Source organism: Arachis ipaensis, chromosome B7 (assembly GCF_059453495.1).
Source record: "Arachis ipaensis isolate K30076 ecotype BB chromosome B7, ASM5945349v1, whole genome shotgun sequence".
NCBI classification, from domain to species: domain Eukaryota; kingdom Viridiplantae; phylum Streptophyta; class Magnoliopsida; order Fabales; family Fabaceae; genus Arachis; species Arachis ipaensis.
In genome coordinates this window covers 128,311,796-128,383,884 of record NC_142442.1, presented here as the reverse complement: position 1 = coordinate 128,383,884, position 72,089 = coordinate 128,311,796, and the positions used below count along the sequence as shown (strand labels likewise).

The 72,089-nt window shown below is 36.7% G+C and overlaps 2 protein-coding genes and 1 pseudogene across 2 annotated transcripts; 1 reads left to right on the top strand and 2 right to left on the bottom strand.

Moving 5' to 3' along the window:
- Nucleotides 1–29,250: 29,250 nt before the first annotated feature.
- On the bottom strand, nt 29,251–29,876 carry LOC148554089 (uncharacterized). Its single transcript, XM_088494980.1, has 2 exons — nt 29,794–29,876; nt 29,251–29,611 (listed from the first exon to the last, which is right to left on the bottom strand). The coding sequence occupies exons 1-2, from the start codon at nt 29,874–29,876 to the stop codon at nt 29,251–29,253; spliced, it is 444 nt and encodes a 147-aa protein (XP_088351106.1).
- Nucleotides 29,877–35,294: 5,418 nt separating this feature from the next.
- On the top strand, nt 35,295–35,910 carry LOC148554088 (CBL-interacting serine/threonine-protein kinase 12 pseudogene; annotated as a pseudogene).
- Nucleotides 35,911–60,315: 24,405 nt separating this feature from the next.
- LOC107605838 (DCL-like protein) lies at nt 60,316–63,345 on the bottom strand. The gene is made up of 3 exons (XM_016307758.3): nt 62,694–63,345; nt 61,889–62,003; nt 60,316–60,890 (listed from the first exon to the last, which is right to left on the bottom strand). Exons 1-3 carry the CDS (start codon nt 63,047–63,049, stop codon nt 60,705–60,707), a joined length of 657 nt encoding a protein of 218 aa, XP_016163244.1. The 5' UTR covers nt 63,050–63,345; the 3' UTR covers nt 60,316–60,704.
- Between the last annotated feature and the right edge of the window lie 8,744 nt (nt 63,346–72,089).

The following is a 72,089-nucleotide window of genomic DNA, read 5'->3' as shown; positions in this document are numbered from 1 at the left end:
TTGATTTTTCTTTCAATATTTAATGTCTGTCTTTGCTGTGTTCTAGTACATTTTACAATTAATTTTTGGAATGAGTTATTTTAGTGTAAAGATATAATACTGTGGGAGGTTTTGGATTTGATGGAGAATCCCTTCATTATCTGGATGGAGAGACGATGATTGTTGACTATTGCGATAAATATAGGTGGAGTTTGATCGAGGCTGTTCATATAATAACTAACCAGAATTACTTGAAGCAAGACATAACAGTAATGTGGTATAAATCTCCTAAAGAAGGTACAGAAAAAGGGTTGAAGATGCCTAGAACTGACAATGATTCCTTGGAAATGGCTAGAATTGGGATAAGGGTGGACAAGGTTTCAATCACTGGATCAACCAAGAATGCTGGATTAACCAAGACAAAGAACAAGGTTTTAGTGGACAAGTAAGGCACATCTAAGCAACCAAATGAGTCAAGAAATAAGCTAAAGAAGAAGTCACCAAATATGGCATCCACCTAATAATTTTACACCATAAGCAAGAGGACCAAGGCCACCTCCACTCAACCTCAAGGCCAAAGCTCTAACCTTACTTACCAAAGCCCATCAAAGAGAGTGCTAAAATTTATGGGAAAAATACCACAAAGGACTTGGAAGAATCTAAACTGATTTATTTACCTTGTGAATGTGTTTTTTGATATTCTAGTTAATTTGATTTGTAATGGTATTGGCATAAACTGTAGTGCCATTTAGAGTATGACTTTGAGTAATGGTGTTTTTGTAACTTGATTAGTTGCCTAATATGTGTTTATGGCTAAGATCTTCTTTTCTTATGTTACTAAAACCTACTTAATCTATTTTATGGCTAAGACCTTTCTGATTATGCATTTTGTTAATGAAATTAAACAGTAAAAGTTACAGGTGTTTATGAGTTATTTCTATTCATATGGTTTTAAAAAAAATCACAATATTTTGATAAAACTTATGTAGAATCATTTTTTATAAATTAAAATTCTTTTAATTAATCCAAATACATCTGTAATGACTGCAAATATTTTTTCATACAAAGCAACTACTCTTCAATACATTAAATTTCCTAATCCACCTAAATTTCCTAACTATAGCTCTTCAACTAGTTCACAAATATGGTAGCCTCCTTTGTCCTGTTCTTATTGCCCTTTTATACAATAACAAAAGTGCCAGCATCCAACCAACACTATCCACTGCAACAACAACCATAAATCTTGTTTCATCAGATATAAGTTTCTCCTTCAACAATTTTTTTCCTCCTCAATCTTGCTAGTTGTGTGTTTTGTCCTTTAAGCTCTTGCCCAAGAAAAGAATTCGCATCCTGATGAGCGGATAATTTATACGCTTTTTTGCATTGTTTTTAGTATGTTTTTAGTATATTTTAATTAGTTTTATTATATTTTTATTAGTTTTTATTTAAAATTCACTTTTCTAGACTTTACTATGAGTTTGTGTATTTTTCTGTGATTTCAGGTATTTTCTGGCTGAAATTGAGGGACCTGAGCAAAAATCTGATTCAGAGGCTGAAAAAGGACTGCAGATGCTGTTGGATTCTGACCTCCCTTCACTCAAAGTGGATTTTCTGGAGCTACAAAAGCCCAATTGGCACGCTCTCAATTGCGTTAGAAAGTAGACATCCTAGGCTTTCTAACAATATATAATAGTTCATACTTTGCCCGAGATTTGATGGCCCAAACAGGCGTTCCAAGTCAGCTCAAGAAATTCTGGCGTTTAATGCCGGAACTGGCATAAAAACTGGAGTTAAACGCCCAAACTGGCACAAAAGCTGGCGTTTAACTCCAAAAAAAGTCTCTACACATGAAAGCTTCAATGCTCAGCCCAAGCACACACCAAGTGGGCCCCGAAAGTGGATTTTTACACTAAACATCCTAGCTTACTCATTTTCTGTAACCCTAGGTCACCAGTTTACTATAAAAACTACTTTTAGTGATTCATCTTGTACCTCATGATACTTTACACATTTCCTACGGCATGAGTCTCTAAACCCCATTGTTGGGGATGAGGAGCTCTGCTGTTCTTCATGAATTAATGCAATTACTACTGTTTTCCATTCTATCACGCTTGCTTCTATTCTAAGATACTCATTTGCACTTCAACCTGATGAATGTGATGATCCGTGACAATCATCATCAGTCTCACCTATGAACGCGTGCCTGACAACCACCTCTGTTCTACATGCAATCAAGTTTGAATGTGTATCTCTTGGGTTTCTAATCTAAGATTGGAACCTTCGTGGTATAAGCTCGAATTATTGGCTATCATTCCTGAGATCCGAAACGTCTAAACCTTGTCTGTGGTATTCTGAGCAGGATCTGGGAAGGGATGACTGTGACGAGCTTCAAACTCGCGATTGTTGGGCGTGTGACAGATGCAAAAGGATCAATGGATCCTATTCCGACATGATCGAGAACCGACAGATGATTAGCCATGCGGTGACAGCGCATTTGGAACATTTTCACTGAGAGGACGGGAAGTAGCCATTGACAATGGTGATGCCCAACATAAAGCTTGCCATGGAAGGAGCCTTGCGTGCATGAAGAAGAAGATAGTAGGAAAGCAGAGATTCAGAAGACAAAGCATCTCCAAAGCCTCAACCTGTTCTTCATTACTACAAAACAAGTATTTATTTCATGTTCTTTTACTCTTTACAATTAAATATGAGAATTATTGATATTCTGACTAAGAGTTACAAGATAATCATAACTTGCTTCAAGCCGACAATCTCCGTGGGATCGACCCTTACTCACGTAAGGTATTACTTGGACGACCCAGTGCACTTGCTGGTTAATTGTGCGGAGTTGCAAAAGTGTGATTGTAATTTTGTGCACCAAGTTTTTGGCGCCGTTGCCGGGGATTGTTCGAGTTTAGACAACTGACGGTTTATCTTGTTGCTTAGATTAGGAATATTTTATTTTTGTTGGTTTAGAGTCTTTTATTTGAGTTTAGTTTCATATTTTAAGTTTGGTGTCAATTGCATGCTTTTATTTTCTTTTAATTTTTCGAAATTGCATGTCCTTAGTTCTTTCTTGATTTTTAAAAATTCTAAGTTTGGTGTCTTCTTTGTGTTTTCCTTTAATTTTTCGAAAATGTGTTTGATTTTCTAAAAATTTTAAGTTTGGTGTTTTTGTGCTTTTATTTACTTAAAAATTTTTCAAAAATTTTTTCTTGGTGTTCATTTTGATTTTCAAAGTGTTCTTGGTGTTCATCTTGACATTCAAAATTTTCTTGTTTGTTCTCTGTGTTTTGATCTAAAATTTCTAAGTTTACTGTCATTTTGTTGTTTTTCTCTTTTCGCATTAAAATTCAAAAATAAAAAATATCCTTTCCTTATTTTACTCATAAATTTCAAAATTTTGCATTAATTTAGTCAAAGATTTTCAAAATCATATCTTTTTTTTAGTCAAGTCAATATTCTAATTTCAAAAATTGATCTTTTCAAATCTTTTTCAAAAATCAAATCTTTTTAATTTCTTCAATCATATCTCTTCAATCATATCTTTTTTTAATTTGCAATCATATCTTCTCAATCATATCTTTTTCAAAATAATTCTCAATCATATCTTTTTTTTTTAGTTTGCAATCATAGCTTCTAAATCATATCTTTTTCAAAATAATTTTCAATCATATCTTTTTAATTGCTAATTTCAAAATCTTTTTAATTAATTGATTAATTTAGTTTTCAATTTTCTTTTATTTTATTTTATTTTATTTTATTTTCTTTTTGTTTTCGAAATTTTATTCTATTTTCCATTTATTTTACTTATTATTTTCGGTTACTTTCAAAAAAAATATAATTCATATCAATTTCCTTTTCTCCATCATGGACATAAGTGGAAGTGAACAGTTCAGAAGGACTCTGGGGTCATATGCTAACCCCATTACAGCTGCATATGGGAGTAGCATCTGTATACCTCCAATCAAAGCAAGCAGCTTTGAGCTAAATCCTCAGCTCATTATCATGGTGCAGCAAAATTGCCAGTATTCTGGTCTTCCACAAGAAGAACCTACTGAGTTTTTGGCACAGTTCTTACAAATTGCTGACACAGTACGTGATAAAGAAGTGGATCAGGATGTCTATAGATTATTACTGTTTCCATTTGCTGTAAAAGATCAAGCTAAGAGGTGGTTAAATAACCAACCCATAGCAAGCATAAAAATATGGAGACAGTTATCAGACAAATTCTTGAATCAATTTTACCCTCCAAAAAGGATGACACAGCTAAGACTGGACATATAAGGCTTTAAACAAGAGGATCATGAATCCCTTTATAATGCCTGGGAGAGGTACAGAGGGATGCTAAGAAAATGCCCCTCTGAAATATTTTCAGAGTGGGTACAGTTAGACATCTTCTACTATGGGCTTACAGAAAAAGCTCAGATGTCCCTAGACCACTCAGCTGGTGGATCTATACACATGAGAAAAATAATTGAAGAAGCTCAAGAGCTCATAGATACAGTTGCTAGAAATCAACATCTGTACTCAAACAGTGAGTCCTCCATAAAAGAAGAGGCTATGGCAGTAACTACTGATCCCAATCCTCAAGAACAGATTGTGAAACTTAATCAGCAATTACTCCTTATGACAAAACAATTAGCAGAATTCAAAGAGATGCTCCAAGACACTAAAAATGCTAACAAGAATATAGAAGCACAATTGAATCAGACAAGACAGCAGCTATCTAAACAGATAACAGAAGAATGCCAAGCTGTCCAACTAAGGAGCGGGAAGACATTGAATAACTCAGCTCAAAATAGCAAAAAGTCAAGAAAGGAACAAATGACAGAGGATGACCAAACCACTACCCAAGATCCATCTGAGGACATCAAGAGCCCAAAGAGGAATAACTCTGGCGTTCAAACGCCCATGAGGAATCAGACACCTGCAAGTGCTAATAGTAACCCCTCTAAGAAGGCTTCTCCAACCACTTCTGTAGGGAATAAACCTGCAGCAACTAAGGTTGAAGAATATAAAGCCAAGATGCCTTATCCTCAGAAGCTCCGCCAAGCAGAACAGGATAAACAATTTGCCCGCTTTGCAGACTATCTCAGGACGCTTGAAATAAAGATCCCGTTTGCAGAGGCACTTGAGCAAATACCCTCTTATGCTAAGTTCATGAAAGAGATCTTAAGTCATAAGAAGGATTGGAGAGAAACTGAAAGAGTGTTTCTCACTGAAGAATGCAGTGCAGTCATTCTAAAAAGCTTACTAGAAAAGCTTCAAGATCCAGGAAGCTTTACGATACCATGCACACTAGAGGGTGCTTGCACCAAGACAGCTCTATGTGACCTTGGAGCAAGTATCAACCTAATACCTGCATCCACTATCAGAAAACTTGGGTTGACTGAAGAAGTCAAACCAACCCGGATATGTCTCTAACTTGCTGATTGCTCCATTAAATATCCATCAGGCATCATTGAGGACATGATTGTCAAGGTTGGGCCATTTGCCTTTCTCACTGACTTTGTAGTGCTGGAAATGGAGGAGCACAAGAGTGCAACTCTCATTCTAGGAAGACCTTTCCTAGCAACTGGACAAACTCTTATTGATGTACAAAAAGGGGAAGTGACCCTGAGAGTCAATGAGGATGAGTTCAAGTTAAATGCTGTCAAAGCTATGTAGCATCCAGACACAGCAAATGACTGCATGAGCACTGATATTATTGACTCCCTGGTGGAAGAGGTCAATATGACTAAAAGTTTTGAATCAGAGCTAGAGGACATCTTTAAAGATGTTCAGCCTTATCTGGAAGAATCAGAGGAAATAAAAGAACTTCTGAAAATCCCTCAGGATGAGGAGAAACCTCCTAAACCCGAGCTCAAACCACTACCACCATCTCTGAAATATGCATTTCTGGGAGAGGGTGACACTTTTCCAGTGATCATAAGCTCTGCTTTAAATCCACAGGAAGAGAAAGCACTAATTCAAGTGCTAATGACACACAAGACAGCTCTTGGGTGGTCCATAAATGACCTTAAGGGCATTAGCCCAGCAAGATGCATGCACAAAATCCTATTGGAGAATGATGCCAAGCCAGTGGTTCAACCACAGAGGCGGCTAAATCCAGCCATGAAGGAAGTGGTGCAGAAAGAGGTCACTAAGTTACTAGAGGCTGGGATTATTTATCCTATTTCTGATAGCCCCTGTGTGAGCCCTGTCCAAGTTGTCCCCAAGAAGGGAGGCATGACAGTGGTTCATAATGAAAAGAATGAACTGGTTTCCACAAGAACAGTTACATGGTGGCGTATGTGTATTGACTACAGAAGGCTCAATACAGCTACCAGAAAGGATCATTTTCCTTTACCATTCATAGACCAGATGCTAGAGAGACTAGCAGGCCATGAATACTACTGCTTTTTGGATGGCTATTCAGGCTACAACCAAATTGCAGTGGATCCTCAAGACCAAGAGAAAATAACATTCACATGTCCATCTGGAGTATTTGCTTACAGAAGAATGCCTTTTGGTCTGTGCAATGCACCTGCAACCTTTCAGAAGTGCATGCTCTCTATCTTCTCTGATATGGTAGAAAAGTTCCTGGAAGTCTTCATGGATGACTTCTCAGTATTTGGAGACTCATTCAGCTCCTGTCTTGATCATCTAGCACTTGTCTTGAAAAGGTGCCAAGAGACTAACCTGGTCTTAAACTGGAAAAAATGCCACTTTATGGTGACTGAAGGAATTGTCCTTGGGCACAAAATTTCAAGCAAGGGAATAGAGGTGGATCAAGCCAAGGTAGAGATAATTGAGAAATTACCACCACCTGCCAATGTTAAGGCAATCAGAAACTTTCTGGGGCATGCAGGATTCTATAGGAGGTTCATAAAGGATTTTTCAAAAATTGCAAAACCTCTAAGCAACCTGCTAGCTGATGACACGCCATTTGTGTTTGACACAGAGTGTCTGCAGGCGTTTGAGGCCCTGAAAGCCAAGCTGGTCACAGCACCAGTCATCTCTGCACCTGACTGGACATTACCATTCGAATTAATGTGTGATGCTAGTGACCATGCCATTGGTGCAGTGTTGGGACAAAGGCATAACAAGCTTCTGCACGTTATTTACTATGCCAATCGTGTTTTAAATGACGCACAGAAGAATTACACAACCACAGAAAAGGAGTTACTTGCAGTGGTTTATGCCATTGACAAATTTAGATCCTATTTAGTAGGATCAAAAGTGATTGTGTACACTGACCATGCTGCTCTTAAATATCTACTCAGAAAGCAGGATTCAAAACCCAGGCTCATAAGATGGGTGTTGCTTCTGCAAGAGTTTGATATAGAAATAAGAGACAGAAAATGGACAGAGAACCAGGTAGCTGATCACCTGTCCCGGATAGAACCAGTAGCTGGGGCGTCCCTCCCTTCTACTGAGATCTCTGAAACCTTTCCGGATGAGCAACTCTTTGCCATTCAGGAAGCACCATGGTTTGCAGACATTGCAAATTATAAAGCTGTGAGGTTCATACCCCAGGAGTACAGCAGGGTGCAAAAGAAAAAACTAATTTCTGATGCAAAGTACTACTTATGGGATGAACCATATCTCTTTAAGAGATACGCAGACGGAATGATCCGCAGATGCGTCCCTAGAGAGGAGGCACAAAAGATCCTGTGGCATTGCCATGGATCACAGTATGGAGGACATTTCGGAAGTGAGCGAACAACCACTAAAGTCCTCCAATGTGGCTTCTATTGGCCTACTCTCTATAGAGATGCCCGAGAGTTTGTGTGTAACTGTGACAGTTGCCAAAGAGCTGGTAACTTGCCTCATGGTTATGCCATGCCTCAACAAGGAATCTTAGAGATTGAGTTATTTGATGTATGGGGTATTGACTTCATGGGTCCTTTCCCACCATCATACTCAAACACTTACATTCTGGTGGCAGAAGACTACGTATCAAAATGGGTGGAGGCAATTGCCACACCCACTAATGATACCAAGACTGTGCTGAAGTTCCTCCAGAAACATATTTTCAGCAAATTTGGTGTTCCCAAAGTACTAATCAGTGATGGGGGTACCCATTTCTGCAATAAACAGCTTTACTCTGCTATGGTTCGATATGGAATTAGCCACAAAGTAGCAACTCCGTATCATCCACAGACAAATGGACAGGCTGAAGTCTCTAACAGAGAATTAAAGAGAATCCTGGAACGGACTGTAATTGCCCGTAGAAAGGATTGGGCAAAGAGCTTGGATGATGCTCTGTGGGCATACAGAACAGCATTCAAGACTCCTATAGGAACCTCTCCATACCAGCTTGTGTATGGCAAGGCCTGTTATCTGCCCGTGAAATTGGAACATAAAGCCTACTGGGCAACCAGATTCCTAAACATGGATGCTAAGTTAGCTGGTGAGAAAAGATTGCTCCAGCTAAATGAGCTAGAGGAGTTCAGACTCAATACTTTTGAAAATGCAAAAATTTATAAGGAAAAAGCAAAAAAGTGGCATGACAAGAAATTGTCATCCAGAGTCTTTGAGCCAGGACAAAAAGTTCTACTGTTCAACTCTAGGCTCAGATTATTCTCCAGGAAATTAAAATCCCGGTGGAGGGGACCATATGTGATCACAGGAGTGTCACCATATGGTTATGTTGAGCTTCAAAATATTGATTCTGACAAAAAATTCATTGTTAATGGACAGAAAATCAAACATTATCTTGAAAGCAATTTTGAGCAAGAATGCTCAAAACTGAGGCTTGAATGAAGCTCAGTAAAGGTCCAGCTAAAGACAATAAAGAAGCGCTTGCTGGGAGGCAACCCAGCCATTAGCAAGTTATTTGTTTTAATTAATACTTGTAGAAGTTTGATATACATTTTTCTTCAAAGGTTAATCATCAAAATTGAAGGAATTCACAAAGTTACAGAAGGATTTAGTGCAAAAAGCAGAGAAAAGGAACTTGCTGGCAAGAAAATGCCAGTAAAGGGCATTTTGGGCGTTTAACGCCAGAATTGCAGCATCCTGGGCGTTCAGCAAAACGCCCAGTGATAAAGAGGTTTCTGGCGTTTAACGCCAGCCAGGGTACCTGGCTGGGTGTTAAACGCCCATAATGGCCAACAATTGGGCGTTAAACGCCAGAATGGATACCATTCTGGGCGTTTAACGCCAGAAAGGCAGGGGGAGGAGATTTTGTTTCCAACTTCAAATTTTTTTTCAAATTTTCATGTTTTGATTCATACTTTTCTGCATAAACATGTTTCAAACTTTCATCATTCACCCTCAATTTTCAAAAATTCAAACATTTTCTAAATCTCTTTTAAATTTTCTTTCAAATCCTTCCCAAATCTTCTTCAAAAACTCAATTATCTTCTTAATTTCTTTCCAAATCTTTTTCAACTCATCATATCATCTCTTAAATCTTAGATGCATAACCAAATTTTCAGATTTAACATCTTTATATCTTTTTCAATTACAAATCTCATCTTTTTCATATCATGATTTTATTTTCTTCCATCAATCATATCTCTATGTCATATCTCTTTCAAATTTTTCGAATTAACTCCCCTCCTCCTATAAATATACATTCGGCCATCCCCTCCTCTCCACCATTCGAATTTGCCTCTTCTCCTCTCTCTCCCCTTTCCTTTCTTTTGCTTGAGGGCAAGCAAACCTCTACGTTTGGTGTGTTTTTTCGTGATCACTGAGCTAAGACTCATCAAGATCATGGCACCTAAGGGAAAATAAACCAAATCAAGAGGCAAGAAAGAGAATACTTCAAAGAGTCTTTGGAATCAAGAGAGGTTCCTAACCAAAGAACATGCAGACCATTACCACAAAATAATGGGTCTGAGGTCAGTGATCCCGGAAGTTAAATTCAATCTGAAAGAAGATGAATATCCGGAGATCCAAGAGCAAATTCGAAATAGAGGATGGAAAATTCTAGCTAATCCTGAAACAAAGGTTGGAAGAAACATGGTTCAGGAATTCTACTCAAATCTGTGGCTAACAGATAAGCAGAGAATAACTGGAAGCGCCTTTCATACCTACCGAACCATGGTCAGAGGGAGGCTTATTTACTTCCATCTGGACAAAATAAGAGAGGTCTTCAAATTGCCTCAATTACAAGATGACCCAGAATCCTTTAATAGGAGAATGGTGAGAGTAGATAAGAGGTTGGATCAAGTTCTAGAGGACATATGCCTCCCTGGAACTAAGTGGATAACCAATTCAAAAGGTGTCCCAAACCAACTCAAGTGGGGAGATCTCAAACCAGTTGCAAGAGGCTGGTTGGACTTCATTGGGTGTTCTATATTGCACACTAGCAACCGCTCTGAGGTCATTGTCAAAAGAGCAGTGATAATTCATTGTATTATGCTTGGAAAAGAAGTGGAGATTTATCATCTGATTTCTTGTGAGATTTACACAATTGCAAACAAGAACTCCACTGAAGCCAAACTGGCCTACCCAAGCTTAATTTCTCTGCTATGTAAAGATGCTGGGGTAAGGATGAGAGTAGATGAATTCATCCCAATCGAACACCCAATCACCAAGAAGTCAATGGAAGGACAAGTTCAAGACAACTCCATAAAAAGGAGGGCGCAGGAGTTCCTCCCAGAAATTCCTGAAATTGACTACTGGACCCGCCTAGAAGCATTTGTTACCAAGCTGCAAGAAGCTGTGGAACAACTTAAGGAAGAACAGCAGAATCAAAACTGCATGCTCTGCAAACTGCTGAAGGAACAGGAGAAGCAGGGGTGTGAGCTAAAGGAGCTGAAGCGCCAGAAGCTCTCCCTTGAAGGACCAAGCACCCTACAGATTGAGGGAGCATCCACTTCTCAAAATCAAGATTGTTGAGTCATAACTCTGTGATAACCTTTATTTTTAAGAGTCATTTATTTTTCTTTTTTTTATTTTCTGCCTTCTATTATTATTGGTTTGCTCCTATATTTATTTTTGAGTCTTATTGTCATTCCATGATCAATAAAATTTAAAGTTTATGTCTTAAAGCTATGAATGTCCCATGAATCCATCACCTTCTTAAATAAAAAGTGTTTTTAATTGAAAAAGAAAAAGAAGTACATGAATTTCAAATTTTAAAACAGTTTAATTATTTTGATGTGGTGGCAATACTCTTGTTTTTTGAATGAATGCTTGAACAGCGCATATGTTTGAATTTGATGTTTATGAATGTTAAAATTATTGGCTCTTGAAAGAATGATGGAAAAGGAGAAATGTTATTGATAATCTGAAAAATCATAAAATTGATTCTTGAAGCAAGAAAAAGCAGTGAATAAAAAAGAAAGAGAGGAAGATATGCGAAAAAAAAAAGCAAGCAGAAAAAGCCAATAGCCCTTTAAACCAAAAGGCAAGGGTAACAAAAAGGATCCAAGGCTTTGAGCATCAGTGGATAGGAGGGCCCACAGGAATAAAATCCTGGCCTAAGCGGCTGAACCAAGTTGTCCCTAACCATGTGCTTGTGGCGTGAAGGTGTCAAGTGAAGACTTGAGACTGAGCGGTTAAAGTCGTGGTCCAAAAGCAAAAAGAGTGTGCTTAAGAGCTTTGCACACCTCTAATTAGGGACTCTAGTAAAGCTGAGTCACAATCTGAAAAGGTTCACCCAGTTATGTGTCTGTGGCATTTATGTATCCGGTGGTAATACTGGAAAACAAAATGCTTTGGGTCACGGCCAAGACTCATAAAGTAGCTGTGTTCAAGAATCAACATACTTAACTAGGAGAATCAATAACTCTATCTGGATTCTGAGTTCCTATAGAAGCCAATCATTCTGAACTTCAAAGGATAAATGGGGATGCCAAAACTGTTCAGAAGCAAAAAGCTAAAAGCCCCACTCATCTAATTAATACTGATCTTCATAGATGTTTTTGGAATTCATTGTATATTCTATTCTTTTTATCCTATATGATTTTCAGTTGCTTGGGGACAAGCAACAATTTAAGTTTGGTGTTGTGATGAACGGATAATTTATACGCTTTTTGGCATTATTTTTAGTATGTTTTTAGTATATTTTAATTAGTTTTTATTATATTTTTATTAGTTTTTATTTAAAATTCACTTTTCTGGACTTTACTATGAGTTTGTGTGTTTTTCTGTGATTTCAGGTATTTTCTGGCTGAAATTGAGGGACCTGAGCAAAAATCTGATTCAGAGGCTGAAAAAGGACTGCAGATGCTGTTGGATTCTGACCTCCCCTGCACTCAAAGTAGATTTTCTGGAGCTACAGAAACCCAATTGGTGCACTCTTAATTGCATTGGAAAGTAGACATCCTGGGCTTTCCAGCAATATATAATAGTCCATACTTTGCCCGAGATTTGATAGCCCAAATAGGCGTTCCAAGTTAGCTCAAGAAATTCTGGCGTTTAACGCCGGAACTGGCATAAAAACCGGAGTTAAATGCCCAAACTGGCACAAAAGCTGGCGTTTAACTCCAAGAAAAGTCTCTACACATGAAAGCTTTAATGCTCAGTCCAAGCACACACCAAGTGGGCCCCGGAAGTGGATTTTTACACTAAACACCCTAGCTTACTCATTTTCTGTAACCCTAGGTCACCAGTTTACTATAAAAACTACTTTTAGTGATTCATCTTGTACCTCATGACACTTTACACGTTTCCTATTGTATTCTCTACCGCATGAGTCTCTAAACCCCATTGTTGGGGGTGAGGAGCTCTGCTGTTCTTCATGAATTAATACAATTACTACTGTTTTCCATTCTATCACGCTTGCTTCTATTCTAAGATATTCATTCGCACTTCAACCTGATGAATGTGAGATCCGTGACAATCATCATCATTCTCACCTATGAACGCGTGCCTGACAACCACCTCTGTTCTACATGCAATCAAGCTTGAATGTGTATCTCTTGAGTTTCTAATCTAAGATTGGAACCTTCGTGGTATAAGCTAGAATTATTGGCGGTCATTCCTGAGATCCGAAACGTCTAAACCTTGTCTGTGGTATTCTGAGTAGGATCTGGGAAGGGATGACTGTGACGAGCTTCAAACTCGCGATTGTTGGGCGTGTGACACACGCAAAAGGATCAATGGATCCTATTCCGACATGATCGAAAACCGACAGATGATTAGCCGTATGGTGACAGCGCATTTGGAACATTTTCACTGAGAGGACGGGAAGTAGCCATTGACAACGGTGATGCCCAACATAAAGCTTGCCATGGAAGGAGCCTTGCGTGCATGAAGAAGAAGATAGTAGGAAAGCAGAGATTCAGAAGACAAAGCATCTCCAAAGCCTCAACCTGTTCTTCTTTACCGCAAAACAAGTATTTATTTCATGTTCTTTTACTCTTTATAATTAAATCTGAGAATTATTGATATCCTGACTAAGAGTTACAAGATAACCATAGCTTGCTTCAAGCCGACAATCTCCGTGGGATCGACCCTTACTCACGTAAGGTATTACTTGGACGACCCAGTGCACTTGCTGGTTAGTTGTGCGGAGTTGCAAAAGTGTGATTGTAATTTCGTGCACCACATCCCTTTCCAACCTGATTTGAAACATATGTTCATAAATTTTAATCCAACCATTAACATCAACATAACCACATATGTTGCAGCATAGGAAGTAATCTAACTTTGGCTTATTACAAGATAGTTCACACCCAGAATCTTCATCCATTGTTCTCAGGCGTCGAAGAAGTCTACAGCTCCGGTCTTTCACCACAAAAGCAAGTTGTTCTTCTCTTTCAAGCCTTATTATTGCTACGAGATGATTGGGAATACTGGGATGCCTTTGTATCTCGAAGATATATGATCTCTAACTTTTGCTTCAAAACGCGATGGATTTGGGGGCGAAGGAAGAGAAGTAGCGTTTAGGGTATAATTTTTCCCTTTTTTACTTTTTTTAATATTTAAATTTTTTTTCTATCCTAACGGTTATTTTCACTGTGAGTGCCACGTTTAATAGTACACTTCATCACCTTCGTTAAGTGTAACCGAGGAATTTGACGGTAGGATCACATTGATGTCATTTTAAACGTTTTGGAATAAAAATAGAATGATTTGAACGTTAAAAACCAAAATAGAATTCACCCCAAACGTTGGACCAAAACAATACTTTACCGTCATATATATGTGTGTGTGATAATTTTGTTCATAAAATTAATTTAGTATTCGGCCACAATATATACTTATTTGAAAGCGTTTTTTCGGAAATTAATTTTATTATGGAACCAATATTGGTGCTGGACGGAGTTATGGAGAGGAGGAGAGCTTTACATTTGTATGGTGTCAGTTTACATGCAAATCGGACCGAGGGACTTGCCAAAGCAAAATCGGACTGTGCGAGAACTGCAGCAAAGAACTCAGAGGGTTCGTTTTAATTTAAAAAAAAAAAAGAAAAATCTGAAAACAGATGGTCCGTTTTCTTTTAAGGGAAAAAAAAAAAGAAAAATCTGAAAACGGAGGGTCCATTTTCTTTTAAGGGAAAAATAAAAAAAAATCTAAAAATGGAGGGTCCGTTTTCTTTTAAGGAAAAAAATTAAAAAACAAAAATATGAAAACGGAAGGTCCGATTTGATTTCAAATATATATAAAAAAAAAAACTAATCGGATGATCCGATTTGTGGTTAATAAATTTTTTAACAAAGAATTCGGACGGTTCGATTTCTCTCTGTCCCACACCTGTGTCTAACACCTGCATACACCATAACCAAACACAACTCACACACTCCTCCCATATCAAAAAAAATTAGCCGCGTTTTTTCACATTCAGTATTTTACTATATATTTGGAGACCAGAATTATATAATATGACCTTTTAGGGAATAGCAATAAAATCTTGAGCGGTAAAAGTTGCAGTGAGAAAGAGAGAGTGAGAGAAGAGAGTGAGAAAGAGAGAGTGAGAGAAGAGGGACTGAGAGAAAGGTATGAATGAGAAGAATTATTTACTGGAGTAGAATGAAAAATCACAAAAGTAACTGTTACAAGAAAAATCACAAAAATAGCTATTACAATGCGTAAACTATATGTACAGCTAAGCTAACTCTGATTAATTTTAACTTCTGACTAACTCAAATCCTAACTACTTTCTAACTTTAGTAACTTATTAGTAACTAATAACTTCTAACAACAAACAAACTAATCATAAATATCTATATCAACTAATAAATAGTAAACATAAAAAGTATTGATACTATGTGTATTTCTTAAGAATTATACATTTAAATTGGTGTAAAAAAAATCCTGTAATAATTAAATTGATTTTATATGTATTTTTAAGGAGTTAAGTTATTATATATTCATTTATCTTTTGCAAACACTTGTCTCTACTAGCATTTTTAAAAAATGTAATAAAGTGTATGTACAAATATATATGTGTCTCCATTAAAAAATTATATTTTTTCACATTAAACACTACCTATTTTTTGTGTCAAAATATTGATTTTATATATATATATTTAACTTTTAGAATTAAATTTTGATATACTATTAGTATAAAATAGTATTAGCGTTAGTTTAGATTGACTTTTTTAAGGGAAAAAAGTATTTATTTTTTTTTAAATTATTCAATTTAAAACATATTTGGATACGTCTTTTAAGCAAAGTACTTTTATTAAAAAATAAATTATTTGTTTTCCCTAAAAGCTAACAATATTTTACTTTTAAAAAAAGTAGAAACAAAAGATATTTTTAATACTTGAAAACTCTTTTTAAAAAGTCTATCCAAATATAAAATAATTTTTTCTATTAAGAAAAGATCTTTTTTAAAAAGATAAAAAATAACTACTTTTTTCAAAAGCCAATCGAAACCAACCCTTACATGTACATTCAATTACATAACACCATATCATAAAAAATAACTACCTTTTATATTGATTACATTCGTGTAAATGATCATCCAAAAAAATAGATGCAATTGGATAATTGTGTAAAATATTTTACAATGTCAGCACATTAAAATTAAACACTTATTTGTATCTAAAAGTATAAGATAAATATATATATATATATATATATATATATATATATATATATATATATATATTAAATTAATTTAATAAAAAATAAAATATTATTACATTATTATTTAATTAATGAATTTATTTAGTTAAAGTTTATATCCTTGATTTTTTTTTCTATTCAACTTTAATATTTTCTAGTAAATTGAATAATTTTGTACTAGCACTACAAGAAAAACGTTAAGTTCCGTTGGATTTACCATTAGATTTAGCGTCACAGAGTAGCGGTTGACGATAACCACGTCAAATTCGTAAAGTTTTTTAATTACCGGCAGATTCTGTTTTTCGACAGTAAATCCGTCGGTAATTTTTTGAGGAAAAATAAATTAAATTGGCACGTCCTTTACCATTGAATGTAACTCAATTTAGTAAAATGATTCATCTTGGTGACCCGCAATGGTGTACCATCAAAATTTTGTGATGTTAAATCCGACGGTAAGGTGACTTTAATATTGTTAACAACTTAGTTGTACTCTTCTGCATATAAATACTAGGCAATCTAGTCATATTGTTTCAATGCAACATGTGTAGTCGAAGTCGTTGGTTCGCGAGGCGATGTTGGCGGAGACGTAAGTACACAGACACGCTGAAGGAGAACAAAGAGATATTTGCTGATCAGCGGTCTCAAGACCATTATGTGAATAAACATACATCTGATTATTAGAGACTAACTATATATCTGTCGGATTACTAATCATAATAACTTGTGTTAATTACATAGGAGTCCTACACACAGAGACTAGAGGCCGCGAGTCAGCAGTCTCAACAAGGTGAGGAAGACGCCGCCGATGGATCTGTAGTTACAGTCATCGATCCCGATGCAGTTTGGCGCGAGACCGCCTCCACCCCATACAAGAACCGCGTATATGGGATCGGGTCGTTCTTTGCTAACAGCCTCCGCACATCCACGTTGAAGCTGTCGTGAGGCTTCGCCACTAATTGAGGATGCAGAAGCTCTAACGCAGCCTTCAGCAGTAGGTTCGGGAGCTTAACGAATATCGAAAAAGGTATCAGGGGATCATCAACTGCGTGACGTCTACTGATGAGCTGAGGCTGGATTTTTGATAGTCGGTGGAGAGGATGTAGCATATGGAGGCTCAGATGACGATGTACCAGCCCAGATGCGCGCCGCTGGCATCAACCTTGCTAGTGGCAGCGGTCTTGCTGATGGCATATAAACATCACCGCCTTCTGCGTCGCCGACTCAGGACCACGGGACCGACGACGACTACCTAGATCTGTAGTTATTTGTTTTTCATTTAATTGTTTTATTTGCATATTTGGTGTAGTTCACTTTTAATATATTTGAATAGTGTATTATTTATTTTAATTAAATAACAATTTTTCATTATTTATGAATGGACCACTAATTGTGTGAAAAAAATTAAATTTAAAATTAAAATTGACCATGTATTTCAAATTTAAAAAAAAAAAAAATTGATATTACTGTTGGAAATACCATAGGAATAATCCGACAGTAACAATGTGTGAAACAACACTTTTTGGCGCCAATAATACCGTCAAAAGAATCCGCAGGTAACCAATTGGTTTTTCAACCTGATGATCCGTCGCAACTTCTAACGATAACTACCATCGGACGAAAATATTCGACGGTAAACATTTACCGGCGAGGTTTATACCGCCTGATTATTTCCGACGGTATTTAAATTACCGTGGGATTTTATTTGTTTTTCCGACGATACTCAGTGTTTTTCTTGTTGTGTGGACAAGTATTTTGATAATTAGTTCCTAAATGTAAATTGAATTAAAAATCATTTAAAAATTAATTAACACTACAAGAAAAACGCTGAGTACCGCCGGACTGAATTTGACGATATGAACGGCGCTGGAAATTGTTTATCGACGGATTATTTCGTCCGATGCTAATTATCTGCATTTTTTGTCATTTTTTAATGAATTTTCCGAGACTAAGTTGCTGATTATCGTTGAATTATTCCAACGGTAACTTTGGCGTCATATTATGTCTTTTGGCGCCCAATTACTGTCAAACATTTTGCCGGTAAATGCTACGGTAGTTTTTCTTTCACAATTTAGCCACAATTAGTAGTTAAATTAAAATTCTTGTTAACATTATTAGGGCACAAAATCAAAATTATCAAAAATCAACTAATGATTTATTAAATATCAATTGTTTGAATATAATAAAATATCACAGAAGTAGAATACAATGAAATAGACATAAAATAAATTAAATCCCTAAATTCTACAAATTCCGGTAATTGTCGTCATTGTCGTCTTTCCCCTGCTGAGACGGCGGAGTAGGTGCTGATGTCGGTGTCCTACCAGCAGCGTCGCTACCTCCAACACGCATCTGCTCGTTGTACACCTCCATCTGCTCTTATAAATGCTCTAGTCGCTCCAGCTTCTTTGTCATCTGCGAGTTGATGGATGTGGTGTCTCCCATGCATACAAGAAGCTCGTTGTACCTCTGCTCATACTGCTGAGCTTGTTGGTGAAGCTCTTGTGTTAGCTTCTGCATTTCCTCCCTTAAGTTGACAACTTCCTCGGGATCGGCAGGGTTGGTGGTAGAGGCAGAGGCAGATGAAGCCGCAATGCAGAGGTGCAGAGGCCGCTGGTGAAGGACGACCCCAACCCGAAGACACGATTATTGTGGGGTTTAGAGGCGGTCTCGCGCCAAACCCTATCAGGATCCACCACTGAGGTATCGGAGTCGGGGTCGTTGTTCCCACTAAGCGACTAAGATTGCTGGGTCACAGCCTCCAATCTCTGCGTGTAGTCCTCGTGTGTAACATACGTTGTGACTATGATAACAATTAATTGACTTTAAATCAAACAAATTTTAAACTTAGAATTAATTGAAACTCACATAATAAGCCACAGACTGCTCATCAGCAAATATATCCTTGTTGGCCTTCAACTCTCTGCCAGTGTCGCCTCACCATCCAACGACTTAGACTACACATACTGAAATCAACCAATAAAATAAATCAAGAAATAACTAATTCAAGTAATTACAGCCTACTTTTTTTCTTTATGAAGGTTGCCAACCCACCCGTATACTTCAACGACATCGGCGAAGCCCTGTTAGCAAAGTTCGTCAGACGGCGATGCTTGAACTCCTCATCTATTCTAAAATAGGCCTCCAGTTCCTTCTTGATAAATGGATGGATCCAGACCATTAGGTGGTTGCAGAAGTCATTTAGCTAGCTAGTGGTCGAGATCTTCCTGATCATGAGATAATGTTCTGTATCCCATATTAATTTCAACTGCACAAATTGATTCAACAACATTAGTTAGTCGAAATAAAATACAGTTCAAATAAATTTAATTCAACAACATTTGGATTCTTACTGCCCACTTTTGAAACCATCGTTCTCTGGTCTCCGCAGGGATCTTCATGTAGCTCGGCCATCGGTGGTCGTACATTAACTTAATCACCTCAGAGATCTCCTGTGTATATGCATTATTGTTCGATACAAACCTATCAATGAAAAAACTTAAGATTAACAAACACATAAAAACACATATATAAACCTTATCTGTATAAAAGATATTAAAATAGTAATAACTCACGCCTGCATGCCATCAGGCCAAATCCTCATCCATTGGCAACCAACGCCCAATCCTTCACCATTTAACACTCCAAGAAGCACCTTAAGTTGATAATCCGTTTCCAAAAGAGCAAATTGATATAGGCCTATGAAGCTCATGGAGGAAATAGTTACCCACTCAATTTGTCCTTGGGGTGGAGTCATCCTATTAAGCTCTTGCACAATTGCTTCCACTTCTTGGATGATCACCTCTTCCTCACCACTCTTTTCTAGCTCTTCCCTTTCTATCTCAAACTCCAAAGTGGGAGGTTCCTCCAGATCATTGAGGGGGTTGACCAAGGTGGACAAAAAATCATTGATGATGCAATCCACTTCTTTATCAAACTTCCTCAATCCTCCATTTACCTCTTGTGGCTTACTAGTTTTACCTTCCTCCTCTTGTGCATATTTCTTATCCTATCTCCTCTTTTTTTCCTTGAGGCTCCATGTTCTCCTCCTCTATACACTCCTTACTTGATTCTCCACCTTCTTCAAGGGGGATGTCTTGAATGGTTGAGCGTAGTGAGGTCAAGCGGTTCACCGCTTCGGCTATGGTGGCCATGAACTCCGCTTGCGTCCTTCGGAACCCTTCTTGCTCTTGGAAGAATGCTTGAAGGTCTTGTTGTTCTTGGGGCAAGGGTTGGAAAATGTCATATTGAGGTGGAAAAGAAGGTTCAAAGGTTGGAGGAAATGTTGTATAGTTGGAACGTGTGTCATGTAGATGAGGGTATTGAGGTGGTGTATAATGGTGTGGTTCATATGGTTGGTAACAAGGTGTATAGACATTCTGATTCCATGGAGGTGTATAGGGTGGTGCTTGAAGGTTTGGTGGTTGAGGGTTGTGTATGGGTATCTCTCATATCCTTGGGCTTGATATTTACGTAGGGGAGGGTTTGGCTTGTTGTAGTATAAGGGAGGTGTTTGCCATGAGTGTTGCTCATACACAATTGGTTCCTCCCTTAATTGATTCTCCCATTCCATGAAGCCATCCCAACTTGAACTCATCATACCCTACAAAATACTCACAACCAAGCTCCAAGCAATAAGGGTGATATCACATAGAGAAAGTAGGAAATAAAAGCAAAAGACATAAGTAAACAAAAAAAGCAAACACCTAAATATTAACAAAAACAACCAAATAACCAAAAAGTAAGATATTTACACTATCAACATATTTACAACAACCAAAAAGATAGCACTCAATTGCATCCCCGGCAATGGCGCCAAATTTGATAAAGAGAATTATTGCATAGTTTGGAATCGATCAAAACTAGAATCAATTCGTTGGTAGCATGGTCCAGACCAACAATGAATTCTCTCAATCAAATGTTTTAGATTCAATACAAAATAACCGAGATTAAGAGTACTTCAACCTCGGGTCGTTCTCCCTAGGATACAATTGGAAGTGTTTCTCTTTCGGTTGTGAGGAAAAGGGGGGGTTTCAAGAAAGAAAGGAAAGATTAAAAGAACCAAGAAATAAAAGAACTAAGAGATGCTCAAAATTGTAATTAATGCAAGTAAAGAGAAGGTAAGATCAAAACTAGTGAAAATGCTATAAATGCAATGAAGAACCTTGACTTGGGCATGAAGATCCAAGGAATCCTATCATCGCCATAACCACAACTATGGTAATTATGATGAGTCAATCTCGCCTAGTCAACCGCAACCATCGAGGAGTAAGTCAAGCAAGCATAATTGACCTTAATCGATAAGTCCTAACCAACTTACCAAACTAGTTGGTAAAAGGCTAGCGTCAATGGAAACAAGAGTCAACTAACTACCCAAGAATTATCACTAAATGTCGGACATTATGACTCTAGTATCCTTGGAACTCAAACCACAAGCCAAGGTGGGAAAATCTACTCAAATTCTAAAGTTGGCATTTTCACAAACACCTTGTGTGCATAAAAGTAAAACATGGAAAATTACAAAGTAAAATAACAAACTATAACCAACTATCAACAAAACCAAACATAAACAAGCAAACAAGCATAAAGAAAGCATGAAACATTAAATTCATCAATCAAAACTTCAAGAAACTCAAAATTGCAATTATAAACAAAGTAACTTGAACCAAGGCAAAAGGAAGTAAATGTGCTATAATTAAAAAGGAAATTGAGAGTACTTACAATAAAGATGAGCAAAATCCAAAATTAAGCTTGCTATAAAATGCTACATGAAGATGGAAATTAAACCCTAAGAGAGCATTTTTTCTACTCTACTCCTACTCCTACTCCTAATGCATTTTCTACCTAATCTACCCTAATGAAAGCTTATCCTTCATATGTGTTGAATCCTACCTTATATAGCACTTCATTTCAGCATTTCAGCCTCCCAAAAATGAGCCAAGGGCCTCCAAATTCGTGCAGTACGTGTTTCATTAATGAATTCACGTGCAGGGACCTGTGCGGATGCACAGATGTGTACGTCCGCACAGGTGCGTGCGTACGCACACATGAAAATTCTTGCTTGTGCGCGTGCAGGCAGGGTTGTGTGCACGCACACTTCGCTGTGTGTGCTTTTCCTTGTTTTCTTAATGTTTTCTCCCTTGTACATGCTTCCTTCCACTTTTGGCTATTCATTCTTGCCTCCAAGGCCTGAAATCACTCACAAACCATATCACGGCATCGAATGACATAAAAGTGGAATTAAAAATCACTAATCTAAGCATTAAAATGAATGTTTTCACATTTAGAATCAAATTAGGGATCAAACACAACAGTATGCTATTTTGGTGCTTAAGTGTGAGTTCATGTGCTAGAATCCATCCAAATTTAGTCAAAATATGCCAACAAATATAGACTCATCAGACGCATTAGACAAATCACCCACCGCGGGCTTTGTCACTGGATCTATAAGGGTGTAGCAAAAGGAGGCACGTAGTTCAGGTTCGGGACCATGATGAACTGCTGGTACATTGGACCCACCTGTGATGTCACAAGGATCGACAGAGTAGTCGGGGTAAAGGGCGATGACTGAGCAGTCCCTGGAGATTCGGTGCAAACCTTTCTTCTACTGCGACCACGAGATCCACTCGATCTACCTCTGCTACCTGTCATCATGTCTGCAAAGAGAATATATTATTAACACTAATCAGCATATATACTACACAAATCCTTCAACATTTATATTATTTTTAAAAAAATTTGACATAACCTCTCTTAAAATTAGACATATATCCACCTTTACAGTTCCCACAAATCCAGCCAACTTCAGTCCACGACATCAGTCAAAACCCTCTAAATTCTTAACAATTAAACTCAATTAAACAAGGAGTTTTCATATTCAAATCCAAAACAATAATTCTTAAACTCATGAAGGTTGAAGATATAATATGTAAGCTAGAGGACCAAAATCTTATACCTTAAAATAATAAATAAACCTTGAACATGACTAATTTTAAATCTAAAGCATCCTTGTTGATGCATGATTAACAACATAACAAATATGGTAATATATATATATATATATATATATATATATATATATATATATATATAAAATTATATATAAATAAAATTATAAACACAAGTTTCATTTCAGATATTCTAGAACCTTTAAATTAAGGATAATTAGTTTTGCTTGCTTTCACAATTAGTCAACAAATTAACATAATCAACTACAATAATAAATATATTAGTATTATAACCAAATTTACATGTTTATATCTTAGGTCTTATACTAATTTTTTTTTAAATATAACCATTTTTATTTGATATATTTACATAAAAACCATCCTTTTTTCCAAAACTAAAGTCGTATTCCTAGACCAAATTATTTATGTTTTTATATTAAATTTATAATTAATATAAATACAATGAAATAACATACCTTATTATCATATTATTATCAATAATATTAAATGATTAATTGAGTTGTTACAAAATTTAAAAAAAAAATTTAAATCCTAAACCCAATTTCACAGTAATCAATTTCAAACCCTAAATCTAATTTCATGGTAATATAATTTAAACTCTAAATCCCAAATTCATATCACTTTATTCATAAAACATATATTAAAACCAATTTCATAGCAAAATCTAAACATCAATAATAGAAATGGCCGACTTACTTGAAATGGAGGAGGTAGCCGGCGGCGTAGCAGACTCGTTGTCGTGGTGGCGAGGCGGTGCATATTCTTCACGAAGCAGAGGTGTGGCTTGAGCAACTATCTCGTTGCGAAGAAGGGATAGTGCAACGAGAGGAGGGAGGCGGCAGCGGCAAAGGTGTTGACGGAGCGGCGAGGAGAGGAAACAAGTAGAGAGGGAGTGGGATAAGAAAGGGTAGAGAAAGAGAGAGAAGAGATTTCGAAATGAAGGAAGAGAGAATTCACGCTTTGAATTTTAAGGTTCCTTATTGTCGGATTTACCGGCGGATAAATCCAACGGTAACATATACCAAAACATAACATTCCACTAAAATGGATTTATTGGTAGATTTTTCTGCCGGTAAATTCCATGATACATTTCGTACCTATTTTTTCCATTTTTTCTCTAACTATTATCGGTGAATTTACCGTCGAAAACGAAAATTCATCGGTAATGATTTGACCTGACGAATTTTACATAAAAACCGTTCCTAAATTTGTCGGTAAAGTCAACGCTAATGTGTAATGCTAAATCCGACGGTAAATCCAACAATACTTAGTGTTTTTCTTATAGCATAAAACAATAACACATTTTGTACTTTTATCTATCTAAGTAACAAACTTTTATTATTATTATTATTATTATTATTATTATTATTATTATTTAAAATTAATTTTTGGCCTTTTTTTTATTAAATGATTGAATAATTATTAAGTAATCTATAAAATATATGATGAGAGATTTGGTGCATAATTTTTTTCCTAAAATACTATTTATCGTACATAATTCATAAAAAATATGTTTGACTTTTATTATTGATTGAAAGATAATTTATTTATCATTTTGATTAATCTCATTATTATTATTATTATTATTATTATTATTATTATTATTATTAAAAAAAGTGAATTAATAATTACATTATTATTTATCAATATATTAATATTTATAACGAATAAATAAAAATTATTTAATATTTTTGTGTTATTTATTTTTATATATTTTGATATATTTATAAATTTTTAATTATTTTTATATGTTTTATATTTGTTCTTACAATTTAAAATTTTTAGATCTGTCATTAATTCACTGATCTTTTGCCACGTGTAATTTTTTTTTTTTTATGTCATTTCTATATTATTTGGTGTAGCTGATGTTAAAGTTAAACTCCTTTCATCATTTAGCCATATAGTTGTTGTTTTTTTACTATCCTTTGTGTCATTTATTTCGGGTATTATGTCTCATACAAAAAGACAAAATTGACTTGCTGCCTATCTATACTTAGTATATTACTATTCCAATAAAGTGGATGTAACATGTGAAAATTTTCCAATCAGAATGTTCTCATGTTCTTTTACCGACCATAGCGTGAAGTTATTGACTTATTTTAAGGGAATGTTGAACTAAAATTTTTTTATTAAATATAAAAAAAATTTAATTATTAAAAAAATATTATTAATTAATAATTTAATATTTTTTATATAAAAATTAATTTTATTTTAAATTATTATTTAATTATATAATAATATTATATTTTTTTTATAATTTATGAATAAAATTAAATATTTATAAATTAAAAATAAATAAAATTAAAATTAAAATATTTTTAACTCACAAATAAAATAAAATTAAATTTATATAAAATTCTCAACCTATGAATAAATTTAAGATTGAATTCAAATTCTATCTTATCTTATTCATTATCACTTGTATTTGTGCATAACTTTTTTCTCAGCAAAAATTAATTTATTGTTGATTTTAATAAGGCTTGAAATCTGAAAAGGATCTGCGGATCCCCTATGGTAATACGCATCAATTATCCTAGTGGCTACTTGATGGACTAATATATATTGGATCTAATCCAAACTTGGAATAACATGAAAAGTGAGTGGCCAACAATCAATTAACTGCAACGGTTTTGTGGCCTTTTCTTATTAAATCAGTTAAATGCAGTAGCACCTACTCCTCGGTAGATGTTGCTTCTGAACAATTACAGCTATATATAGCCGCCCCCATCCAGGCCATCCCTATTCATTATAGTGTACTGATCATTATTTATTATATGAATAAATAATTATTTATGTTCGTCTATTCGAATGTTCGGTGAATCAGGACAAACGGGTACTGAAGTAGAGATTCGGAAGGATTGGGACCTGGGCGCGGGTCGTGAAGCTGGAGGAGGTTGCGTGTTAGGAAATGCAGGATGACGATGTGGTGGGGTCATCTGTAAGTACTCCAACATTTAAATTAGTATCTGTACAAGAGGCAGTGATTTAGAATTAGAATAGGTGACGTATTTTTAGAGAGGGGTAGGTCCCTCCCCTCTTATAGTCCGTACTCCGGAGACCCTTTGCGGTCACCATCTTTTTGAAAGCTTCTGCTAGCTGTCCAAATTCCACGTGGATGAGGAAAGGAAGGCAGGTCTCCTCCTGGCTCGGGTCGAATGACCCGTCGGGTCGGCTGCTCGTATCCGGACCAGGGTTGCTGATGGGTTGGGCCGGAACAGTGCCCCAACGTACCAACTATGAGCGCAGAAACTCGTAGTTGGCGCGTTTGATCTACTATTCTACTTGCCTCTGCCAGTCGAGTTCTCATGGGGTTGGAAATCCGTGATAGAGTTCGTGCCCCCAACGTGCTAGTGGCCTTTGCCCGTTACTAAAAACGTTGCCTCGATTCTCGCACCGAGCATTTGATGTTCATTATGGCTGATTTGAAACTCGGGTAAAAAACCTATTTTGCCCCTACCTTTCGTGCTCCCCAGTGTCACTTACTATCTTGCATTCTCCCCTTTTGCTCCTTATTCCTTCATACTTCTTCCAATTCACTGCCTTCATCATCATTCTCCTCTTTCTTGACTTCTATCGCTACGAGTTTTGCTGCACTTTCCATGGATCCACCTTTCCTTTCTACACAATTTCTTGGTAGGTTTTGGCTGCCTCCATCTCTTTATGGACGATCCTGGTTTCGTTTTCATTTTTGCCATTTTTGTTGCGTTCCTTCTTCATTGTTTATAATTGTTCTTGCCTGGGTTACGCTACTGTTAGGTAGGTTACTAGGGGTTGCCATTAGGTAAATTAGTCTTGGCTCTTAATTGATTATAGATTAGTGCAGAATAGAAGTGTAACAGAACGTAGTGTTAGTTTCTGTTTCCCCCATTTCCCGACCTCCCAGATTTGACTTTAAGTGATGTTCCCACTGTAGGTATGGCGCAGCATCCCATCCCGAGAACTCCGGTAGACCGTTATATTTGGGTTACTTTCGACGTGAAGGACACGGCGTTTAAGATAACTCTCGAGGAGCTCCAGGAGTTCCGCAACTTTGATCTGCTCTGTGGAGGAGGTCCCAATGAGGAGTATTACGACACGTTCGTTCCTGGAGACCGGGAACGCATTTGTCACATAAACATGAACACCGCCCGAGTTGCCGATTGGATGTGGGTGTACAAGCCCATGTTCACCAACTTGGGGATTTGACTTCCCTTCTCCCCTTTTGTTATCCCTCTCTTGAATCGATGTGATGTGGCGCCATCACAATTACATCCGAACAGCTGGGCATCCATTCGTTGTTTCGATATGGTATGCGAATACTTGGAGCTACTGATCTCAGTAGAAGTCTTCCTCTACTTCTTTCTTCTGACCAACCCTTCAAAAGAAGGAAAACATAAAAAATGATACATGTCGTTCCGAGCCGTGCAGGGTCGACGGATCTTCAGGTTGTTCAAAGATTCGTTCCATGGTTTCAAGGAAAAATATTTCAAAGTACGACCCGCTGAAGGTTGGCATCCCTTCTGGCTGACTTTAGAGGGAGAACGTCGGATACCGACCTTTTGGAGCTTCGGTGCCTGGGCCAATATTTTCATAAAGAGTACTTATAAGGGTCTAAGTCAGCAAAACTGGGACATCACCGATATATTATTGGCCATTTTTAGAAAGAATAACCTCAACCCCTATCTGTTGATGGGTGACCTTGAAACGGGTAGAAGTTATGTGGGTGAGTCGTCGGGTTGTGCTCCTTTTGTGATTTCATTTGCTCCGACTTGTATACCTGTCTAACTTGTGGTCCGTAACGTTTGGGTTCTGCTTTCTTGTTTCAATATCCATGGCTGCCGAGTAAATGGGTATCAGCAACTTGATGGCTCAATTCCTTCCGGGGAAAAGCAGCGATAGCTCGGAAACTCCTTCAGCTATGGCTCCGCCTTCCCCAACACCCAAGGTTCAATTGCGACATCCTCCTCAAGAAAACGTTGGTCCTAGTGCCACGTGTGAACCTCCGATCTGAGGAGATTCCCAAGGATGAGGCGGGCCCCAACCTAACCATCCTGGAGAATCCTAAGAAGAGGAAGGCGACGTACAGTCCATAGGACGCACTCACCGTGATGGAGAAGAATTTCGATGCTGGGGGATTCATCGATTCCCAGCTTTTGGCAGGCACTAATGACTTTTTCCATGGTAGTGACTTGGCCTCTCAAGCTAGGTGAGTTTATCGTTGCATGCTTCATGCTGTAACTATTGCAAGGAAAGCGGAACCCGTTCTGGCCCAGGCTGGGGTGCTAGACGGTAAGTACCGCTCGGCACTGCGGGAGATCGGTGGTTTGAAAGATGAGATGGAAACTACTAAGACCAAGTTGGTAGACACGGAAGAGAAATTGAAGGTTTTTGACGGGACGGTGGCCCGCCTTGCCGACCAGAAAATGACCCTCGAGAGCCAGCTTGGCGCCGCATTGGGTCGAGCGACTGTGGTGGAGGCCAAGGTTGCTGATCTGGAGAAAAAGCTAGCCAAAGCCGTTGAGTCGGCAGATACTGCCAAGGCTGAGATCACAGGCTTGAAGGGGGAGGTCGCCGGTTTAAAAAAGAAGAACAAGGAAACTGTCAAGAATGCTCGCGAGTTGATTGGAGGTACTGAGGAGGCGATCAAGGCGCAGGCCAAGCTGCTGTCTCCCGACGTCGATACCTCGGCAATTGGGCTTTCAAGACTATCCATGATGGTAAGATAGTCGATATTTTGAGAAAGTAACTTGTAATTTCTTCCATTGGACTTGTACTTTTGTTTTCTCCTTAACTGGGCCAATGTGGCACCTTACCTTGTAATCGATCTTTCGGACTTGTAGTTTTCTTAGAACTTGCTTATTTTGTCGTAAATGATTATCGTTAGGTCATTATCGTGCCTTTCCTTTTAACCGTTTTCGTTCACTTGAATGCATTGGTTATTTTGCTTTGTCCCCGTTTGGCTTTCAAGTTGTTAGCCGTTACACATTGGGTATCGTGACTTACAATTTCTTTGGCTCCCGGGGTGATCAGTCCCGAGGTGTTGTCGGGTCACGTGGGCCTTGCAAAGCTTTCATCGTAGGCCCCGTGAGAAAAATTTGCGAGTAAACAAGCAAATGTATGCATGGTCGATAAAACAGTTATAATGATGATAAAATAAAGAAAGCAATTGAACTTGGTACGTTATAGAGGCGATATATTCAAAACATCTAAAAATAAGAGACAAGGTTTGTGGAAAGGTGACCACGAAAATGGTAGGTCATCTGTCATGAGTAGAACCTTTTCAGGTTTGCTACATTCCACGTTCTCGGGACGTCGCTCCCGTCTAGCCTCTCCAACTTATAAGCGCCTTTCCCGAGGACTTTTTTTACTCTGTACGGGCCTTCCCAATTTGCCTTCTCCTGGGGTCGGTAAGCCGGCGTAATACCAGGTCGCCTTCCTCGAAACTCCTACCGAGGACTTTCCCGTTGTACTGCAACGCTATTCTTTGCTTCAATTTAGTTTCCCTCAAATAAGCCATCTCCCTTGTCTCGTCAATCAGGTCCTTCTCCACAGCTTCTTCACCACCACTGAGGAGTAACCTCAGGTTCAACTCCCCAATTTCAACTGGAATCACCACGTCTACACCGTAGGTAAGCTGGAAAGGCATTTCTCCGATAGTGAACTGAGGTGTTGTCTTATAGGACCACAAGACCGAGGCTAGTTCGTCTTCCCATGAGCCCTTTTTCCTGATCAAGTCACTTTTTCAACCCTTTGAGAACAGTTTTGTTTGCCGCCTCCACCTGACCATTACTTTGTGGGTGTTCTACCGAGGAGAAGTTCTGCTTAACGCCTAACCCAGAGAAAAATTTCCCGAACTTCTTGCCTACAAACTGCGTCCCATTGTCCGATATCACGATTTCAAGAATACCGAATCTGGTGATTACTTATCTCCACATGATTTTCCGACAATTTGCTGACGATATGCTGGCCAGCAGATCCGCTTTTACCCATTTAGTATAGTAGTCGATGGCTACTATCAAATACTTGACTTCCCAAGGCCAACCGGAAATATCCCTAGGAGGTCAACTCCCCACTGAGCGAAAGGTCGGGAGGCCAGCATCGAGCTTAATTCTCCTGTTGGAGCCTTGTAGAAGTTGGCATGTTCCTGGCATTTCTTGCACTTCTTGACGAACTCTTGCACATCCGACATAATTGTGGGCCAATAGTATCCGGCTCTGACGAGCTTCTAGGCCAATGCTTTTCCTCCGATGTGGTGGTCGCAACGCCCCTCGTGGACTTCGCTTAGGACGTAGTCCATTTGGTTGGGGTGTAGGCATTTCAGCAAAGGTTGGTTGAGCCCTCATTTATATAGTTGTCCTTGTATCACCACATACTTAGCTGCTTCTCTTTTTGTTGCTCTGGCCTTCTTCTCGTATTTAGGGAATTTGCTGCCTTCCAAAAAGCGAAGAACTGGGTCCATCCACGAAAGGGAACTCAACACTTGGGTTACACATAGAGCTATTGATGGCTCCGTCACTAATCCGTGAATCAGAGATCGGTTTCCCGTGCCAGGTTTTGTGCTCGCTAGCTTTGACAAGAGGTCGGCCCTGGCGTTCTTTTTCCTGGGTATGTGTTGGACCGTTACCTCTTCAAAATCCTCACATAGCTTCTTCACTTTCTCTATATATTTTTGAAGAAAGAAATCTCTGGCTTGGTAATTCCCGTTGACTTAAGAGGTCACAATTTGAGAATCACTGTTGACTTCAACTCTCGATGTGTCGACCTCCTTAGCTATGACTAATCCCTCTATCAAGGCTTCGTACTCCGCCTGGTTGTTAGAAACCAGAAAGTCAAACTTAATTGATTGCTCATAAATCACTCCCGCTGATGTTTCAAGAATTATCCCTGCTCCCCCAAACACTTGATTGGAGGCTCCATCCACACGGAGCTTCCACCGTGTATTCGTATTCCCAGGCGAGTCTCCCATCACTTCCACTAGAAAATCTGCCATTGCTTGGGCCTTGATCACATGTCTGGGTTCATATCGCAGGTCGTACTAGGATAATTTGACCGCCCACGTCATCATGCGACCCGCCAAGTCGAGTTTTTGTAGAACTTGGCGAATGGCTTGGTCGGTTCTTAGGGTGATCAGGTGGCCGTGAAAGTACTGCATCAACCTTTGAGACGAGATCAATAGAGCGTAGGACAGCTTTTCTAACTTGGTGTATCTTAGCTCTGCTCCTTGGAGCACCTTACTGATGAAATACACTAGCTGTTGGATCTTGTCTTCTTCTCGGATGAGAACAGCCGCCATAGCTTGTTCCGTCACCACCAAATACAAGAACAAGGGTTCGCCTTCTTTTGGCCTGCCGAGAATAAGGGGTGCCGAAAGTATTCTTTTGAAGTGGTTGAATGCCTCCTCACAAGCCGGAGTCCATTCGAAGATTATTCCCTTTTTCATCAGATTGAAGAAATGGAGGGCCTTCGCTGCCGAGGCCCCAAGGAATCGAGATAAGGCTGTGAGCTTCCCAGCCAGCCTCTGCACACCTTTGACACATCCTAGGCTCGTCATTCCAAGGACGGCTTCACATTTGTCTGGGTTGGCCTCTACCCCCTTTTGTGTTATCATGAAGCTCAGGAACTTCCTAGCTTCCATTGTAAATGTGCATTTAAGGGGGTTGAGCCTTATATTGTGTTTCCAGAGTGCCTTGAAGATGGCTTCGAGGTCACCAACTAGGGTGCTTGGCTCAGCTATTTTCACCAAGACATCATCGATGTATACCTTGATCGACTTGTCGATGAGGTCATTAAAAACTTTGCTCATCAGTCTCTGGTAAGTAGCTAGCGTTATAAATGCAGTTTTTTTCTCATCGGGATGGTGCATCGGGATTTGATTATACCTAGAGTGCGCGTCCATGAAGCTCAAAAACCGGTATCCTGCCGCTGCGTTTACCAGAGCATCCATGTTTAGGAGGGGGAAAGAGTCCTTTGGGTATGCCTTATTGAGGTCTGAGTAGTCGATGTGCATTCTCTATTTTCCATTGGCCTTTTTAATGAGAACCACATTTGACAGCCACATCGAGTACTCCAGCTTCCTAATGAACCCCGCTTTCAACATAGGGTTTAGGGTTTAGGGTTTAGGCTGGCCGTCTGTTTAGCCACCTCATTAACCCTTTCCTGACATATCTTTCTTTGTCGTTGCGCCACCGGCTTAGCGTCTGGCTTAACAGAAAGTCAGTGAGACATGAACTCGGGGTCTACCTCTGACATATCGGCCGGAGTCCAAGCGAACAGGTCGTCGTTTGCTCTAACAGCCTCCATGAGGGGTCCTTTTAGCTCATGCGGGAACTTTCTGTTTACGAAAGTGAACCTTTCCTCCGTGTCGCCAACTCAGAATTTCTCTAAATCACCTTCGGGCTCTGACCTTGGTTTGTCATCTATTCTTGCATCCAAGTCGGCCAAGAACACCCCAGATGCCTCTTTTGACTTCTTTCTCAAGGAAAGACTACCGTTGTCGCAAGCGACTACCGTTTCTAGGTCTCCCCTAATGGAACCAATGGTTCCGTTGTCGGCCATGAACTTCATGTTAGAAATTTGGTGTATATGACCGCTGAGAATTCATTGATTATTTTCCTTCCAAGGATGACATTGTAGGCTATGGAGTCTCTCAAAACAACAAACTCTGTCATTACCAACCTCTTACTTTTGCCCAATGCAGATCGGGAGATAAATTATCCCGTCAGGCCTTATGTAGTTGTTACCCAAACCGATGACGCCATGTTGGTGGGTCTTGAGATCAGCTTCTCTAATCCCTAAGGCATCGAACACATTTCTGAACATAATGTTGCAGTCCACCCCTGTCTCAACGAGAATCCGTTTGACTAAGTCTGTCCCGATTATCACCGTGATCAACATGGGTGGGTTTTTGGGGTGATCGTGGCACCATCGGTCCTCTAGGCCGAAGGATATCTCGGGAGGTTCCTTAGACAGGGCCTTGGGGTTTCCCGTTGACACGGCTAGGACCTTAGCGTCTTTCCTTGCTGCCGATTTTGACTTGGGGGTGCATCTCGTCCTACCATGATGTTATTAACGACTATTGGGCCGCTGTCAGGGTTCTCATTGGATGTTTGCCTTGGCTTTATGGTGCGGCTTCGGTCTTCCTCCGATTGCTCACGTTCTCTTCTTCTTGGCTCTCTTATGAACTGGGAGAACTCAGTCAGCTTGCCTTCACGAATAGCCTGCTCCAAGGCATCTTTTAGATCAAAAAAGTCTTGCGTCTTGTGACCAAAGCCTTTATGATAGTCGTAATACAAGCTCTTATTCCCGCCTGTCCTGTCCTTCAGTTGTCAAGGTTTTGATAGGATGTCTTTGTCTGTAATTTGTTGATAAACTTCCACTATGAGGACCGTGAGGGAGGTATAGTTCATGAACTTCTCCACTAGAGGAAATGGCTTGGACTATTTTCCCGACGCCTCTTCCTTCGGTATCTCTTTTGGTTTGTCTGCATACACAGGTTGGAGGGGAGGTGGGTTGGTAGGTTATCGCTTATTGACCGCCACCACCTAGCTGACCTCCTCATCGTTGATGTACTCTCTTGCCATATTCTAGATCTCCTACATGGTCTAGACGGGCTTGGTGGTAAGGTACTTCCTAAAGTCTTCGTTCAGCAAACTATTCGTCAAGCACATGCTAGCTACTGAGTCGGTCAGGCCGTCAATTTCCAAGCACTCATGGTTGAACCTATCCAAAAATTTTTGGGTCAGTTCCCCGGCTCTGTGGGTGATACCCAGCAGATTGATAGGGTGTTTGGCCTTGGCGATGCACGTGGTGAACTCTGCCAAGAAACTGCGAGTTATATTCGAGAAGGCCGTAATGGACCCCTGCGGAAGCGCGTTGAACCACCATATCGCGGGGCATACTAATGTTACCGGGAAGGCTCGACACCTCACTACGTCGCCGACACCTTCTAGGTTCATCCTGGCCTCAAAGGCCGTCAGGTGTTCCTTAAGGTCTTTGGTCCCGGCATACTTCATGTTAGTTGGCTTGTCAAAGTGCTTCAGCAGTCGGACTTTAAGGATTGAGGGGTGGAAAGGGGTTGTTCCCATGATAATGGGGTCCCATCTTCTCCTCCCTCTGCTTTTCCGAGTTTCTCCATGAGCTTCTGTTTTCTCGGGGGTGCAGGAGCGAGTTCGAGCGTCGGTCTCTGCACGCTCGTTATCCCTCCTGGGATCCCTCCCACAATCACCCGACCTCTTCATGGGGGATCGGGTGCGTGACAGGCTGGGGCAGGTGTCCCTGCTGCGGGAGGGATGGTACCAGTCTCTCGCTTCTAGTTTTCGTTCCAAGTTCTGCACTTCGTACCTAAGTTCTTGCATGATTTTTGAGTTTTCGTCCCTTGTTCCTCCGAAAGGACGCTTTTCGGGAGATCTGGAGTGTTGGTTTTCTCGCTGGGTTACCGGCCTCAACTGCTCACGAGAGGTGCTTGCGGAGCTCATCCTACTTCTCATGCGGGCTCCTCCTTCTTCGCAAAGTTCCTCCGACGATGGAAACATCTCCATACTCACACCAGGTCCCCACAGACAGTGCCAATATTTGTCTACTTAGGTGTTCGATGGATCGGGAGAAACGGGTACTGGAGCAGAGACTCGGAAGGGTTGGGACCTGAGCGCGAGTCGCGAGGCTGGGATCCGCGGGGTGACGATGTGGTGGGGCCACCTGCAAGGACTCCGACGCTCAACTCAGTATCCGTACAAGAAGCGGCAGTTTAGGGTTAGAGTAAGTGACGTACCTCTGGGGAGGGGTAGATCCCTCCCTTCTTATAGTCCGTACTCGGGTGGGCCCTTTGTGGCCAGGCCCACCTTTCTAGAAGCTTCTACTAGCTGTCCAAGCTCCACGTGGATGAGGAGGGGAAGGCAGGTCCCCTCCTAGCTCGGGTCGAATGACCCGTCAGGTCGGCCGCTCGTATCTGGACCCAGGTCGCTGATGGGTTGGGCCGAAATAATTTCTAACCATAAAAGATTTTAACGTTAATAAAATTGACTATAAAAAATTAAAATTAAAGTAATACTCATATAAGATAAATTTTGTTAGAAAAAAAGATCAATTATTAAATTTTTATTGATAATTACATATATACCTTTTTTTTCTAATTTCTTTTTCAACTTCCTACCATAACTACCACCACATCCGTTGCAAAATCTACTATCCTACCAAACTTGGAGAGCGCAACCAAATCTATTCCTTGTCATTTCCAAAGAGAGATATCAAGGGAAGGAAATAGAGTGGAGAGAGAGAGAGAGAGAGAGAGAGAGAGAGAGAGAGAGAGAGAGAGAGAGAGAGAGAGGTTGCTGCTGTCACTGTTGGATCTGACAGAAAGAGAGAACATGTATATATATTCAATTTGTTCCCCTTGGCTCGGGAGAAGAAGTGATGGTTGAGGCAATGGTGGTTCCCAACAAGAACAAGGAGAGCAGCCTCCTCTTAGGCCGCTTCGAGATAGGAAAGCTCCTGGGCTACGGAACCTTTACGAAGATGTACAACGCGCGCAACATCAAGACCGGTGAGGGCGTCGCCATCAAAATCATCGACAAGGAGAATATCCTCAAGAGCGGTATCGTCTCCCACATCAAGCGTGAGATGTTCATCCTCCGTCACATCCACCACCCTAACATCATCCAACACTTCGAAGTCATTGCCATCAAATCCAATATCTACTTTGTCAAGGAGTACGTCTACGACGGTGAGCTCTTCAACAAGGTCGCCAAAGGCCACCTCAAGGAAGACCCTCACTCGAAAGTACTTCCAGCAACTCATCTCCGTCGTCTCCTTCTATCACAACAGAGGCGTCTTTCACCACGACCTCAAATCGGATAACCTCTTGCTCAATGAGAATGCCGACCTTAAGGTCTTCGATTTCGGCCTAAGCGCCGTTTCTGATCGGATTGGACAGGACGACTTGTTCCACACTTTTTGCGGAACTCCTTCTTATGTGGCACCTAAGGTTCTTGCCAGGAAGGGTTACGGCGCTGCCAAGGTTGATATCTGAGGCTCCAATTACATATCTGAAATTGTTGTTGTAATTTAAATTTGTGGTGGTTGTAGCAAGATGTAAAAGAAGTGAGATGGTAGATTTTACAACAGATTTAGTGGTGGTTATGGAAGGAAGATGAAGAGAGATGAGAAAAGAGAGGGGTATTTACGGAATCATTAACAAAAATTTAATAATTAGTCATTTTTGTCCAAAAAAAATTTATCTTGTATGGATATAATTTTAGTTTCAATTTTTCATGATTAGTTTTGCCAGCGTCCAAATTTTTCATGATAAAAAATGACTATTTATTCTATGTATATTTTTTAAACCATATAACTAAGAAATAACGAATGGCAACATAGTGATTGGGGATTATACTATTTAATACTGGTGTTTTTATTTATTAAGCAATTATGATTTTTATTTATTTAGTTCTTTCTACACCGGCCCAAATAATCACAATTTCACAGGTCTCAATAAGGTTAAAGAATTGTTGAATACATATCATATCTGGAACAAGGAAATAATTGATAAAGTATTTCCACCAGAAATTGCATCCCGAATTCGTAGTGTCAAGGTGAACGATGCAGGGATAGATAAACTGGTCTGGATCTGGAATAAACAACAATAATATTATGTGAGCTCTGGCTACAGGGTTGCATAAAGTTTCGCTCACCCTTCCATTGAACAATACCCTCTAATAATGCAGAACACAACCATCTGGAAGAAAGTTTGGAGATTAAAAATTCCTTCTAAAATTAAACTCTTTCTATAGAAAGCATTACATGAAAAATTATCGATTTTGACCATCATTCATCACCGCTTCCCAACGATAAGTCCAATGTTTTCAAGGTGTCATTCTGAGCCCGACACCGCTAGCCACTATCTTCGAAGGTGTGGGCAAGCTGGAAAAATCTGGAAAGCTTCACCTATGAATTTCCAATTTGTGACATTATAATCGGCAACGTTTATGGACTGGTGGCAAGAAGTGGAGGTAGTAATTAGAAATGGGGTTGAAGGAGAACGAACTATGAGCTTATTTCTAGCAATATGTTGGAGGATTTGGAAAGCTAGAAACAAGGAAGTGTTTGAAGGTGACAAAGTTTCCGGAAGATACATTATGGAGGCAGCAAAAGAGCTGATATGGGAGATGAGACACAATATAGAGCAAATGGGTCAATGAGATTTTTTTTTCTCTCTTAAGATATTTGTTATTACTTTATCTTTCTTATTTTAATTGTCTTTCTTTTAGACATTATAATTCTTTTTCAGTGAATTGTAATATCATAACTTCGAAAAAAAATAAAGAAAAAATTAATATTTTTGATAAAGAAAAAAATTAATTTTGATGAAAAAACTAAAATAAAATATAATAAAATATTTGAAAAAAATATTTTAAATATTATAAATAAAATTAAAATTTAATCTAAATATTAAAAATTAAAATAGTACTTTACTCTTATTTTAATGTAATACTTTAAAATAGGACATGCGGATAAAATACAAAAATATAAACATAAAGGCGAGCTTCTTGTAAATTGTGAAATTTTTTTTCAACTTGCAAAAAGCTTTTTTTTTTTTTCTTGTAGTTTGCAAGAAAGTCTTATGATTTTTTTTTTCATATAGTGCTTATTGTATTGTAATCTTGTGATATCATTCTTGTTGTTTATTTTTTTACTTTTATTTTATATATATATATATATATATAGTACTTAGTATGTAATGGAATGCAACTGTCTTGAGATAGCCTTTAGTGTTTGAATTTTAAATTGTGTTTATGTATCTTGTTATTTTTTAATATTATCCGGTCAAAAATTATATATTAAACTGATAATTTTGACAAATTTTTTTATAAATAAGAGATTAGTTATTTTCTATTATATTACATGTTTGATGGTTATTGAAGAAAAAATTTAGTCATGATAACTAATACTAACTATTTCTTTAAGGTGAATTTTGAAAACCAAATTACTCAACTATTGGAAAACTATTTTTACAAATGATAAAAATTTTCAAAGAAATTCTTGTTATATATGTTTTTGTGATTTCGAAATCAAAAGACAACTATTTAATCAAATCAAAATAAACCATGGTTCATTATATAATATTTGGAAATAGAACTGACTCCTCCAATAAGTATTAATTTTTTAAAAGTATATCAAATACTCTATGTTTGTCAATGAACAAGGAGACAGACAAATGTAACAAATATTAGGCAGAATTATAAATATGTATGTAAGGAACTAATAGACGTTTTAAAATTGTATTTTATTTAAACTTTACATGAATAAACATCACAATAACACTTTACAGAATTTCAAAGTGTTTATATACTATAAGAAAATAGAGTATTTTTAACAAAATTTTTTGTCAAATTTAAAATTATTACAAAAAATTAATTTTTTTAACAAAATTTGGTGATTATTACAGAATAACAATATTTTGTAACAATAATACAATTTGTTACAAAACGTTCTAATATTTTCTAATAACCTGCTTTTTTTTTTTTTACAAATTATGTTGGCTTTTGTAACGAATCGGCATTTTGTAACAAAATTTTGTAATGTTTTGTACAAAAAATGAAGTTGTTGTAAAAATTTAAAATATTTTGTCACAAAATATGTTTCAAAAATTCTAATTATTTTATAAAAAAAATAATTTATCACAAAATTTAATTTTACTTGTAACAAGTTATTTGTTTGTCACAAAATGTAAATATTCTTTGTAACAAAAAAAAATTATTTCAAAATGTTAAAATCTTTAAGGATAAAAAAAATTGTTTATATAATTTTTTTCAGGATAATTTTATTTTGTTTCAAAAATTTTATTTTTTAAATTTTGTTTGTATCAATTAATTTTTTTTTATAAAAAGTAAAGATTAAATGATTAATTTTTAAAAATTGTAGATATTATTTTATATTATTTTTAAAAAATTAATATACAATTCTTACTAATACTCAAGTTTTAAATGTTAACTAAAAATTAATTTCTGAAACTTAAAAAATTTAATTGCATTGTTAAACATAAATAATAATAGTTAAATGTAAAAAGTAAAAATTCTAATTCGGTGTCTCATTTTCACTCATGTCTTCCCTTTCTCTGTGGTTCCACATACAGCAGTTGAACAATGGAGCCCCTAAAAGAAAAAGAGAATGCGACGTCAGCAATGTCGTCTGCGTCGACTCCCTAGTAGCCTTTGTTCTGCCTTGTTTCTGCCTCGCCTTCATCTCTTCCGCCGTCGTCGTCGTCTCATGTGTGTCATCATCGTCATGCTCGTCTTCGTCTCCTCTATATTGTCGTCGGTTTATGTTCCGTTATCCATGGTGGTGCTCTTCTGTGTCATCGCTGTTCGTGATAGTCATCTCCTACTATGCGTTGCCTTTCATGCTCGTGTTGCTCCTCTAGACCCTGGTCCTCTGCCTCTGCTGCTCTGGTTCATCTCGGCCATTCTCCTTCTCCACGGTAGTGCTCGGTGTTATCGTTCCCTAGTTGTTGCGCATTGCTTGGTTGCTAGTTTATGCTCTACTAAAGGTAAATGTTATTTGAATATTGTCGGCTATATTGTTATTTAATATTTTTACTGTCTATGAAAATATTGTTCTATAATCTATTTGATAATCTGATTTTTGGTTCTTTAGGAAGTTGATTTTGATTCTGTTTTTTCTTTTTTGTTTCATGATTTTGATTCTGTTTTTTGCTTCTTTGTTATATGATTTTGATTATCTTTTTGCATATACTTTTATATTTGTGAACCGAGTGTCTTATTGTGACAACTACATTATGCTTATTAATATAGAAATATTAATTAAATTTTGTTATTAATTTTATGTTTTTTACAATGCATTGAACTAAAATAGTTTATATTGGGAGTTCTAGAGAATGGACTTGGAATTTAGTTTAAATAGAGTCCTTTGAGAGTGGTAGTCATTGTCATGCTAGGTTATGTCTCTCTGCTCTTTTTTCCACTCTTTCTTTATATCCTTCTCTTATCTGTTCTCATCTCTTGTAGAAATTAGTCCAATTGTCAACTACCATAAATATTGGATTAATTATGACCATAATCCCAATTTAAATTTGAAATTTCAATAGGCGCGCACCTTCATATTAGAAATGGTTCTTAATTGAGATTTGATTACACAATTGTTGAAGCAAACTAACCCTATAATAATTACATGAGCAAAACATAAGTACTTTGCGTGTCTCCAATTATTAATTTCAAAAAGATAAAGCAAATACGGAAGAAAAATCAAATTCACAAGCAAACACAAAATGAAAATGAATTAAGAGACAGATGTTCGACGATGATGGCTCGAAGACAGATGCTTGACGAAGCGAATAGAGACGATGACGACGAGGATAGAGACAACGACGAGGATAGAGGTGGCCAACAACGATGACAACAGAAACTTCGAACTGACCTGCCGACGACAACAACGAAAGAAGCTTCGAGTAGCGAGGATGACAACCGCTGGTGGTCACTGGCGGCACCGATAGTGATAGGGATGGTGGAGGCGTTCTTTCTGCATGTTTTAGGAAATTAGGATTGGAAGGGAGAGGGAGGCATTCGTGACTTCGTTCTGCTCATTTGGGACTGGGTTATTGGGTTTTGTCTTTTTTTTTTCTGGCATCAAAACAGCACCCTTTTTTAGGCTGATTACAAAACCGGGCCTTCAAAAAACCCAGACCGGTTGAACTGTTATTTTGGCCACTTTTTTAATTAGTTTTTTGTAGGACGGTTCTAGAGGTCAACTGGATCAGCCAAATGACTAGTTTTTGGTTAATCCGGTCGAATTGGCCGGTCCGATTCGATTTTCAGAACCTTGGAAAATTCTATCACTCTAAATAAAATTTTTGTAGTTGTGAGAAGTGAGAAAATGGTGCAAGTTATGGCATAAAGGCTTCAAAAACTAAATTAAAGATTCAGCACAACTTGAAGAGGCAATTCAAGATCGTGAGGAGCTAATAAAGAAAATATATGTGCTAAAAAAACTTGAAGAGCAACGAATACAAAAAGAAGAGTTAGCTCAAGTGAAATCTCAATTGGAAATTCAACAAGTCCTTGTAAACTCTTTGATATAGCGCGATTTGACAATGAAAATGGTTAGACAACTAAAGGTACATGTAAAATTGATTATGATTTTAATACATATTCGTACATGGTTGATATATTATTAGTCTATGTTTAATTGTATATGGATCTATTTAATACATTTTATTAGTTGTGTTATGGTTGAGAAATGACACATGTCTTATTATTTAGTTTGATAAGTTTGGTTGTGTAATGATTGAGAAATAAGTGATGAATTGGTTGTTTTTTATGGAACCGTAGACGATAAAAATATCCAAGTTTTAAGGGAGTTTCTACCAAATATTTTTTAAAAACAATAAAAGTGAACAGTAAAATTGTAATTAATGTTATATATTGTCTCTAATTTTTGTTTTGATTTTTTATATTTACAAGAATGTCAAAATGGGGACAACATACTAGGTGCAAGACTCAAAAATATTTTGACTCATGGATACACTAATCTATGTAGAACTTTTAACTTTTAATTGAACTTGTGAAACTAATCTATGTAGATGCTAATGCTGTTTTGTTTTAAAAGAATCTTAGTTAAATGAAAGATATTTGAATTATCTATGTTATTATATATTATATAAATGTTGACTTGCACAGTAAATTAGTTAATATATCAATTAATTAAAAAATAATACAATTTGATAAATTATGTGTTTTATATTAAAAAATTTATTACAAAATAAATATTGTGTTTTTGTAGTTAAAGGAATTAAAAATCTTACGAAATTAAGTTATATTTTATAACAAAATTTTGTGATAGAAAAAATTATATTGTTAGGAAAAATATTTCAAAAGGTAAAAAATTGTTATCACTTTTGTAACAAATTTTAATTTTTGTATTAAAAAAATTTGTTACAAAATTATTACTTTGTATTATAACAATTTCATTTTTTGTTACAAAAATTTTTTGTAACGAGACATATGGCAACAACTCTGTAACAAATTTTTTTTTTGTTACAAATTTCTTTCGTTTCAAAATTCAAATTTTTTGTAACAATTTTTTTGTTACAAATACTACTTTTTTATAGTGATAATAAAGCAAACTCTACAGAATTTGGAGGAAAGTTTACAACATTAGAAAAAAGTAAATAAATTTTGCAAGGAAAATAACTTTGCAAAAAATAAATTGCAGAATAAAATAATAAAGGAAAGAAGAGAAAAAATAATGGAACAATACCTACTCAGAAATGAGACTTAAAACGTAAATAGAAAGTAACTAAGATGTGAGTATGTATAAATGTGTATTTTTAGAGCAAAATTTCAACTGCTCACTGTTTGTTTCGTGCTCCTCTTTATAAACACACTTGATCAATTTATTGTCACTATTTTGTTGCTATGTGGTAGGCTATAATTTTTTTTATCAGTAATCATTCCCGCCAAAGCACATTCGACCTCCTAATAAGCAATCGAACTCTCTTTTAGTCGACCCTTTGTATTTGATTCTTTCTCGTCAATTGTCACAAATTTTGTTGAGTAACAACCCCATGTTATAATTTTTTTTCAATTTTTCAAACACTTAATTTTTGAATATGTTCCATCCAAACAAAAAAATGAAAAAAAGGTAAAAGAATTCAAAAGAAAAACCAAAATAGAAAGAGAAAATATTCATGAAAACTTTGTGTGTACCACTGTTTTGAATAGAAATATTAAACACGAAAAAACACAAATTTATTATTCTTTCAAGAGACAAATCAAGAGCCATAATAAATGAAAATTCTATAGTTAAAATGGAGGAAATCGGCTTTAAAGTCGAAGTCTTGAATTCAGACAAAATAACAGAAAATTGACCGAAATGTATAAGTCACTCAATACAAATAATGCGATGATCAGTTAATTAAGAATTGGCTGTTTTGGAAAATTGAAAAAAAAATTGAAAAACTTTTATAATTTGCAAAAATAATTTTATTATAATTGAGTAATTTGATTTTTCAAATTCATATTAAAGAAATGATTAATATTAATTATAAGAAAAAGTTTAAGAAATCAACTCTATATACAGTTAAGTAGTTAATTTTTTATAAAATTTTGATTTTAAAATTTAAAAAACTAATTTTATGCTAAAAAAACACGCGCCTTCTCACTCCTTTTACTCTTTTTTTTTCTTCTTTTTAGGATCACCTTTGAAAGTTCTTGTACAATGATTTTAGATATATTTCTTTTTTGTTAAACTTTGGGTGTTCTTTTCAATGATTTTAAATGTTCTTTTTTATTAGACTTTGGATATTCTTTTCAACGAGTTTGAATTTTTTTGTTAGGTTTTTTTATTAGGTTTTGAATGTTCTTTTTCTATATTTTAGACGTTTTTCTGTTAAGTTTTGGATGTTATTTTTCAAAACATAAGGAAAAAAAATTCCAAAAACTAAGAGAAAAAAATTCTTCTTCTTTTTGGGATCACCTTTGGAAGTTCTTGTACGAAAATTTTAGATGTTTCTTTTTTGTTAGACTTTGAATGCTCCTTTCAACAAGTTTGAATTTTTTTGTTAGGTTTTTTTTTTTTTTGAGGTTTTGAATGTTCTTTTTCTATCATTTTAGATGTTTTTTCTGTTAAATTTTGGATGTTATTTTTTAAAACATAAGGAAAAAAAATCTGAAAGCTAAGAGAAAATAAACTAAAACTACTAAAAAAATCATCTACTAAAACGTAAGAAGAAGAAGAGACATGGATGGAGAGAAGAGAGGTTTGCGTTACCACGTTTGTGACATCACGTTCGGCTGCAGGTGGCGGAAGGTGATGCGTAGTTGATGGTGGAGGTTCAGTGGCTACTGGTGGCGGAAGAGAACTTGCGGCTGCTGGTGATGGGGTAATGCAGCATCGTTGACGGTGGAGGATGTGCGGCTGCTCGTGGCAGAATACGACGCATGGTTTTGTGATTTTTTTTATTGTAAATAAGAATGAAAATAGAATTATGATTATTCTTGATTTAGGATTTTTTTTTTGTTGGGCTTCTTTTGCAATCCATACACTAATTGACTACAGTTGATTAATACCCTAATTAATTACCTAACAGAATTATAATTATAATAATAATTATAATGACTTAATTCAATTTTTTCGATAACCATCATATATGTATAACCAACCTCTTAGGTTGCATTTGTTTACAGGTACAAGAAACTGAGACAGGAACACAGAGACACAAAATCGTGTTTGACAGATGAGACATGGACAGAGACATTGTGTCCAAAGACACTAACAGATGATAAGTTATTACACATTTAATTATTAAAAAATTAAACTCTTATCTATGTAGTTTTCCTAATGAGTATATTTTTGTTAAAAATATTTTTCAAATTGTTTTGTCGATTTTTAGCAAATCGATGGTGGTTCGATTCTAATGGTCTGGGAGCGAAACCAACTCCTCTTTTGCGAGTACCAGTTTTCTAAAAGTGTATCAAAGTTCCTCGAATTAGACGGGATTAGAAGAAAAGACTGAAAAGACAATAAATAAAAGGTTTTGAAGATAAAATCGATTAGAATTGAAATGGTTTGCATTAAATCTAAACAAAGCAATAAAATGATTTCGATTGAAGGACTTTTGATATGAAGATTAAAGGTTTTGAAACATAAATTTGAACACATAAAGTAAATGCTGTTTGAAAAGTAAATTTGTATGAAAAGTAAAGTTTGTAAAAAATGTAAATGGAAAATAAAGACATGTGGAAGGAACCCTACAGAAAATTGACTCAAAGCAAACTCAGAAAGTCCCTGGGATGTGAGTGTGCGTGAGTAATTTCTGAAGCAAAGTTCCAACCCATGTAACTTCAAGCCTTCTAGTATTTATAGCCATTTCCTTAACTGATTAATTTGTAATGAAACTCCCACGTGTGCGAAAACATGAGTAACTGTTTCCGTTCTTTTGCTTGATCATGTGACGGTTTCAGAATGACTTTCAATTTCAAAGTCTTTGATCTTCTTTGTCGAATATCTTCTCGATTTGCTAAGTCAATCAGACTCTTACTTAATGTCCTCAAACACGTGTCTCCTTCGATGCCAACTTCTTTCCGAAAGCTCACTTAGTTACTCGAATAAACTCCTCCTTCTTTCAGAAAGCTCACTTAGTTACTCGAGTTCGACCTGAAAGGTTCAATATGAATCGCCTAAGATAGTTAATTTTTCCAAGAAAAGACTGAACTTCTTTCTTTGACTTAGGAGGAGATAATGCTAAGATTGCATCAGCCTTATTTTTATCGATGGCGATCCCTTTTCTATGGACAACAAATCCTAGAAAATTTTCGACTGGTACACCGAACACACATTTTAAAGGATTCATTTTTAAACCCTTTTTTCGCATGGTGATAAATGCTTTTCTCAAATGATCAATGTGTTGAGTCACAGAATTCGAGTTAACCATAACATCATTAATATAAACTTCCATAAATTTTCCAATATACTCATGAAAAATAGTATTCATGGCACGTTGATACGTGGCACCAGCATTTTTCAAACCGAATGGCATAACTACCCATTCATACGTGCCTAATGCCCCAGGACATCGAAAAGCAATTTTAGACACATCATCTTCTGCAATGAAGATTTGGTTATATCCTGAATAACCGTCTATAAAACTTAAAATCTCATTTTCTACTGCAGAATCAATTAACATATCTGCTATGGGCATAAAATACTCATCTTTCGGAGTTGCATTATTCAAATCTCGAAAATCAATACACACTCTTAATTTTCCATTCTTCTTCATCACAGGGACGATGTTCGAAACCCTTCAACATAACGTGCGGTGCAAACAAAGTTTTCCTTAATCAAGCGTTCAATTTCTTCTTTAATCTTTTGATTAATCTCAGGAGCAAATCATCGAGGCGTTTGCTTTATGGGTCGAGCATTCGATTTCAACGCTAGTCGATGTTCCACAAGAGAACGATTAAGACTAGACATCTCATGATAATCCCAAGCAAAACAATCTTTAAATTCAAGCAAAAGATGATATAATTCAGTTCGAAATGGGACTGGAAAGTCCTTACATATGTAAGTAATTCGAACATCATCAACAGATCCCAAATTAATCTCCTCTAAGGGATCTTGTGACTCAAAACCTTTCACATTTTCACCATCTTGTACCGAATACTTTTCAAAACCCAGCGGGTCCAAATTATAGATACAATCAAAAGATAGATCAACGGATTCATTAGGATTGAAACAAACTTGATCATTTGCTAAATCAACAACAACTTTGTTTTCAATACAATGTACTTCTGCTATACCAGCAGCAGTTTGATTGACAACATTATTATCATTATACGAACAGAAAGAACTTAAACCATGACTAACTTCAACCGAAGGGGTCAAACCTACATTATCAAAAGAAGATGAAACTACTTTCCTATATGATTCTACTTCATCAGAAAAATCATTTTTATTTCCTACTGAAAGAAAGTTACTTAAATATTTATTTAAAATTACCAGATAATTCGAGACATCTTGTTCACTTGCAATCGAAGACTGTCCTCAAATCACTACTTATGTAGAGCAATCCCACCCAGTCAGAGGAATACTGAGTTGTGGATAACAAAGCTTCACATTCAAACCTTCTGAAGTCAGAAAACAGTCTTCACAATTGAAACAACATTCAAAGGTTTTAATTTTGGACTATACACCTTGAAATCGACATACAACTATTCGACATATAGATTTGAGTCAGCCTTAACTTCTTCAGGTTTTCCATCATATGTCCAAAGAAGGATACTCTTATTCATAGTGGATGGTACAGCTCCAACACCATAGATCCAATCTCGCCCCAATAAAGCATTGTGACTAGCTTTTGAAGACACCACTACAAAGACAGTGTTTCAATTAGAAGATCCAACCTTTACCCTAAGAGTAACCAACCCCTTAGCAGGAGTTGAAACACCACTGTAATCTGTAATAGCAATGTTACTAGGAATTAAATCATCAGGGTGTTTTCCCACCTTCATCAACATCCTCTTCGGTAGAAGGCTGATAGTTGCTCCTCCATTGATCAGAACTTTGTTTATTTTGATCCCACCCATAGTTGTAGTAATAGACAGTGGGCGCAAATGAGATTTTTGTTTCTCAAAAGGCCTTTGAAAATAACCAAGTTCATCCTCATATCGAATGAACGAAAAGGCTTCTTCATCATCCATATCATAATCCTCTACAGGATTTCCTTCATATTCCCCCAGATATTCAGTCGGGATAATCAAAATGGTACTGACCATCTCATCTTCTCCTTCTTCGAAGTAATCTTCATCTCAACCAACAACCTTATCTTTGTCACCATCTGAAGCAATAACCACTGCTTTTCCTTTATCCAACTTCACAGGGGAGGGAACTCCCTTTGGATACGTCTCTCCATCAGTCGAAAAAACTATTCGAAAATGCACAGAAGGTGTTGCCCCCTTGACTTTGTCGACTGGAAACATCTTGGATGGCTGTCGTCCCCTTCTTCCTCTGCCCCTTGGATACCCTCTGGCTCGGCCGTGGAAGAAAGGATATCGACCTCGAGGAGGACCTCTGTGCCCCCACTGTGGGTTACGCTTATAATGACCGTCTGTATTCTGAAACTCTTGACAATTTCGAATCCACTGTACGCCAATGGCTTGAGAACGGTTGATAGGCGTAATAGTACTTTTTGAGGACCTCCAGAACTTTGCCCTTCCATTAATCGAATAGGTTGTTTCTGACGGGCCTGTTCCTCTCTGTGAGCCAACTCTTTCTTCATCCTTTCCTTCTCAAAAATTGCTGCAGCTTCAGCATCGAAAACTGTATTGCATCGAGGACACAGAGATACGTCCCGATCTTTTAACTTTTGCTCTACCAGAAAGTCCAACAAACCATCTCCTACTCAGGATATACAGATTGGACATCTGACTCAAAGCTTCCCAGAGCCATCTCAAAATCATAAGACATTCCAGCCATATTTACTCCAAAATATGGTTCAGCAAAATTAGCTCCACCATCAAAAGGATCAGAATCAACTTTCGTCTCTTTCTTACTGTCATCGAATTTTAATCGTCCTTCCATGATGGCTTCTTATATCAAATCCCTGAAACGAACACAATTATTAGTCGAATGACTAGTTTCTTGGTGAAACTTACAATAAGGTTTTCCTATTAAATCTTTCACTAAAAGCAAAGTTATGCCTTCAGGTAAAATTAATTGTTTATCCTTAAGCAACACATCGAAAATCTGATCAGATTTCGAAATATCAAAACTATATCTTTTCCACTTTTCAGTTTTGAATCATTCGACTTCTCATTGTTGGGAATTTTCTTAAGTAAAGAACAAACATAAGGAGGGCCTTTCCTAAGTTCAGCCAAATCAACTTCTGCCTCCAAATTAAACTCCTCATCAGAGGATTTCATGGCCACATAGGAAACTTTCTCCTTACGAGAGAAAGGTTTGCTCTTCAACCTCCTTTAGTTTTTATATTTATCTTTTTCTTTTTTCAGAATTTCTACTTGCCAAACTCTCTCAGCTAAATGGGCTAAGTCAGGAATATGCATATTGAGTAATTTTCGACGCATGTAAAATCCTAACCCCATAACTGGTATCTTTACTACTTCACTTTCAGGAAGTGACACATAACAACGACTTCTAGCGTTTTTGAAATGAATCATATAATCATCAATGGTTTCACCATCTTCACATTTCAAAGCCACTAGATCAGTAACAGCCACATTCAATTCACCTTGGTAAATTTGGGCATGAAAAGCAATTTCTAACTGTGCCCGTGTTGTTATCGAATTTGGTCTAAGATTCGAAAACCAAGTAAATCCATTCTTCGTTAACGAAGAAGGGAAAAACTTCATTTTCAAACTTTTATCATTGGCCAAATTTCCAATCTCAACCAAATATCGGGCAACATGTTCAGTAGTTGACTCTCCAACTTCTCCTGCAAATTTCGTAATTATTTTAGGATTTTTCACTCCTCTTGGCACTTCTTCCATTTGAACATTATGAGGAAAAGTTTACACAAAGTAGGGTCGATTCATGAATCCTATATTGAATCCAACCCTATTTAAAACATCTTCCACAATTCTAGTAACCTGATAACGTTCACCAACTTGATTAGCGCATAATCGAGCCAGGACATCATCTGTATTTTGACCACGAGGAATTAACTGAGGATGTTTTCTATTTCTAAAAATATCATTCTCATTTTGAAATAAGTTTTCAAAACCCTCATTATTTCATCTGGCATTCTGCCTTTCTCCTTCATCATAATCAACGATTCGAGCAATTCGTTCGACTTGCCTTGCAAGACGATTAAATTTTGATTCGTGATCAGTCATCATAGGATTCAGAATTATGGTCATTTGTTGGGTCAATAAATTGACCAGGTCATGAGGACTTTCTTCTACATATTTCCAAAATGCTGCTATTGAATTAGAAGCATTCGATGTAGAGCCCACATTATAATCTCGAAAAAACTCAGATTGATGTTGTGGATTTTGGGCAATGTTTATCCCATTTGAACCCCCAAACCGAATCGGAGGAACGAAACCACTCACTGGTGGAGTATAACCAGGAGGAAGGCCATAAGGAGGCCAACCAACAATTACTTGGGGCTGAATTAGTGGCGGATTACCACATGGACGAGTGTTACGCCCATTATTTCTAGCCTACACATTAGTAACCGCCACACTTTCATTTACAACTACCCATTCCGAAAGTGAAACAACGTCCGAAGGCTGTCCATTTACTGGTGCACTGTCATTCGTGGCCGAAACACCATTCACATTCGAAACTTCGTCAGCCATATGAACAATTCTCCCACTCCTTAATGGCATACACTAAGTGACACCAAAATATTTGGCACACTTCAATTAAAAATTGTCCTACCGGACGTGCCAATTTGTTTTGTCGATTTTTAGCAAATCGATGGTGGTTCGATTCTAATGGTCTAGGAGCGAAACCAACTCCTCTTTTGCGAGTACTAGTTTTCTAAAAGTGCATCAAAGTTCCTCGAATTAGATGTGATTAGAAGAAAATACTGAAAAGACAATAAATAAAAGGTTTTGAAGATAAAATCGACTGGAATTGAAATGGTTTGCATTAAATCTAAACAAAGCAATAAAATGCCTTCGCCTGAAGGACTTTTGACATGAAGATTAAAGGTTTCGAAACATAAATTTGAACAAGTAAAGTAAATGCTGCTTGAAAAGTAAAGTTTGCAGAAAATGTAAGTGGAAAGTGAAGACATGTGGAAGGAACCCTACAGAAAATTGACTCGAAGCAGACTCAGAAAGTCCCTGAGATGTGAGTGTGTGTGAGTAATTTCTGAAGTAAAGTTCTAACCCTTATGACTTCGAGCCTTCTAGTATTTATAGCCATTTCCTAACTAATTAATTTGAAATGAAACTCCCACGTGTACGAAAACGTGAATAGCTGTTCCCGCTCTTTTGCTTGATCATGCGACGGTTTTAGAATGACTTTCGATTTCAAAATCTTCGATATTCTTTATCGAATACCTCCTCGATTTGCTAAGTTAATCGGACTCTTACTTAATGTCCTCAAACACGTGTCTCCTTCGATGTCAACTTCTTTTTGAAAGCTCATTTAGCTACTCGAATAAACTCATCATTCAAATTCAATTATTTTTTAGCTACACAAACATATTAAAAGAAATTTTTAAAAGAGAATTTCAATGGAATAAATAATATCCAAGCAAGCTCTCAAGTGTCCTAACAAACCTCTATATAAAAAGAAAATCAATATACAAGAGTCTCGATGTTTTCAAGATTTTATTTATTTTTATCGTACTTAGCATTATGAATATAATGCCATAAAAATTGAAATGCTGACAAGACTTCAAACACTCTAACACGACAGTAATAAAATACTATATACTATAGTTTATTGGTAACAAAGTTCCAGCAAACCTACTTCTCACCTATAATTTGCACCAATATGATAAGGATTCCCATGATTGATGAAGTCAAAACAAATTTAATAATGGATCCTAATTAGGGAAATAATCTCAGCCGCACAAATTCTATATCCATTTTATATTCTTTATCCCCTCTCAAATGGGATAGGTTTTAGAAGCCTTACCTTCTCACGTCTCCGAATTTCTCAATTTAGAATTCGTGGTTAGACATTTGAGGCAACCAAACAAATACTAGCTCCTATTTATCTTTGTTCCTATCAAACTCAAAGGTCGCTATTGAAAAACTGGTACTATCATGAATCAGTTTATCCGAAAATTAAACTAGAAACTGACATATTAATGCAATTATTAAAGGCATAAGCATAAATATCCCATGATAAGCGAAGCGAGTTTCCTTTCAGCTTTTAGGGTGTGCCACTTGTTGGAGGGAAAAAAATTGCACACTATTTGTTATTTTCGCACATTTTATTTAGACATAGATGCATGAGAAATTTTTTTTTTCTTTAAATACATTTTAAACATATTTACCCTCAGAATTATTAAATATCTTTACCCTCAGAATTTTTTAGACTTTTCAAGCTATGTCAAAGGATCGGAAGAAATTAGTCAAGGTGGGTTATTAGTTATATATTTGCTTAATTTACAAAACAACAACCTATTTTGTTAGATAATCCACAGAAGTCTAATTAATAACAAATTAACAAGTATTTTTAAATTATATTTTATTTTTTAAGTTATTATTAATGGAGAAGTCTAGGAACAGTATTTTTTTTAAATTTTGGCCAGCATGTAACCAATAAAAAAAAAGTGAGCCATTGGATGAAATCTTACACCAATCTCACACCATTAAAATTATCATTGATAGCTATTTAATGGTTACAAATCATAAAAATTACTGATCTCCTAACACTCTTTATTATTAATTAATAATTTTTAAATTTTATTTTTAAAAAATATAAAATTAATAATTATTAATTATAGTTGTTCAAAGTTGACCGATTAAAAATTGTTTACTTATATCCTTTTTTAACAAATAAATAAAAGAAAATAAGATAAATGGTTGCCGTATGTAGCTGAGTATGAATAATAATTAAGTATTCAATAAATAAAACTACATCACCATGCGAAAAAGTATGTAGATATAGCACAAGATCCCGTCATTTTCATGATATATATAGTTTCGGTCAAAATCTTCGTGAAAATTCGATGCATTACAATATTCAATCTTAGATATTTAGAGAAGAGCGTGATAAGAGGTAGTGGGATTTTTTTTTTTCTTTTATTGCTTCTCGAATTAATTGAGAAATGAGAAATGATGTTTGGCACACATTTTTTTATAAAAGAAATTTTTTATCTTCGCTCATTTTTTATTGATTATGTTTAACATTTTTCAAATTAATTAAGCTTCCTTCGCAAAAGGACAAACATTTCTGCAATTTCCGCGTGATAGAGAGCACTATGATGCACTAGTGTTAGTTTTCATTGAGTTGTGGTCTCACTGAATCAATATAACAAACTAATGGTTAGACTACTGATTCACACTTAACATTGAAAAGCAACCATTGCCGCCATTAAAACTAAAGTATGAAAATTACTATTATTGAGTGAATTCGTTATTCGAAACATAACTATATATGAACTTATTTAAGTATGAAGTATAACAAATTACACTACTAAAAAAAAATGCTAATTATCATCAGATTTACTATCGAATTTAATCAAATAAATTCGTTGTTAAATAGATTACCATCGAATTTACTATCGTTCTTGAGTTGACGGTATAAATATCGCCGAAAATTGTTTATCGACAAATTTATTTTATCCGATGTTAATTATCGGCAGATTTTCTATCGATCTTTTCAATGAATTTGGCGAGATTTGTTGATAGTATTCGGCGCTGTTTCACGTGTTTAGGCATCCATTTACCAATTTTAATTTTATTTTTTAAAGTTTTTTGCACCGTTAAGTCATAATTAGTAGATTCTTGTTAACAAAATTGTTAATAGAAAATTAACGTTGCCAAAAATCAAAAAATTATTTTCTTAAAAAATAAATGGTCTGAATGAAATAAAATTTCACAAATATAGAATACAATGAAGTAGACAAACAAAAATGTGTAAAACCCTATACAGATCCTAGAAATCTTCAATGTTGTTGGCGGCGGCGGCAGCGGCGTCGTAGTCCTCCTGCAGAGGTGGCGGGGGAGGTGCTGTCGTCGGTGCCCTACTAGCAGTGTCGCTGCTTCTGGCGTGTATCTGCTGGCTATACTCCTCCATCTGCTATCACAACCGATCGAGCTGCTTCAGTTTTTTCATTAGGTCTGAACTGACGGTAATGTGTGCAAGAATCTCTCAATATCTCTGCTCATACTGCTCCGCCTGCTGGTGAAGCTCCTGTGTTAGCTTCTGCACCTCCTCCCTCATGTCGACAACTTTCTGGGGATCAACAGGGTTGGTGCAGAGGCAGAGGAAGCCGCCAACGCAGAGGAGCGGAGGCCATTGGCGAAGAATGACCCTAATCCGAAGCGGCGATTCTTGTAGGATTCAGAGGCGATCTCGCGCCAAATCTTATCAGGATCACCACCGAGGTCTCGGAGCCGGCTTCGTCGGCCCCACTAAGTGGCTGATATTGCTGGGTCGCAGCCTCCAACCTCTACATGTACTCCTCTTGCGTCACACACATTAGTTGTGATTAGGTTAATAGTTAGATAATTGACTTTAAACCAAATAAAGTTGAAACTTAGGATTAATTTAAACTCACATAATGGGCCGCAGACCGATCGTAAGCAAATCTCTCCTTGTTTGCCTTCAAAGTATGGGTATACTTGAAGGTCTCCTCCAGTATCACCTTACAATCTAACGACTTAGACTACAAATTAATATATCAACAAAATAATAAAACAAACAAACAAATTAAACAATGACAGAAAAATATAAGTATGAACCAAAATACAGAAAATCTTAATTCTAATTTCGAAAACATAATTTTAATTTTTCGATTTTACTAAAAATCTTCTGAAAATTTCGATAAAGTCTCCCCTAAAATTCGGATTTAGCCACTCTTGAAGGGTTCCATCCAACATTTTTCAGTAATCTCAGAGCCTAATCTAACCTATTCTAACCTATCCTAACCATCTAAATCCACTAAAACAAAATTAAACTAACACTTGCTCTACTAACTAATTAATTAACTTAATAATCAAAAAGGAAAGTAAAAAACTAATTCAAGTAACTACTAAAATATTAAACAAAGCCAAAATTCTTACCAGTCTGGTCTTCGTCTTCATGAAGGTCGTCGATCCACCCGTATATAAGCGAAGCCCTGTTAGCGACGTTTATCAGACGGCGACGCTTGAACCCGTCGTTCTCTCTAAAATAGGCCTCCAATTCATGCTTGATGTTTGGACGGATCCACAATGTCAGGTGGTTTTTTCTCTGAAGAACGTCGCTCATCATCTGCTGAAGTCATTTGGCTTCCCGGTGGTCATAGATCTTCCTTATCATGACATTATGTTTTGCATCTCATATGAATTTCGACTACACATAGTGATTCACCAAGATTAGTTGGTCACAATAAAATAAGTTCATAACAGTTAAGTAATTCAAACAAAATTGGGTTTTTACACCCCACTTCTGAAATCAACGCTCTCTCACATCAGTCGAAATCTGCGTGTAGGTCGGCCACGGATGGTCGTATATGGACTTAATGACCTCGGATATCTCCTATGTGCAAGCATTAGGGTTTGGTGCAAACCTGTAAGAGAAAAATCTCACATTAACAAACACATAAGATAAACAAACTTAAGATAAACAAACTTAAATATAAACAAACTTAAGATTAACAAATTTAATATTAAAAAATTAAACTCACGACTGCATGTCATTGAGCCAAATCCTCTGCCGGATGACAGGTGGTGGTGGAGGGACATCTTGCTTAGGGGCATTAGAAGAATCACCCACCGCGGACTCTGTTGACATTGTCGTTGCATCTGCAGGGGGGCATAGCAGAAGGAGGCACCCAATTCGAGTTTGGGACCATGGTGAATTGCTGGTTCGATGGATCCGCCCGTGACGTCATAGGGGTCGACGGGATAGTTGGGGTATAGGGCGATGACTGGGCAGCCTTGGGGAATTCGTTGAAAATTTGTCCTCTACCACGATCACGTGACCCATTCGACCTACCTCTACTACCTGTCGTCATGTCTGTACAGCGAATATATTAGTAACATATTAATAACATAACAAATACCAATATATAATTACATAAGAAGAAACTCAAAAAATAACAAATAATTCTAAAAGTTTTTTAGTTTAGTAAATAAAAAAAAAAGAAATTACATAGTGTTTTAGTTTCAAAATAATTAAATTAGAATGAATAAGTATTTTGGTTAGTTTAGCAAACTAGCAAATGCCTATAGAGTATTAACACACTAATTTCAAAGGAGAAAATTTTCTTTCATAAAAACCAAAATGAATATATACATATATAGTTCTCTTGTAAATGCCATAAATATTTATCATAACACCAACTTTAACAAAATTAAAAACATATACTAAGATTACAATAATTATTCAAATTAACAATTCCATAAAAATACAGGAATCCAACAATTAATTATAACAATTTCGAAAACATAATTTTAACTTTTTTTATTTCACTAAAAATCTTATATAAATTTCGACAGAATCTCTTCTAACATTCGAATTTCTCCCCCCTTCAAAGGTTCCATTCAAACCAAATATCCATCAACTCTTCTTAACCTGTTAATTTTTTCAATCATTATTAAGGTAACATATAAATAGCTCAATCATTATTAATATAGTCAAGCATTTTTCTAACAATTTCAGTAGCAGGACTCAACAAACAACTCAATAATCCAACATTTTTCAACAATCTCAGAGTCTAATCTAACTTGTTCTAACCTATCCTAACCACCTAAATCCATTAAAATAAAAAAATAAACTAACTAATCTTTACTAGCTAATTAATTAACTTGGTATTACATAATTTGAAATAACCAGAGTTAAAAAAAAGAACCTTAAAGAGGGGTGGAGGTGTAGTGGTGGCAGAAGCAAAAAATGCAGGGGCATTGCAGCAGCGATGGCAAGGACGTTCAATAGCAGCGGCGACGATGGAGGCAGTTGCGGCGGCAAAAAAGGTTGACGGGAAGAGATGAGAAGGTTAGAGAGAGAGAGAGAGAAGTTAGAGAGAGAGAGAGACTGAATTCGAAGGGGGGGTTCGCAGTTCCAATTTAGGACACAGTTACCGTCGGATTTACTGGCGGATATTTCTGATAATAACACAGTGTGGATCACCAAAATGTACCATTCTATTAAATATCTCTTCCGTCGGAAGCGACTATCCGCCGGTAAACATTTGACATAACGAATTCCTCATCAAATCTGTCGTTAAATTCGACGCTAAATTCGATTGTAATTGTTGCCGCTAAATCAAACGGTTCTCAACGTTTTTCTTATAGTGTTAAGATGTATTATGTATGATATTAAGATAGAAGCATCATCAATATAATATGAAAAAAAAAAATCAATCAATCTATTAAGTTTCCCCTAAAACTAACACATCATGCTGCAACGTTGTCATCATTCCATTTTTATAAAGACATTGTAAGCACTGTTTCTTTGACTTTCTAAATTTATTATTAGACTTCTATCTTCACACGAGAGTCTGAACACCGCAGAGGAAACATAGGTGGCGACGATTGCTCTTGTTCTACTTATATTAAGGGATTCAATCAGGGTAAAAAACAGTATACTTTTAACGATAAGGTGCTACTTATCTATTCTATTATCTTGGCCAGAAAAATTTTTCAGTGTCTGTGAGACTGTAGGCACACACTCATGCCGACGACCGTAAAGCAAGACAAATTCTTTTGTAACAAAAAAGAAAGGCAATTTATTTATGTTCTTAATACTTTTTAAATTGACTTTGTATGCATTAATTATTACAGGTTTATAAAGAGTTACTAAAATATGGCATGGATTCTAATTTTGAATGATCAAAGGATAAGCTGAGAAATTACGAATCATCATATCATCCTTGCTAAAAAGAACTTCACATAATTTACAATTGTTGATCTTATAAATGAAGTTTATCCAAACTAAATTCAGTTTTAATTCCTATTAAGTTCGAGTAGCAGATTTTTTTTTTGTGAAATTTTAAATTTCACAGATTAATAATTAATTTATCGTAAATTGATTTATTTATTTAAAATTTATTGTTAATTAATAAATTGTTATATGTATAACAAAAAAAATTTAAAACTCCAACCTTTAGTTAAACAGAAAAATAAAATAACTGTTTGACCAAATATTATATAAAAAACTATTAGGTATACTAAAAATATCAGTATTTCAGTAATTTTAATCGTTGATTTTAATTAATATATATTATATATTTTTTTTATAATTCAGATCAACTAACAATTAAAACAACTGAAACACCGATATTTCTGAAACTCTTCCAACAATACTATATTGTGCGTCAAGTTAGGTGTTGAGTGAGGGCACTGAGTGGTGGAAGCTAAGCACCAAATATGTTGCAACACCTCAAAAAGGATAATAAGGAGAGTCCACAGGCACAACAGGTGTCGCAAGCACAAGGCAGACGCAGGCACTGTCAAAAGGCATCGAAACTTAGAAATTACAACAAACAGTGGTAGCACGTAGATGCTGGGGCAAACAATCTGGGAGGAACACACACGTGTCACGAGTGAGCATTGCACAGCGCATCCACCCCGCTGATTGATCCCCAAAAGTGCGCGCCACGTGCTCTCACCACAAGAACCCTATCCGTACCAACAAAATTTTGTTGGCCTTCGGCGTCATCGCATCACCATTTCAGTATAACGACCATTGTGCAGCTGCCACTTAAACTTTGGTAATTATGAATTTTGGGACAAAGGTTGTCTTTCAAAGATACTAACAACTTCTGTTTAGGGTCCAAGGGGGCAGCAGAACATAACATGAGTGAGCGTGCCATGCACATCAATTGTGAGATGATTGACACTTTTTCTATAAATTATTTAGTGCAACAACTGATGATTAAAAAAAAACATAATAAAGAAGACCAGAATTAAAATGGAATAAAAAATAAATTGTAATTAAAAAAAATTTAAAATTAAATACAAAAAAAATATTTTATTTTATATCTAATTTCTTGATGCAATAAAAAAAGTTTTTAATCTAACTTGTCAACATCATAATTTAAAAATTGAATCAAAAAAACTCTTCAATCTTCTACTAAATTTTTTATACAATAAAAGAAACTCACTCAATTTCGTTTGTCAACACCATAATTTCATCACGAAACAAAAAAAAAGTTATTTTAGCACCTCTGATCACTCAATACTACAACTACAATAATTTGAGGTATTTATAACCTCTTATTAGATTAAAATAAAAAAAATCTCAAATACAAAACCCAATCTAATAACTAAATAAATAAAATTAAAATACATCAAATTAATTAAGCATTCTAAAAATATAATCTAATAACTTTTAAATAATATTTGAATTCTTCATATCACGAACATTTGAAACACGAAACACGTGTCAATAGACCTACAATTTTTATAAATAAAAATTTAATTAATTTAATTTTAATATTATCTGATTTTACTATTTGAATTAAAAAGATATATAAAAATAATTTAAAATTTTTAATTATTATAAAACTAATATATTTATCATCATATCATCCTCCCTTAATCAATTATCGAATGTTCAATCTGATATGAAAAAAAAAAAAAACAAAACTAAATTTTCGGATTAATTATCTCACCCTTTGAAGTGTTTATAAACCAATGAGAAATTAATCATTGTAGTCAACAATAGATGCCCCGTTCATTAAACAAAAAACAAAAAAAAACAGATTGAATTAACAAACTCATTTCACCAAATTTCATAGATGCGGCCAACCACAGGTCTAGTTCTCCGCCAAGTGCACTGGTGGAGGGTCAGTGGCGAAACTTGAAACAAAATTTTGGAGGGTCAGATAGAAAATAATTGTCAAAATATTTTTGATATAGATCCCATTTAAGATAAGCTCGTCTAATCTCATTTTTCTGGTTTCGGTGATATTGCCAAATTTAAAGTCGTTTTTCAAGATTTCGTTCCAAAATGTTAAGGTTAAAGTCATCAGATGTAACTTTTTGAACTTTTGAAGGTTGTATCTCACTTTCTTTGTGATTTATTAAAGTAGAAGAACTATCTACATGTGTTGATATTGTAAAAGTTATATGTTCTCCTTCTGAAATATTAGCCTTTCTCTTAAAAAATGTATCAATTCTTTGATTTTTCATTATTATTTTATATAAAAAATTGAATATATATTCTGTAAAATATGTAAAGAAGAAGTTAGAAGGACAAATATTAAAATTTATAATATTTATTGAATTTTTTTTATCAATTTATACAAATACAATAATATTAATACTTATTGAATATTCTATTATCTTTTATTATCTAAAAAATTAAATTAAATAAATAATAAAATATAAAATAATATTAAATTAAATAAATAAAAAATATCTAATTTTTTATATTTGAACTTAAAGATAGAAAGAGTATTGTTTATTGAATTTATTAGATACTTTAAATCATAGTAAAGTATTTAAGTTAATTGAACTATTTTTTATCTTTTGAAAAAATACTACTAAGTTTTTTATAAAAAGTTTGGAGAAGCCATGACCCCCTTGTCTGAATTAAGCTCCGCCACTCTGAAGGGTAATTATGTTAGTTGTATATTTTACCTTTCCTTTTAGCGTTTGGTTGAACTCTGACATGTTCGAAGTACATACCAACTCTCAGCAACAAATTTTAATATCCCTCCCGGGCCTCTTTTCCTTTCTTTTCCTTTTCCTTTTTCCTTCCAATTGATCCTTTTCCTTTTTCCAGCCGGTTGATACCAGTTTTCTTTTATTTTTTGGTCATCAAAAGTAACCAATAGTTAATCCAGCTTTGGTATGTAGAAATTAAACTTCCTGATTATAAGTTAATAAAGCTGTTTAAGTAAACTAATTTGAATTGCCTAATGGTAAGTTCACTAATCCACTTAAGCAAATATCAAGAATTCAGATCTCATTTTGTGCATGCAAATATCAAGAATTCAGATCTCATTTTGTGCATGCAACAATTTATTGACCAACGGCAAACTTCAAATAGAATTCAAATAGACAGCAAATTAGTCAAGTCCTAGAATAGTGAGAAACCAAAACAAAACCAAAAAAAAACAAAAGCTATGTTTAAGTAGTTAAGGTTTGATGACAAGTTTGTTACATTTTTAATGTCAAACACCGGGGGTTTGAATTCCAACTCTAGCTGGTTTATGGTATAATAAACCCGCTAAGGTGTGTGCGTGGTGTAATGTACTAATGTAAGACCCAGAAAAACTCACCGAAATTTATTCATTTTGATTTTAATCGAAGATAGTGCCTCCCTCCCTCCCCTTGAACTGTTTGTTTACCAGATAAAAGAAGCATGATCTAGTTTGAAACCAATTACAACACTGCCAATAACAAAATATTCCAGAGATGAATTCTTCTCTCTGCTTTAGCAAGGTCTATATACATAATCTACAATGATACATTTGTGTTTGTAAATCACTACGACCATTGACACCAATAGAATGGTGTCATTGTTCCAGAAATTATGGGAATATCTTGTGGAGCTAATAAATGCTAATCGGTCTTCTGAACTCCAGAATTCTTGTACTTGTTTTCTTCCCAGCAGATCATTGAAATGGCATGCTACCAGCAATGAGGGAACAAGAAAAACCATAGGGACTTCAGGAGGAACAAGAAAGCAAGTTATGATATAAAATTGTACAACAAACAGAAGACAGTGCTAACTTCGCAACTGATGGCTGCTGCGCTTCCTGAAATGTCTGAGAATGAAACTGTCTGCATATAATGGATAATTTTTTCTGATCAAACCCTTTATGCACTTCCAATATGAAAAGTCAACCAGCTCTCCATCTTTCCGTGCTATGAACAAACACCTAGATCGCTCAAAATTGGGATGATATCCAATCTGTCACAGGAAAAGGAATGATAAAATTTTACCAATGCATAAAGATAAGAAACGAAGTGTTAAGACTGGATAGGATTTAAGAGACAGTGATCTCAGTAATTTCTTATATCATTAAAAAGCCTATCATTGGAATGTAATGTACGACGATTAGAGATCAGAAGCCAATATTTATACTCTTCTTTCTTTAACGGGAAAATGGGGGTCTGGTCAGGTCATATCTTTCAGCAGCTAATCAAGTAACACAAAAAAAGTAACATCATGGCCAAAATCTGTATTTGCTAGTCGCAAAAGATTTTGGTACCATATAAATGCATTTATTATGCAGATTAATGCTATAAAGATCTCTTAACAAATTAGTTTGATTTGGACCAACAAATTACTAGAATGAGCAAAATAAAGACTGCTTCGTCATGAAAATACTGAGAAGCTATTTTTACCAAAGGGCAGAGAATCAATGAGTTGCAAAACTGGGCAGCATGCCATACTGATTTAGTTATTAGAAATCATGCAGCGTAAGAAATACCTAATAAGGTAACTCTTAGCAGGGATTAGGGACCTCTAAAATGCAAGGTGCATTCTGCTAAGTGTGGGGATGGAGTGGATCACCATTGATGAACAAATCAGAGGCTTAGATATTCATATAATAAAAGCAGCCAGAAGACACTCCATGAACTAACAAAAACTAACTCTCTTGATTTCCCCATCATTAGCAACGAGTTGCACTTTAATCAGAGCACACCCTGCACTTCAAAGGAGACAATCCTATCATTAGCAGGTCAGATCATCCTCCAGAGCCAATTAACTCTTAAGACTGACAAAGGGAAAATCTTTGCAGTAGGCAACAACTGATGTCATGGTCATATAGATTTCTGAACATAAAATATTTTAACTGTTTGATTCGGCAATAGATAATTCTAGGAAACAGTCTTTTTGTCAACAAAAGTTATGCACAAGCAGTGTGTGTGTTTGTGAGGTGACGAGGGGGAGGGAGGAGCTACCGTGATATAATCAACTCCAACTCCAATCTTTTTCTCATATTCTGGATGAAAGGGAAGCAGCTTCTCAAGAATGGTTTTCTCATGCTCTGGACTCAGTCTATCTCCACTTTCATATCTACGGCATGAAAGGCATAATTAGATTTTCTAGATAAATGAAAGGGAATATGTAAATCAATGATTATAACTACCAATTGATTTTCATCACAAATATCAAATGCGTTTTGAGAAACTGATTATTAGCCATTATACAATTGTAGTATCTAGTAAGGAGACAGGTACAGATACGGCAAACCAAACAACTATAACAATAATTTGAGATTCACAGAACATTCATGACTTAGGCTGTTAGGCTTAAGTAAAGGAAGTCTTATGTAGCCCTAACCACATTTACAGCAAAGCAAATATCTACAAGAATTCGAAAATCGAGGTGAAGTTTATACTAGTGTCTCACTCAGAAATCTTTTACCTTGTTACAGCAAATTGCTAGTAACGGAGAACTAAAGATGCATTAGCTAGAAAGAATAGTCTCAGACTGCAAGCCAACACCGACACAAGTTACAGAGCTAGAACAGTTTGGGGCTATAATGAACATAACCAAAGAGAGGACATTTCAACCATGCATGCATGTCTCATCACTCCCATGAGACAAGTAACAACTCCGAACATGTCTCCTATATTAATTATTTGTCAATACATGGTTCTAAAATCATATTTCAGGGAGAAGATAAGAGATAATAACTATTAGGAACTAATTTAAAGGGCATAATTAGAAAATGTTAAAAGAAGAATGAAAAGAGGAACATACTGTCCAGAATGGAGAAGCATCCTGACAAAGCCAACCAAAGGAACGGTGTCCTCCAGAATCTGGTCTTCCCAGTCAACGCATTTATCCTCCTCCTCCTCCTCCTCCTCTTCTTCATCATCATCATCATCGCCGCGGTCGTAACCATAGCTGGTGTTGGGTTGGGGAACGAGGGGCTTCCTGAGGAAGTGGTCGCCGTCGGAAGTTGCAGCTGCTCTGAGGGGGGAGAGGCGAGGGTAGAATGGGAAAGAGAGAAAGAGGGAAGGGGAATGGAAGTGGTAGAAGGAGGAGGAGATAGGGTTTGTGAGGTGGGGAACATGCGGTGCCGTTTTGGATAATGACAGTGATGAATAAGCCATTTATTTTTAGTAAAGGAATGGAGTGGATAACTCGTGTTCAAACTTCACACTGTGATTCAGTTGGTGAAGCTAAACATGGTGTTGGTGTTAGTTCTTAGTTGTATACTCGTAGTTCTCTCTGCCACCACACCCAGTGAGAGGAGCAACAACTACACGACCAATCTACCAGGATAAACTAACAACTCTCCCTCATCCTGCTCTCCATTTTTTTTATTGGTATGTACTGGATCACTTGTTTATACGAAAGACCGGGATATGACCCAGTAATACGTGGGCTCACAACTTTGGCAGCCCACTGTACATATAATTTCTTCCCGATTCTAAAGTTTGGAGTTAGAATTATTCTAGTGGGAGTTAGAAATTAAAATAAGATGAACTCAATTTGTGTAGATACACAGAGATCGGACCTGTGGATCGCAACTTATTGACACGTGCCCCTGGTATTTGGCATGAGAGAGCAGGAGCTGCTGTTGTACGATTTTCCTCAATTTAATCGAGCCGTGTCGTCCCAACGCCAACGGAGGGTGGAGGTGCCTTGGCCCATTGATGTGGTTGGGCTAGTATTGGGCTGGGCTATTTCTTTTTGTAATTCCGATAGTGTATTCTTTTAGAAAGCGGACATTTTTGAAGAAGACTGGGCCATGCGGATTTCTTAAAAAGAAAAAAAGAGAGGCTCCTAGCGTTGACCCAGCCCTTTCTCTCTCTCTCTCACTTTATTTCTTGAAAATTTGAACATCAAAATTTTTGTCCTGGAGAAAGCAAACCCTACCCACCATTCGATACCACTAAACCATAATTATATTTCAATTGCATAGTGATAACGTAAATTACGTTACCCAAGTATAGGATCTTTTCAGTACTAATTGATTATGCCACTATTTGCTATTATTATTATTATTATTATTGTAGCTAGTAATATCATTTAGGAGAGATTCTGTCTGCAAAACCTGTATAAAAAAGTTAGTAGAATAAATGTCTGATTTTATCAAATTATTTTTTTTTTTTGAAAAGAAATAAGTTCAACACACAAGTGGAGCTAGAAACGTAGAGACTACAAGAACAAAGATAACAATTATAAATACACCTAGTAAAAGACACACCAATAGTTATCCCTATGTCATCTTCGACATTGCCATCAACAACAAAAAGGATCGTCGCACCCCCACTTCTTGTAGTGAATCATGGACCTGTTGAAAATTTCTTCAGCACATTTTCCTATGTTCTGAAACAACCTCCTATTCCTTTCTAGCCAGATGTTCCAAACAACCGCAAAGTAACTTATAAACCACCTGTTACACTCCGCTTTCCTGCTTGTAAAACCTGTCCAGCTTTGGAAATGTTCCTTCAAATTACCTGGACATGACCATAAACTGCCAAACTCAGATAACCAAGCACACCACACCTGCCAAGTAAATTCACAGCCAAGAAACAGGTGGTGAACATATTCAACTTCCTTATTACATAATACACACAAATTATCACCCTAATTAACAATGCCTAGCCGGCATAGCCTTTCCTTGGTATTCACCCTGCCTATCAAGACAAATCAGGTAAACAGCTCTACTCTTGGAGGGACTAGCCCCTTCCAAAGAGTCTTCGTAAAGCTATAGCATACGTCCTCCGGGGTTGTTTCCGCTTGTAGCACCTACACAAAAGAGTTAGTAGAAAAAACACCTTTCCTGTCAAACTTTCAGACCACTCGATCCTCTCTATCAAAAACTAAATTAACCGGGCTCAATGTATTATGTAATTGAGTAACTAGTTCCAACTCCCATTGGAAGAGCTCACGCCTCCATTGGAAGTTCCATATCCACTCTAGCCTATCCTAAAACCCACAATCTCCTATTCTGAGTTGAAACCGAGAAGAGCCTTGGAAACCTATCCTTTAGAGGACCACAACTTAGCCAAACATCTTTCCAGAAATGAGTTCGTCTCCCATCACCAACCTCCATGGACAAGCCTGTGATGATTTTATCTCTTATATGCTGCTCCTTAATCTGTAATTGGCAATGTCCTTCCATGGACCTCCTCGATTAGGCAAGGTCTGTGTGGACAACAGCTCATGGGGGGACAGATTGTTACAACAGCATACTACCTTCTTCCAAAGCGGGCACTCCTCTTTTGAGAATCTCCACCACCACTTAAACAAGAGTGCGGTATTACGAATCTCCGACCCCTAGCCCCCCTAGCTTCTTCGGAGCTTGGACCACTTCCCATCTCACCAAGGCCATCCCCTCCCGACCATCCTCTTTACTCCACAAGAACCTTCTCTGTAACGAAATTAGCTTCTCTGCCACAGCCCTCAGCATCTTGTATAAGCTTAAATAGTAAACCGGCAGGCTATTTAAGACTGCTTTGATGAGCACCAACTTCCCCGCTTTGTTCAGAATCTTCGATTTTCACAAGCTGAGCTTCTCCTCCACTTTGTCTATAACTGGCTTCCAAGTCTTGACCAACCTCGGGTTAGCTCCTAGCTGAATTCCAAGGTATCTTACCGGCAAAGAGGCTTCCTTGCACCCCAATAAGCTACACATACTTTGCACCCACTGATGTTCACAGTTGATTGGGATCAAGCTACACTTATCAAAGTTGATGCTTAATCTCGACATCAACTCAAAACATCGTAGTAGCCGCTTGTAGTTCTTAATCGTTTCCTCCTCTGGTGGGCAGAACAAGACCGTGTCATCGACAAACTGAAAATGAGACAATTCTATATTATCTCTCCCAACAAATAAAGGGAAAATTCGACCATTCCGAACTGTCTCTCCAATCATTCTATGTAGTACATCCACCACAAGTACAAACAGGAATGGAGATAGTGGATCACCTTGTCTCAGACCTCTTTTCATCTTGAACGGTTTTGTTAGTGAACCATTTATCAATACTGACATAGAAGTCGTGCTTACGCACTCCATGACCCACTCTCTCCACTTTCGCCCGAAACCCATTTTCTGCAAAACAATGTCTACGAAGCTCCACTTGACCCTATCATATGCCTTTTGAAAGTCCAGTTTGATTATTGCTGCTCTCCTTTTCCTCGTTTTAAGCCAATGTACAGTTTCACAAGCAATAAGAGCCCTGTCGTGTATCTTCCGACCTTTGACAAAGGCGCTCTGAGTCTCTCCAACTAGACCTGACATAACGGATCTCATCCTTCTAACCAACACCTTAGAAATCACCTTGTACACACAGCCAACCATGCTAATTGGGCAAAGATCCTTGATTTCTTTGGCGCCAGCGAACTTTGGTGCTAGTGCAACCCATGTGATATTAGAGTCTATCAGTAACCTATATGTCTGGAAGAATCCCAGAACAGCAGCTGTGAACTCAACTCCAATCATATCCCAGCATCTCTTAATAAAATTCATATTGTATCCGTCACAACCAGGAGCTCTAGAGGATTCACAGTCCCACACTGCATCCCTGATCTCTTCAGCCGACGGCATCACCTCCAAACTAGCAGCATCCTCTGTAGGTATCGTCTCAACCAATCCATCCCTAAAGCCAATCAAAGGAGACTCCTCCTGATGATATAGATGCTTGTAAAACTCTCTGATAGCTACTTTTATTCTCGCTTGATTTCTTACTAATCTACCATTAATTACCAATGTATCAATCCTGTTATTCCTTCTTCTAGTTGAAGCTATGTTGTGGAAGTACCTGGTATTTTTGTCCATATCCTTAGCTAGTCGAGACCGCGACATCTGCTTCCAATGCACTTATTTTCTCGCATACCACTTCTGACAACAAGTCACTAGCGCCTTCCTCCTTGCCTCTATCGTTCCGTCATACACCCCATTGCTAACCATGTCATCTACCTTCTTGATCTCTTCTTCAAACTTCATAATTTTTTTATCCATGTCACCAAAGTTGTCCCTGTGCCACCTCCCCGGCGGAATAGTCAAGGCCTTTAATTTTTCTGTGAACTGTCTCTCCCCTAACCCTCTCCATTCCTCTTTAATCAATCTGAGAAAACCTTCATGTGTGAATCATGAGTCAAGGCTTCGAAACGGTCTCGGTCCGTATCTCAACCTAGTATCTTCCACTATCAGCGGGCAATGATCTGACAACCCCCTTGGTCCTCCTCTTAGGCGAATCTCTGGGAACTCCTCCACCCACTCCAGACTGAGCAGAACTCTGTCAATTCGACTATAAGAACGGCCTCTAAACCAGGTAAACTTACGGTCGTTAAGTAGCAAGTCCACTAATTGCATATCTTGAATCCAATTCTTGAAATCTTTCGCAGATGTTGTTAAAGTAGTAGTACATTTCCTTTCTTCTACTTGGACAATCTCATTAAAGTCTCCTATGAAGCAACATGGAACCTGGCATAAACCTGCGATATAGCTCAACTCCTCCCATACAACAAATTTTTCGTCTCTAGTATGAGCACCATAAATCAAGAAAAAAGCACAGTTGAAATTATTCTGCAAAATAGCCCCTTCCACACACAACCACCTTTCCCCTTTGTAACAATTACTCATTTTAAAAACAGTTTCATCCCACACTATTCACAATCTACCCGATGCACCGTCAGATTCAACATACTCCCACCATGCACTATCACACCCCCAAATTCTAGCTACATCAAATTTTGTCACTACAGGTTTTTTAGTCTCAATCAAACCCAGCATGTTCAGCTTTAATTTTTGCTTTAAGTCCTTAACCATTCTCAACTTACCATCCCCCCTCAACCCCCTAACATTCCATGAGCTAAAGATCATTTTAAAATATTGTTACACACCTTACTTTTATGTTTAGGTCTGTACCGTCTGGTCTTCGCCTTTTGTTTTGCTAGTCTTCTTTTCAAGGCAATCTCTTCATTCTGGGCTTGGAGGATAGTCATGATATCATCATCTTCATTATACAATACTGCACCGGACTCAGCTGCTACTAGTTCCCACATCTTCTTATTTTCCAACATTTGATCTTCCAAAGTTTCACTGTGGTTGTCGCCAATATCTTCATGATTTTCATCTCTGTCTTCACATCTTTTGGTTTCTCGAGCCCCCTCCCCTTCTTGCACCATCATCCTCTGACATTCCTCCAATCCCCCATTTCCTTTACCAACATTAGAGACCTTAGTTTCCTTATTTTCCCTGACCAGATCTTCAACTTCGCTGACAAAGTTATTCTCCAGGTTCGAGTCATTATCCCCGTCAACATCCCCAAAATTGCCTTCATCACTAATATTCCCACTGCCATAGTTTTTGCCACCGACAGCACCGTTATCTTCGTATCATCTTTCCTTCCCCAGATCCACGTTCACAGTCCCGTCATACCCAAAGAAGATTCATGTCTCTCCATCTGCCCGGTTCACCACCGCTTCCCCGTTCCGGTCCGTTTCTGCGTCCCCACCCGCTACACTCCTCATCGGTTCTGACGCAAGCTTGCCAACAGCCACTACTGCGCGGTCATGAAAGGCATGGCTCTCACAGTGTGTTCGTCCCCAATATTCTCCAGCTGGCCCTGTTCAAGCACCCTGGGAGCATTCGGCCCCTCCACCCCCTGCCTTGCTTCCTCTCATGGCTCCGCGTTGGACAGGACGGCTCAGCGTTAGGGAGCACTCTCCAAGACCCAATCCCACTTGACCTGAATCAGAGCCCAGACCGCCCGCCCCAGCTCGAGAATTACTTGGTCCTGATTGTTGAGGTGGGCTCTCTTGCCATGTGCGGCCCATATAACACTTAGTAGCATATGTTGGCCCAGTTCTCCCCATCATAATGCAAGTGAGTTTTTTTATTTTCCCTTATAACTTCCCTATGGAGCCCACAATTCAATTTTTCAAAAGTGCATGACACAGTTTCCTCAGAGTCTTCTCTATCTCTCATAACAGCATTCCCCACCAAATCAGCGCCCTGATCATTAGCACCATTATTTAATTTGTAGGTTACCGAATTAAGAGGATTCCGTTTTAAATTTTCATTAACCCATTCATTCAAAATATTTTCTGAAATTACCATTCTGTCCTCATCTTCTTCGCCACCCCGCCTCACTGTATCCATCAGTTCTGCCGCTTGGTCAACGCATTCTGATTGCTTTGTTCGCCCCCCCCCCCCCCCCCCCCCGCGATCTGAAAGCCCCCTCTGAACCCATTTTTCTAGTACTAGTCTTTTGCTGCTCACAACTTGTGTCCCCGTCAGCATAATTATCCAACTTACATTCTCTTCCGTATGTTTCACGTCCCACTTCTTTCACCAAAACATCAAACCCACTAATACCTATTATGATATGAATTCATTCGTTGATCATATCCATGACACAGGTATCAATTTGCACCCGCCCAACACTGAAGTAATTGCACAATTCCGTCATGGTATCACACCCAACTACTTCTCCCCATTGGCTTCCTATGATTTTAAACGTGTCAGCGGACTAGGCATGCAACGGCACTCCAAAGCACTCTATCCACAATCTTCTAGTTTCACTTCGTTCTGACTCCTCCCATCTCCACACACTATGAAAGAGTTGTAGTAGACTATTCATTTTAAACATGTATGTCTCTTCAGCGCTCAACACACTGTCGAATGTCAGTAAGGCTTTGTATGCGCCCAGTTCACGAACTTGGGTAACTTGTGGCAGATTTTTCGCAATCTGATCTTTCAACGAGTTAAAGTTAATAGCAGTTGTTGTCCCTCCCACGAGACTTCTTTGCAACCATTCTAAGTTTTCCTTTGCCACAGCAACTTCTACCCTTTTTATCCATCCATTTCCATGTGAATCCCGGTCTTTCGTCTCATTACTTGGTTTAGTTGTATTCCTCCGAACTTCTCCCTCGACCTCCTTGTGTTGTGGTTGGCCAACATTAGTATTTTTATCGCCAGACTTTTTCTGGTTTGTCTTCAACTCATTCGTTCCAGACTTTCTCCTGTACTTCGCTTCCCCTACGAAAATCACACTACCTCTTAGCCTCAACCGATTCATATCTCTTATAGCCTTTAAGGCTCCTCCTCTCGTTGTGTATCGTACGAACGCAAAAATATATATTTTATCACTCTTTAGTTTTCGTGATAAATATATACAAGTCTGTCCTCTTTTTCATTAGTTAATTTGACTACTTGAAAAATTTCATAAAGTTGATTAACTAGTTCTAATTTTCATTAGAATAATTTTTTTCTCCATTGAAAAATTCATATCCATTATAATCGTTCCTAAAACTCACAGTTTTCTATAACAGATCTGATTAACTTGAAAAAGTATCTTTCAACACACTACCTCTGCTAACCAATTGTCCTCCCAAAATCGAATACGTCTACCATCTCCTACCTCCAAAAGTAATTCTCGGGTCATTTTATCTCTCCCCCTGTAACTGACATATATCTTTCCATGGCTCTCTTTTGTAGGTAAAGTCTACTGAGAAAGTAAAACACTAGGATTTAAGCTATTGAGAAAAGTATAGTTTTTGTCCTCAACGTTTGGGGTAAGTCTCAAAGTTGTCTCTAACGTTTCAATCGTCATATTTAAGTTCCTAACGTTTTAAAATTGGCTCAATGCTGTCCTGCCGTTAGGGATCCATTATCAGAATTGACGGTGGGACAAAATTGAGACGATTTTGAAACGTTAGGGACTTAAATAGAACGAAAACGTTGGGGACAAAAATGATACAGAGAAATAAATTTTAATTTTATCCTTTAATAATATCAATTTTTTACTGTATATAATATTTAATTATTTTTTAATCACATCTAAGTAAATTACACTTAATCACACAATTTTCATTCTAAATAAATTTTTTTACATTTTTATATTAACTTATAACTTTAATTATATAATTATAAAAAAATAAATTTATTTAGAATGAAAATAATGTGATTAAGTGTAATTTACTTAAATCTGATTAAAAAATAATTGAATACTATGTACAGTAAAAAATTGATATTATTAAATGATAAAACTAAAATTTATTTCTATGTATCGTTTTTGTCCCAACGTTTACGTCCTATTGAAGTCCCTAAAGTTTTAAAATCGTCTCAATTTTGTCCCGCCATCAATTCTGTTAACGGATCCCTAACTGCAAGATAATATTGAGTCAATTTTGAAATGTTAGGAACTTAAATAGGACGATTGAAACGTTAGAGCATCTCCAATGGTGAGTTCCTCTTTGACTTTTTTCTAACATATAGGAACTCTAACCATTGGAGGAGAAAAGGAGTGAGTTCCTGCACAAGGATCAAAGTAAGGGAGTCCCTCTAAGCAGGGACTCAAATTAACCAATAATAATTTGTCATTTGGCAAATTATTATAAAAAAATAATAATATAAAATATGAAATAATTAAATAATTAAATAATAATTAAATTAGTAATAATTATAATAAAAATTATATTAAATAATTATATTTTTATTAAATTAAATAATTAAGTTTTTATTTAATTAATAATTTATATTAATTATTTATATTATAATTAATATTGAATATTATTTATATTATTATATTAAATTATAATTAATTAAATTTACTTATATTAAAAAATAAATTTAATTTTTATATTTTATAAAATAATTTTTAGTTGAGTTGGTTATTTTTATTTTTAAAATTTAAAATGCTAATGATATTATTAAAATTAGCCGTTGTAAACACAAAACTATAAATTAGTATAATCTCGAATTATATATTGTGTATTATTATTATATATGAATTTATTTAATATTAATATCTTTTAATAATGAATTATTTTTAAATTTTTAAATTTAAATAATATTATTAAAAAAATTAATTATATTAATTTTAAGTATTTTAATTAATTAATTAAGTGGGACCACAACAGGGACTAAAGTTAGTTCCTCCTAATGGAGAAGAGAGAGATACTTTGAGTTCCTATTTATTGTTTATAATGCAAAAGCTGATGTGGAGTTACTTTTTATGACAGGTGGGCCATAAACAGGAACTGGGATGAGTTCCCTACTGGAGATGGTCTTAGGGACAACTTTGAGACTTACCCCAAACGTTAGGATAAAAACGATATTTTACTCTAAGCTATTACAAAAACACACAATTTTTTTTATAATAGACAATCTTTTTTTAAAAACCATCATCACCA

What these genes read in the sequence shown, in the direction of transcription:
- LOC148554089 (XM_088494980.1), bottom strand. Translation starts at nt 29,876, where the DNA reads ATGGGTAAAAGCGGATCTGCTGGCCAGCATATCGTCAGCAAATTGTCG. An exon ending in ATAAGTAATCACCAGATTCG is followed by an intron (nt 29,612 to 29,793) that starts GTATTCTTGAAA and finishes TGACTTGATCAG; the next exon opens with GAAAAAGGGCTCATGGGAAG.
- LOC107605838 (XM_016307758.3), bottom strand. Translation starts at nt 63,049, where the DNA reads ATGGCTTATTCATCACTGTCATTATCCAAAACGGCACCGCATGTTCCC. An exon ending in ATGCTTCTCCATTCTGGACA is followed by an intron (nt 62,004 to 62,693) that starts GTATGTTCCTCT and finishes TTCATGCCGTAG; the next exon opens with ATATGAAAGTGGAGATAGAC. An exon ending in TTGGAGTTGATTATATCACG is followed by an intron (nt 60,891 to 61,888) that starts GTAGCTCCTCCC and finishes TTCCTGTGACAG; the next exon opens with ATTGGATATCATCCCAATTT.